Source organism: Spermophilus citellus (assembly GCF_964194105.1).
Source record: "Spermophilus citellus genome assembly, chromosome: 5".
NCBI classification, from domain to species: Eukaryota; Metazoa; Chordata; class Mammalia; order Rodentia; family Sciuridae; genus Spermophilus; species Spermophilus citellus.
In genome coordinates, this window is record NC_138186.1 from 124,316,123 (window position 1) to 124,388,211 (window position 72,089).

Below are 72,089 nucleotides of genomic sequence, written 5' to 3' on the forward strand. Positions count from 1 at the left end.
TACCCATGGCAAATCTCAATTCCAAAATATTGAATGAAAAATTCCAGAAATAATTTTAAGATGCACACTGTTCTGAGTAGCACAATGAAACCCTGTGCATCTCGTCTGGGACTAGAATCACCCTTTATCTAGCATACTTGCAGTGAATATGCTACCTGCCTTTTAGTCACTTAATGGCTGTGTGAGTTATTAGCTCCACTGTTTCAGTACTGTGGTGTTTGTGTTCAAGTAACTCTTATTTTGTTTAATTGTGGCCCCAAAGTTCAAGGGTAATGCTGAAAAAGAGGCACTAGGATATAAAACAAAGGAAGACAGATTAACTAGTGCTATGTGGTAATGCCATAGGACATGCAGGAAAAAAACAGCATATATAGGGTTTGGTACTAAGTATGGTCTCAGGCATCTTCTGAGAGTCTTAGAAGATATCTTCTGTGTATAATGGAGCAACCCCTATAACAGAAATGGCAACTTGGATGATGACAGCTTTGTTTCCCTCCCCTGAGCATTGCTTTCACTGCATCCTATCAGTTTGGGAAGGTTGGCATTAATTCATTAAACTTTTGGTATAAGTCACCATTGAATGCTTCTTGTCCTGGGCTTTTTAATGTTGGATGTTTATTGATTACTGATTCAATCCCTTATTATATGTCTAATCAGATTTCCTATTTTTGAAGAGAGGAACAAAAAAGTTTCATGGTAACATTTTAGGTAGATAGTTCACTTAAAATTAAGACACAAATGTTTACTTAGGATCTTAAATGATCTTGGTTTGTGTTTTCATTGATCACTTCAATTGGATAATTGCTAGATATTCAGCTAGTGTCTGTGTAACTTACACACACACAATATTTTTTAAAACTTAAAAAAATAGAAATTCCAATACATTTCCTGAATATTTTTCTCCTGGTTATGTGATATAAGTGGTTAGAGTCTTCTTCTGTACCCAAAGTTAATCACTAGGACTTCCTTTACAGAATGAGGCTGAAGGAGTCTTTGTAAAGGGGGAACATTCTGAATTTTAGCACTGAGCAAGCTCTGAGCCTTTCAGGGAATAGAAACTGGTATACAAGGGTGTCCTAGGGAAGGAATAGCCTAAAGGCTTTTGGTGTGTTGGTGAGTGGGTGGCCCCTACCAAACCCAGCAGCCAAAAGTACCAGGTAAGGAGAAAGTCTCTGAAAGAGTATTGATGCCTTTCCCAACAAGTGATGCTAAAATTGGAGGTTCAAATTTAGCCATAAATTTTAGCTGTTTTGTTAAAGCAATGCTCTTAGACTGTATTACTCCTCCCCATGATTGTACCTTCAGTCACCCACCATGTTGGGTCTCATTTTTTTTTTCTATGCTCAATTTCAATATGATCAGTTAATATTAAAGTTCAATGGTGATTTCTCTAACCTTCCAAAAGAGGAAAACAGGTTAGGGGTGATGAGGCAATGTGAATCAAAGCAGGATCCGTGCTTTTCCTAGAGATCACTAGACCTATAAAGTGACAGAGTGTATTTGTCAAAAGAACAGAGGATGGAAGGAAGGGGAGATTGGGGTGTAATCTGGCAACAGGACTTCAAGTCTCCACCCAGTGGAGTGCTTGTGCTTAAATGGAACACAAGTTTTTAACCCACCACATCTAATTCTTGTCACTTTGAAGTAGAAAATTATTGCGATTTCATTTCTCACTTAAACAAATGTCGGTTGCACTACCCCTAAGCCTGAGAATGAGAAATCATCAGGGAAGAGTTTAAATTACATAATAATGTAAGTGGGAACAGATGTACCTTTTCTTCCAAGCTCAGGGCCACACCTCAGAAGGCTATGAGGCCCAGAAGTCAGAGCTCCTGTGCATCCGCGGGCAGATGGGCTGTGATGCAAATCACTGAAGTCCTCACAGACCCCTAAGATTATTCCGGGAACAAATACACCGGATCCAAGCTGTGCCAAAATGCAAACGTACTCTAGGCCTGCACAGTGAAGGCTGCTTGGCAGGGTGCCAAGCAGGGTGCCAGGTTTAGGTCTCCTGAAAGTAAGGGTGAGGACTGTTGAAGCTCCCACTAAGAGGAGTGAAACTTTCTGGGCTCTTTCTGGAAGTTTGGGTTGTGAAATACGTCCCCAGAGTCAGCACAAAATGAGGGAAAGGGAAGGAGAAGGGAGAAGTAGGGCGGGGAATGGGACTCCCTAGTTCAGGGCGTGACAGGCTCAGGTGAGGAAGTGAGTTCTTAGGGAAGCATCTGCCAGGACAGCAGGCAGGTGGAGGAAGCCAGTCCCGCCTCGACCCGCTTCGACCTGCCTCCGCCCAGGGGCTGTCTGAACCGTACCAGTGCACCGCGGGGTCCCGGCTCCAACGTGCAGGGACTGGGGAGCTACAGGCCTCCTCCCCCGCCCGGGTGGCCCGGGTCCCCAGCCCCGCCCCGCCCCGCCCCGGGCTTGGGGCTCAGCTGGGGAGCTGGCCGAGCTGAGGGTGCCGAGGTGTCGCGGCCAGGAGCATGGCAAAGGTCCGGGAGCTGGAGGACGCCTTCCTGCAAGCTCAACCTTCGCCCCAACTCTCCCACGAGATCCAGGAGGAGTGTTGTGTGCAGCTTCTGGACAAGGACTTGCTCGTCTACCCCGAGGAAAGAGCCTACCTGGTGGCTGAAGCGCAGCCCCGGGGCGAGCTGGGCAGCCTGGAGAAAGGGGAAGACCCGGAGCTGCTGGGGGGGATTAAATCAGGTGAGTGCTCAGTCTTGTCCCGGACTGAGATTGGTAAGCATTCTAAGGACATCCAATAACAAACGTACACACGCCTCAAAATGCATGCACGTATAATATTCTGTCCAAATCATATTTCCCCAGGGAAAATGTCCACTAGAGATTGTTAATTCTAAGGGATTTTTGCATAACTCCTCTGTCCTTCCTATAGGGCACCCCATTGGAGGCAAACGTTGAGAGGCAATTTAATTGATTGTATATCCCTTTCCTCTCCTTTATCATTCCTTAAACTTGCAATCAGAAATGCATTTAAGCAACGGTAACTTTTCTTCTGAAGAAGAGGATGCAGATAACCACGACAGCAAAACAAAAGCAACCGATCAACACATCTCTCAGAAGAAAACCATCACGCAGATTATGAAGGATAAAAAGAAGCAGACTCAGCTCACGCTGCAGTGGTAAGACTGGCCCAAGGAGTATACTTATGCACCTGTTGAAGTTGTTTTCACAATTTGTTTCTCTCTGAAATTTTGAGTAGGCAAATTTAAAAGACGGAATAGGAATTTATCAGTTTTTTTTTTTCACTGACCATTTAACATGGAGATAAATTCTAGTACAGATGAAACATCAGCTGCTCCACATTATGGACTAAAATGATACATTTCTTCAAATGTAAGCAATCATAAAGGTTTTTATGACTTATGTACTTAAATGCAATCTATTCAGTCCTCATATATTTGTTATTTGGCAGTTTTTCTTTTTTAATTTATAAAACATGATCCTTAAAAAACAGCTTAAAACATAGAAGGATTTTAATGTTGTCCAAATCCATAGTATTGGCCCTAAGATAGACAAATGTGTTTGAAGTAGAAGACTGAAAAATCAGGTAAGATATTACTATTAACTTAAACAAATATTCAACTATTTTTATAGTACCTGTCATATGTGATTTATTATAGTGAAAAATCACAAGTTGGATTTTGTGCAAGATCTTTTAAAATCAGGAGTTTGTCAGTAGGCTTTCTACATATAGAGAACATTTTCCTAAAAAGAAGAGCTCTAAAGTAAAAATAAATATTGTACTTATTTGCATAGTATAAAAAAATAGAGGTATAAATTATCTCCCAAATTTCAAGTTAAAAAAAGTATAGATATTCCTTTTTTACTGATTAGTTATATAACCTCTCCTCTCTCTCTCTCTCTCTCTCTCTCTCTCTCTCTCTCTCTCTCTGTATATGTATATGTATGTGTGTATATATATACATGCATATATTCATGTATATATATAAAATCTAAGCCTTAGAAATACACAGCAGAAAAAAATAGAATCTAAAAATCTAGCAACTTGTATTTTTATTTATTTAAATATTAAATTACAATTTGTAATTTCTGTGATTATTTGTTTGTACCCTTTTAAACATTTGAAATATAGACCAAATATTCCTCTAAAGTTATATTTTAACTACTGGAATTGATATCATGGTTTCTAGTTAAGAATATACTAGAACTGCAAACAATCGAGCTAATTATCTAGAATATATTAGACACAGTTATTTTCACAGTTATTTCAGTTATTTGGGATGATTGGGGCAAAAGTGTTTTGATTTCAGATATATTATGGAGGTGTTTTGATGATTACTCTCATTTTTTCAGTTCATATTGAGTGATTAAAAAAACATATTTAAACTTACCCAAAATTACTATTATACTAATGTCTAGGATTACTCTGTATTTTGAAGACAAAATAGTGCTTACAACAATATCAAAATAGATGGAAAGTGGTCATAATATATATGTTATTAGATATAATTTCAAGTAGCTGAATAGTTCTCATAACAATATGCATATTTTCAAAACTGTAAAGCACTGTCCTTTTATTTGAATTTTCAACTATTCTAAAACGTGTTGTTCTTTAAAAAAAAACCTGAGTTACTGATATTTTTAGAATTTTCATTTAAGGTTATAGATTATCTTGGTAGCATTAGAACTGAAAAATCAGGAAAAACCTGACTAACTTCAATTTTCACTGTTAATTAGATATTTGATTTTATGTGTGCAAATTAATTTGTTTTGAAACACTGCATTTTAGTTTTGGAGTTTTTGATCCTCCTCCTCCTCCTCCTCCTTCTCCTCCTCCTCCTTCTTCTCCTTCTTTTATTCTTCACAGAAAAATTGGTTTCTGATACTTTATCTGCTCAGGGAATACCTCCTTGAACTTTTTGTAAAATGTTTAAGTTAGAATTATTTAAATATTTTAAATATGTTAAATCAGAAAACTTGAAGGATTTCATCCCCAATATTAATTTCAATGCATGCTCAATATTTCATTGTTATTGTATTATAAATAATTGTGCTTTTGCTATGCATAAATTTGGCATTAGTAAATTTAACCCCAAATCACCTATTGAAGTTTTAGAAAAACTTGGAATAGAATCTAGAAGTTCTAATTTCTAGATTGCTTTTCAGGTAGTCATAACACAATATATTCATATTTCATTTATTTAAATATGCAGTTAATTGCAAGTCAAAGGGAATTACAAATAAATTATATATATAAATTATATATATATATATAAATTGTATATATATGTATATATATAAATTATATATATATATATATATATATATATAATAAGATTTTAAGTAATGTATGTTATGTTTAGAGATATCCACTGAGAATTATGTTATATTTCAAATACACTTGGAGTTTTAGATAATCATAGTATTAATTACATTTAAAAAGTCTAAGGATGGAATAGATCAGTATTATTTCTGACTTAAGGGAATTGAATTTACCCTTATGAATTTCACCAGCAACTGCATCACTAATCTTTCCCTGGCTGTTCAGGATTCAGCAGTAGTTTGTGAATGAAAGTAAGGGAGTAGAAGCATTTGCCAACCTGAAGTCTGGCAGCCCTTTTATGTTGAGAATGTTCTTTTAAAAACCTGTCATCTTCAATTTCGCCACTGGTATTTGTATATCAAAGAGTAAATCATGATGAACAGAGAGGGGATTTGTATAGAAGTAAGACCTAATATTTGCAATGTGGACTAGGTAGGAGTGATTATACATTAGCCGTGATATTTTAATTGCACTAGCAGATGTTCACTGGGGTTCTTGCTCTTCTAATATTAATCTTTGTGATCTGATTGTTGTTTTTTTTTTTTTTTTGGCCTTAAAGCCACACAAATTTATTATCTCACAGTTTCTGTGGATTAGAAGTCTAGGATGGATTATCTTGCTACTCAGTTTGTTGTCTCACCAGGCTAAAATCAAGAAGTCACTTGCTGAAATCTCATCTGAGGCTCTGGGTTTTCTTCAAATCTCACTGTTTTTTCAGAGCATCTATTCCTTGCTCCTATTGAACTGAAGTCCTCAGCTCATATCATTGCTAGTTATTCTTTAAAGTGTTATTAACCAAAATGCAGTGTTTCAAAAACAAATTAATTTGCACACATAAAATAAAAAATCTAAGTAATAGTGAAAATTGAAGTTAGTCAGGTTTTTCACTGGTTTCCAGTTCTAATACTACCAAGATAATCTATAACTTTAAATGAAAATTATAAAAATATCAGTAACTCAGGCTTTTTTTAAAGAATAGCACTTTAACTACTATCACTCTCTGAGAGGTGGCCTTCTTCAAAATATAGCAATATGCTTCTTCAAGATCTTCAGGAGTTTGCTACTACTTTGGAATTTTTATGTTTTCTATCTCTGACCTCTAGGCCTTCTTTTTAGAGCTTACTATATTGGTCAGGCTCATGCAGGGTAATCTCTATTAAAATTTTTGTTTATACATAATAATTGTACATATTTATGAGGTATAATATGATGATTTGATTTGTGTGTACATATGGTAGTGATAACTCAGGATAATTAACATATTCACACCTTAATATTTTATCATTTCTTTTTCGATGAGTACATTCAAATTCCTCTCTTACAACTATTCTGAGATAGATAGTGCATTATTGTTAATTATATTCACCCTGATCTGATTTTTAATAATATCCAAAATAAAGGAAATCTACTCATTAACTCAGTGTATAGTCTGTTTTCAAAATAAGCAGTAAGTCATTGAGAAAGGAAAAAGAAAAGGAGTAATAAAGAAAAGCTAAGAAAAAAAGAAAGAAAGAAAGAAAGGTAGACCTAATTCTTTTACTTTTTCCTTAGGCTTGAAGAGAATTACATTGTGTGTGAAGGAGTTTGCTTACCTCGGTGTATCCTATATGCACACTATTTAGATTTCTGCAGGAAAGAGAAATTAGAGCCAGCTTGCGCTGCCACCTTTGGAAAGGTAAATGGCATATGTTGATTATACTACCTTACAACTGTTTGATAGACAATATGGGAACAAATTTATCTGAGGAAGTTCCTTTAGAAAATGTTAAGACATTCACTTTACAACCATAATTGAAATCTCTTAAGGACTGTGTTTGGAACTGCTATATAGTAAAACCTTGATTTTGAGTATTAGAACCCTGGCTGTCAAAAGATCTAATGTAAACTTCAAGTAAGCTCCGTTTAACAGTAGCATTTTCCTTCAAAGAAGTATTCATCAAAGAGTGTGGTATGGCTACTGTGGAGAAGCAAAATTAAATGGAGATGTTGATGCAATTAGCAGTTGTCTTTATTATTTAGGTTGTTTAAGTATGAGTTTTTAATAGAATTTTATTCTAATACCTAAATAGTTTTTCTAACTCTTGATTTCACTTGAAGTATGTGTATACCCGGTACATGAAGATTTTATGATGGGATTGGTTAAATTTCTCTGATTTAAAAGCATTCCTTTTTGCCTACTCTGTATGGTTTCAATAGGAACCTATGGAACTGACATTACTATACTTACATGTGTTGATATCATTTTGAGAATCAGGAAACAGTCTTTTGGGAAAGAATTGTTCTTTGAGATCCTTATCTTGATCTGTTTCCTGAGAACTAAGCCATCACAGAAAAACTGTAAGAGCTTTGGGTTTCAGAACTTATATATCTAATACAGAGTGAAATCCAAATTCTAACCTGTAGAGGGACTCATTGTCTAGAAAGTAATGAATGTTCTGGTCCAGCTCCTCAGTTTAAAAAAAATAATTAAATTATTTTTTTGAAAATCCATCTGTTTATGGAAGAAGTATGATATGGCATATGGTAATACAGTGGCCTAGGTTCTGGCCAATAGGGTGACTAACTTGTGAAACTTTCTGCAAAGCCCTTAATCTTGCAAATATAGTTCACTCAGCCTATAAAATGGGGAGGTTACTGGGAAGACCACTTCCAGTATCCATGTTAGCATTACCATTTTGTAATTCTGCCTTATAGCAATAATTCTTAACCTAGGGTCATGGCACACCCTGAGAATCTGATAAAAACTGAATATATAATTAATACATAACAAAGAAATTAACACATAACAAAGTTTGGCATGGAGCCCTCTGAACTTCATAGACAGATCTCATAAGATCCAGGTGTCTCTTCAGTGTTGGGATGGATATTTAATGGTGGGTAATTCCCTAGATGATAGAATTATTATAAAGAAACCCAAACCATCCTGCTCTGTGTACAAAGAAAGTAATAATTACTTTGGTAGTAAGTTCAAGCAAAACTAGGTACTGGGAGGATCTGTGTTGGCAATTGACACAAGGGCAAGAGAATACTTTAATTAAAAAAATATCTTCTTGTTCTGATGTATTGATGTATATTAATATGTATATTACTTTTTCCAGAGTACATATTAACTTGTAGCTCCCTTGGGTTTCAGCATTTACTTCCTTGAATTAATTGGTTATGAGTGGCTTGCATTAGAAACCCCAAACTTTTTAAAAACTAAAGTACTTTTCTACCCTTTTAGACAATTCGCCAGAAATTTCCCCTCCTAACCACACGGCGGCTTGGAACAAGAGGCCATTCAAAGTAAGATACATAGGTGAACTATAGATTCTTCCCTTTTACATGAAGATGTAAAATAAATATTGTCTTTACCAGTGGTAGAACCAGGTATTTACTTTTTAATAAAGCAGACTTTTACCAACTCTAACACAGAAAAGTAGATTTATAACATTTAGAAATAATATTATAATAAAAATCATAATATATTATTAATTCTTCTAAAAAAAGTTAAATGAATCATTTTCATAATATTGATGCCTTTACTGAAAGAACCAGAGTCACTAAAGAGTTATGTAAGACTCAATATAGTGACTAAACGGAATCCACAGGCTCCCAAAGATACAAGGTCAAAACCAGGGGGTGAAGAGCTATCAGTAGAAAGAACATCCTTCAGTGTAGGTAATACTCTTCCTCCAGCTTTCTTTCCAGACCAAAGTTTCTTAATATCTCCTTTCTCCTTCAAGATAAATGACATGCACAAATGGCATCTTTGGTCATCTCTTAATGTAAAAACAAACATAAAGTGTCACCTATTCTTCCTCTTTGTATCTTTAGCTTTTTATTTCTTTTGTGGCTTTTACTGTAAAATCCTAGTTGCAGGTTCTTGTTCTTTGGTTATTCCCTCTGTTCACTGTGTTTTCCATTTTATCCTTTTTTGTAAATGTAAGCATATAGAGATCTTTTTACACTGGAAAAAATCATCTCAGAACTTCTATACCCTTTGCCATTTCTCTATTACTTTTTTTCTTTATTATTTCTTGAAAGAATATCATCTCACTTGTCTTACTACTGGTCATATTCCTCTGTCCTAGTCCATTTTACCAGAACAAAAATCCAATGGCTCATTTTCACTCCTACTCATCTTAACCTTGACTCTTGCCTAGTCTTTGTCCTTGTTGCTAATGCCTTCTTTTTTAAAAAAATTTACATGACTTTTTTTCATTTGTTTTAATTAGTTATACATGACAGTAGAATACATTTTGACACATCATATATAAATGCAGTATAACTTCTCATTTGTCTGGTTGTACATGATGTAGGCTTACACAGGTCGTGTAATCATATATTGCTAATGCCCTCTTAAAATAAGTAAATACAGAAACTTTCCCTCTGTCCTGTCACGGCACTACCCAATTCCCCTTCTATCACTTTTCGCTTGTCCACTGTCTCCTGTTACAACGTCTAGTTATGTGATTCTAGTCTGCTGCTGAGCCACAGAAGTATAATGAGACTTCATATATCTAATTGAAATGTTGCTAGTATCCACATTAAAAAAAGTAAAAAGGAACAGATGAAATTAATTTCAATGAAGTTTTATTTAACCCATATATCCACAATGTTATCATTTTACCATGTAATCATAACTAAGGAGATATTTTACATTTGTTTCATGCTGAGGTTTTGAAATCTGGTATATATTTTACACTACTAGTACACCTCGGTTCAAACCTGGCTGCATTTCAAGAGCTCAGTAACCACAAGTGGCTGCCTGACTGGCTAGCTTAGCTCTAATTATTTGCCAAGAAATAAGTCCTACTCTTCAAATTCTCTTGAATTTGTCTCTCCTCAGTCCCACTTTTATAACCTGACTACGACTCTGTCTTTCTAGTTCATTCAATAGAATTTCTCCAAACTGACTTTCTAAAATTCAGATTCAATTATATCTCCCATACTCAGAATATTCTGCTTTCTTCATTTATATTAAGGACAAATTTTTCTTTGCTTGACATTCAAGGTCTATTTAGTTCCAACCCATTTTCCTGTTTTATCGTTTACTTCTCAGTTTTCAGCATGTGGCCTCTGTTCTCACTTGATTCTTACCCACCCACCCCACTACCCTTTGCTTCACTCCAACTGTTCCCTCACTCAGAAGGCCCTTTCTCCTATGTGTATGTTGAAATCTTACCCATTTAAATGAATGCTTCATGAACTCTCTTTTTCGAATGTTTTCTTAATCTATTGATTTATTGTAGGCTCTTTGTGTCCTCATTGCAGATTTTTTTGCTTTTGTTTTTGTTTTTGGTATCTATTTTAATTCGACATTAACTTATCTCAACCTCTAAGCAGATAATAAGTATTTCATGGACTGGGACTTTGTCTCATTCAGGTTTACATTCTTTCTGTTGCCCGATAATGATAGATTATCAATTAATGCTAATTTAAGTTATTTCAACTAATGTTAACAGTATTGTGGCCTGGGCAGAAGAAATAAAATCACAGATTAAAAAGATAAAATTGGTCCTCTCCTTCTAACCTAGTCAGAGTTATTTCACAGTTGACTCCGTTTAGCCTGATTTTTACTGAATTTGATTCCTTCCAAATTGTGTAAGTAGAGTAGAGATCAGATAGTGTTTGAACTAGAAAGATATGTGAAAAGGGGCAAAGCAATGCAGAGAAATCCTCTGGACAGGATCTGCAAGGGGTGGGCAGGCTGGCTGCACTGAAAGTAAATTAATCCTGGAAGGAGCCTTTAAGATTAGGGATGAATCATTAACCCTGTCCATTGTGACATGGTCAGGCTCTAGTACTTAGGTTGATATAGCAACATTTGGTGACTTCTGGCAATTTATTTGATATCTTAGAGTAATAGATGTGCCCAAGGGCAAAGCATTAACAATTTGAATTTTTTTTTTCTGCCTTACTGATACGCCATTTGCTTTTTATGGCATGACTATTACATTTTTTTGGTATTTTTAATATCATGAGGAAAAGGAAATTTTTTCTTTTATAAACTAAGTGTATTGGAAGAAATAACAAGATGTAACTTGTGTGTCTTGAAAATGGTAAAAGTTTTGATGTAATTATTCTTAACCACGTAATTTCTCTTTTTCTTTTTGTATTTCAAGAAATGTCCTTAGATTTTTATTTTGAAAACCAGTACATCAAAAGGTAGCATAGGGCCTGGGGTTGTGGCTCAGCAGTAGAGCACTTGCCTAGACCATGCATGGCCCTGGGTTTGATCCTCAGCACATATAAAAATAAATTAAAGGCATTGTGTCCAACTATAAGTAAAAACAAAACAATCTCCCATACTCAGAATATTCTGCTTTCTTAATTTCTATTAAGGACAATTTTTTCTTTGCTTGACATTAAGGTCTATTTAGTTCCAATCCATTTGGATTATATATATATATAAAGATAGAATAGACTAGTGCTTAGGAACATTGGTTTGAAGTTGGACAAATCTAACTGTAAATCCCATTCTTCCATCTGTGGCTGTGTGAAAACAGATCAATGAAGTGAGTATAGAATATCTCAAAACAATTGTTGTGAGAATTAAGTGAGAAAAGTATAGGAATGAATGGAGGAATAATATGCTTTTAACTTCAATATCCTTAAAAATAGACATTAGTAACTGAGTGCATTCATAAATTGACAATATAATTAAAAGTTATTATTTATTGAATAATACACAAATATACACATGTACTCATTTCTCTTTCCAGTAATGATACAATATAGGAATTGGTTTATTTTACAAATGAGGAAAGATTATTAACCTGCCCAAGGCCATAATGATACTACCCAATAACAATGTTGGCATTTATACTAATGTTTTTCTGACTTTAAATTTTATGCTTTGTCAACTATTAAAAGTAAAAAACCTACCTTTTTTTTCATATCAGTTGTTTCTTTTTTTCTTTTTTTTTTTTTTACTATTTTTATAATTTATTTTTTACAGTAATTTTTAAATTTGTTCTAATGAGTTATACATGACAGTAGAATGTACTTTGACACACCATGCATCATATCAGTTGTTTCACAAAACAATTATTACTAATTGAAATTTTGATTTTTTTGAAGTATGTTTTATTTTTTTAAATGAACAGTTCTTAAAATTTATTAATATATTGGATTCTTCCTCAAAAAGATAATAGCACTTTATTAAACCTCAATCATAAATTTTATTTGGAGGTATTTATGTTTTATATAAAAGTAAATTTGTAGCACCTATGAAATTTCACTGTTGCCTTTTAATTTTTGTCCTAAATATTTTTCTGCTAGTATGTTATCTTCATATGTATCATCATTTCTAGACTGTTTAATATTTTATAAATTCACATTTATGAAAAACATTTTTATGTCTACAGAACGGTGAACAATTGAATGAAATATAAATGAAGTACATATACCTTGGAGAATCAGGAAATCATAATTTCTCCAAATTTCATAAAACATTTTGCTTTTCTTGTAGTGTTTAGTATAGTACCCTAAACATACTGTTATTGAATGTATAATGATTTATTTTATTATAATTATAAATTATTATTATATAACATTTTAAAATTGATGTATCCTACTTTATTGTTTATTTACCTCAACTTTGTTGGATTCAATATTAAAATATATTAATTTATATAACTTCTGATAAAGATTACTTACAAATAAGTTTTTAATTTTTGTTAAATTTTCATAAAATAGCTTGAGTATGTCCAATCATTTCATTTGGGACTATCAGACAAAATTTATCTTAGATTATGATTGACTTAAAAGACTTTTCTGTATTGTGGGCACAAGGCAACATCATAGTTTTTTGAATCAGACCTTAGATATATTTGGGTTCATGGACCAAAGGCACTCTCAAGATTTCTCCTCTGCTCTGGTCCAAGAATGAAATCCAAAGTTTGGAAAACACTGATTTATGTGACTAAGAGATGGTTAGTAGAGTTCATTCTGTGTCTACTTTGTAGTCCTGTCTTTCTAAATTCTGAAATAACTGGCTCTTACAGTGACCCATTCTCCCAACTCTGTCTTTGGCACAGGTTCTGCTATTTCTTCCCTTCATTAAAAAGTAAAAGAGAAAAAAGTTTAACTAAATAATATGAGCCAAACTTTTGTTCATTAAAAGGAAAAAATAAAATATTTAAAAGAAGCAGATCCATTAAAATAAATAAAAAAACAATGGACATAATCACTATATAGGCCCAAATATTATATACTATCAAAATATACATAAATAAAAATGAAATAGTTCTGTTTCTACTGGTAAGTCTGATGTTCCAAATAGGAAACCACTTCTGGGGTTATAACTCAGTGGTAGAGTGCTTGCCTTGCACATGTGAGGTGCTGGGTTCAATCCTCAGCACCACATAAAAATAAATAAATAAAAATATTGTGTCCATCTACAACTAAAAAAAAATATTAAAAAACAAAACAAAACAAAACAAAAACCTATAAAGATTAACACAAGGTATCAGAAAGCCTCACTCCAGACCACTGAACAAGTGTGGTTTACACTACACAAATTTTACACTCCATCCATTTTTTTACTCATACCATGCCTTCCCTGCCAAGAAAACCAGCAACCCAATGGCAGATTATACATTCAACACTGACTTTACTTTCTTGTTTTTTCTTTTCTTCCTTTTGATTTCCACCAATGCCAAAAGTATATACCTGATTTTAGTCTCTGTAATATTTTTAAAGTTAGATTTTAAATAAATAATAATTAAAAAATTTGATGGGTACAATAAAATATTAATGAAGAACAATTCTTGCATATTTAGCCCATTCATATTTTTATTGATGTACAAAGCATAGTTTTACAGAGTTTTTGGGATACAAAGAATTGGAAGGTAGGATACCAGCTGTCAAATAATTCTCATTATTAATATTAATTATTTAAAAAGCATTAACTGAGAAGGAATGCTATCTAGGCACTATATAGGTACAATGATGAGCAAAAAGAGCCTGTATTCCCACTCCCCCACACAGAATAGATTAACAAAGCAAGGGAGAACATAACTGAGCCCACAACTAGATTTCATGCACATGGTAGACTGTTTGATTTGAGGTTACATTTTAATTTATTATAGACATTATTCAACCAAATCTTGGTTTTTAGACATGATGGACAGAAGCTATTATCTTATTTATTAGTAGTGATTTAGTGGGTTAATAAAACTGATACGGCAGCTGCTCTTATCATAACAAGTTATTGCAAGTCCCTGAACAGCTTAATCCCATCATTTCCTTATCAGTTATCATTTGTGTAGTGTAAACTAACATCAGGGCTACTAGCTCAGTGGAAACATATGTTTTAGGAATTCTGTGAAAGGGCTGAAATGGAAAAGAAGAAATATAGTTACAAATTTAATTGATCAGGAGATGAAGAGTATTAGACACAAGGTAAATATTTTAGTTGTTAAAAAATGTATCAATAATTAAATTTGTCTTATTAAAAATCTCAAGTTTTAGACCATGTTTACTTTAAAATCCGGATACAGCATTAATTAATTTTTTCTTTATTCATAAATTATAAATGAAATTTACCTCTTGATGTAAGGCATAAGACCAGGGACAATTGATGGTTATGAGTGAACATAAATTTATTAGATAATTAGAAAGGCCACTTTGATGATGGAAACAGTTTCTTGGAGAAATTAGCCAACCATACTCAAGATTAATAAAGAATTTATCATGTATCTTTAAAAATATGTATAATAATCATAAAGGGAGAAAGAATTATGAAATGCTTGAAAACCTTATTCAGAATAATCTATAAGTCATGCTCCAGATAGGTGTACAAATTAAAATAGCTAGTTGTCCTACAGTGAAGCAAACCTCATTTTTTATTTAACAGGCACAGTATATGTTCTTGTTATATTGGAATATTTCTGGAAAACATTACCTAGCAAGATTTGTTTTAGGAAAATCTATTAACAACAGAATAGTCCTATAAAATTTTGCAAGGGGAATGAAAAATCCACGTGTACTCCTCATGAACTCATTCTTCCCAGTTTTATGAGGTTTATCTTTAGCTGCTAGGAAGAAGGAGCAGCTCATTTCTTATCTCTTCTCTGTTCTGAAAGACACTAAATCATCCCTGAGATGACAACATGTACCTAGTTAGACTAAAAGAAAGATTAAGTGGGAGAGATTATTTTATTGGCTCAAGAAGAACCTGGGTATGAAATGTGCCGGAGTATTACAATCATTGCAAAATATTGACAAAACATTGCACAATATTGTATTGCTAACAATGGTCTTTTCACCCAAATATATTGGTTTTATGCCTTTGTATAGAATATTTATCCCTACAACTTTTGGTCAACCCTAGTATTTTACTGTTACCATGGAAATGCACGGTATAAATTGAAAACTACTGGCTTTAAAAAAGTTTAGTTTTGTTGATTTCCAAATTCCTAGAATACATTGACTAACTCAATAAATATTCGAAGTTTTTTTTTTTAACTATAATTTCTAATGGGGGGATACAACTTCGAGAAAGATAAAATTCTCTTCCTCCACATCTTAGAGTTTATCAGGGAAGGTGAAAGTTTTGCACACACATACCAGTGACACAAGGGAAAATGCTACATGGGATAAGACCAAGAGAGGAGTTCAGGGAACAGAAAGATTGGTTTTGCCTGAGAAACCAGGCAAACTTCATACATTAAAGTTATGGGTAAGAATTGAGGACGTGTTGGTAGAAGGGTATTCCCAGAGGACAGTTCAACAAAACAGAGGCACCATCATGTAAAGCATAAGCTACTTACAGAGTACAAGTAACCCTAAAAGTAAATTATAAGATTTTATAGTGTTTGTAGTAGGGTTAAACGAGTTAGTACACTTCCTTACATCATGTTAAATAAGAGATTTTCAACCAAATTTCCAAATTGTGGTGGTAAAATATGCATATCTTTGACAGAATTTGTAGTTTCCTTTACATTATTATTTTTAACTTCTTCATATTATTCATGCAGTTATTCAATGGATGTTTATTGACTTATTATGGGAGTCTTACATTCTAGAAGGAGGCTTTGTTTATATTTGGAATGTCAAATATTAAGCCTCCAGATCAATGGTATTGGTCTTAATGACTCATGTTTAGCTCTGTTTACTACAACTCATGAGGAACCAGAAAAATGTGTGTCCCAGTTTCACTTTAGAATTTCCAATAGTAAACAAACTTGAGAGACAAATTAAATATTCCTTCTGCACCATCTTGAGTGTGGAGACCACATGCACTATGGAAATTGTGCTCTGTGAAACTGTGGGTTTGAATTCTTATTTCAAATCCATAAATTTTTACATAATCTTTTTAAATAAAGCACATAATTTTTGAATGTCTGTTTTTAAACTGGAATATATTCTACTTGCACGCTATGGAAAACTGAGGTCATAAATACACTTAAGTTTTTTGCATGTAATAGGTGATCCATAAATGGTAACTATTTATTATCTATCATAGTCTACTTCAATTGTATTGTGATTCTTTTTTTTTTTTTTCATGCTTTTCTTCCATAGAAGACTATCAACTCCTTCAGGGCAGAGAGCATTCTCTACCTCTTTTTTAATTCATTGCACAATAAGCAATGAACACAGTGGAAGAAAAGAGAGCACACTCTTTCAATGGTTGCTTATCTCCTGGCACACTTATAAAAGTTTATTGATAGAACATGTTCACCTACATCAACATATTTAAATCATGAGTCATTGCTGTAGAGCTGAATGTAGTTAACCAAGTCACTTCCTTTGTGTCTGGATTGACAGTGTCATTTTCATTTGATGTATGAATAAAATATATTACTGAAAAAAGATTTTTTTTCACTAGATACAAAATACTGATTCTGAATGCAGGTGGAGGCATTAAATATTTTTGTTTGTAAAAATAGTCTTCTCTAATGTTTGGGAGAGAGATGAGGGGGACAACAGCAGTCATTTTATAAAACTAAGGAACAAATAAATTGTGTAAATGAAAATACTCTTTCCTTAAAAGTCAAAAGTAAGAAAAAAGAGGACAAATCCATAGTATATTTATTGGGTCCTGAAGGATGCTGTCATTTTTGAAAAAAAAATGTGATCATCAGGTGGTTTTAAAAAGTAGAAGTAAACTTTGCCTCAGTGCTGGTTAGTGTGGTCAGTGCAAGCCTCTGGTTCAGGAGGCCATGGACAGGGTGACATTCAAAAGCATGACTTTCCTGACCAGATTTTCCACATTTTGTTCATGACTGTACTGACAGCTAGCATAGGGGTCAGACACAGCATGAACTCTGTTTATTGAACTTATGGTCACCTCTCATGACTTATCATGACTTTTGTCAACCACTTATGAAATCAATGTAATTTCTTCTCAGCCTGCATAGCAAACTGCTTTAACTATGGTAGGATATTATTTGCACGTTGAAAAAAAAATTAGAGACAAGAAACAAGAAAATTGAGGTTATTATAGTAGGAGCTTATCAACTTTTAAAGCAATGCTTAATATATATTGCTTTAGCAAATGTGTTATGTATAGTTATTTAAATTATGGTCTATAGAACAAAGAATGAGCTTTGTAAAAGAACATGAAATTATAATGTTGTTCCATTATAACAGATTCCTTTGTTTTCAAATATCTTTGGTATCTTAGTTCTAAAATCTAATAAAGTATAGAATATTTATAACAGACTCTCAGGTTCATTAATTCTTTTTTAATATTTATTTTTTAATGGTAGGTGGACACAGTATCTTTATTTCATTTTTATGTGGTGCTGAGGTTTGAACCTAGTGCCTCACATGTGCTAGGCGAGCATTCTACCACTGAGCCACAACTCCAGCCCAGGTTCATTAATTCTAATTTTACTAGTATATGTGGATGAATATCATCTAAACTACAAGGAAATCTGCTAATTATAAGTATTTCCCTTACTATTTCTGTTAACATAGCTCTTTTCAGTATGAATTCTATGGAATAAGCTTCTTTTAGTTTCTATTTAGAGATGTAAATCAGTTCAATATTTCTGAGTTTTTAATAAGTTTTGTATTTCCAGCATTGCCCTCTTTTTTCTAATATAACTTAGAGATTCTTTTCCCTCATATATCATAGGATCTTTTTTCCTATTCTGTAAATGTAGCAGTTATAATCCTCCTTGGTTCAAATTAATAGATTAATATTATCTTTATACTAAAACCGAAGATTTGAAAACTTCTTCCCAGTTTGCCACAGTCATAACATATGTTCATGTGTCTAGATCACTCCACATTACTGTTTCTTAACTATGACAGCTCTTTTTGAAAATATATTATACATATATATTTATAATATTAAAGTGTGCAAATCTCTAAATCAAGTAATCCCCAGACAATAGAGGCATCTCTGCTGCCACAGTCCTGCCCTTGGAGGGAGTGAGAACCTATCTCTGGGCCTCATGCACCAGAGAGTTCTGTTCTGACTGTCCTCACACTGTTATTCTCTCAATGGGGAAAGCAGTCCACAGCCTGAATGACCACACCCTCCTTCTGGGGTACCTAGAGCCCGCAATTCCCCATCTGAACACCCAGGTATACACTCTCCATCTCTTCAGGGCTTGTCCCCAGTCTGTCCTCAGGAGACCACACTGCCACCAGTGTACATAGTCCTAGACTGAAGAATGGTCAGGGGCAGCTGTTTGTGGATACTGTGACTAGATCTTATGCGTGCAGTCCCCTCACAGTGAAAAAGAAAAAGAAAAAAAGGGCTAATAAGTGGGATGAGGATGGGTTCCCCCCACCATTTGGGTTGTTCCCAAACATAACTCCAGTAATTGTAAATTCAGATTTGCCTAGAAGATCCTTGTGGAGGTAAATTGTCAATTGAGGGGAGCAGGAATAGCTTATTTAGCACTTTGTTAGCTTATTTATATTTTTCAAATATATGGTCTGTGGACTTCCAATTGTTTTCGTGTCCTGGGCTCTGAAAATATTTAGAATTGGAACTACTTACCAAGTTTTTTTCTTTATTTTCAAGGTCAGAAAACAGGGCTTGAAACTTAGATCCTTCATTGTTCTGTCCACTTTAAACTGAGATGGTGAGGACAAGAAATGACATTTCAAGACATAGTTAGGTTAGAGTACAGTGGAAATCTGCTCATTCCTTTGATTTCCTTTCTTCTCTTGGATGAATGTAAATTGAAAAATAGGCAAACAAGTGGGCAGTGGTGCTTCACAGGGAAGGCCATGAGGTGTGGCACTTCTTACTGTAGCTGCTTCAGTTATAGCTCAGTCTCTTTTTCTCCTTCACAAGCTGCTTCATTAACATAGAGCTGGTTCCTGTCCTCATCCTAGGTATCATTACTATGGAATTGGCATCAAAGAGAGCAGTGCATATTACCACTCCGTTTATTCTGGAAAGGGCCTGACAAGGTAGAGTTGCACCATATTCAAGAAAAATTCTCTGCATTTTCTCAAGCATGCATGATATCTATTAAATAAATGGCTTTCTAATTTTGCTTATCAAATGTTTCCTTTTAATCATCAAACCTTGTTGTCAACTTTGTATGGGCATTTTTAATTATGTAGTCTAGATTACTAAGTATGTGATTTGTAATAATTAGTGAGAAATTAATGGTGAACTAAGTGTACCAGAGAGATGCAGAAGAGAAATCAAAGAAGTTGAATTGTTTTACAATTAGTATTTATTCATAAGGCTTACTCTATATTCAGCCTGAATTTAATAAAATAAAAGCAGAAAAAATGTGCTTTTCCCTCAGAGACAGCTTGTTTTAAAGATCTATGTGCTTGACTAACATACCAATATGAGAAGTTTATTATAATAATCATAATTACATATACTTTGAGCAAAACCTTACCAAGATGAAGCTGCTGGCCTGTTTGGGTCTGTGATTGGAAAAACATATGACTATAAAGATTCCATTGCTCTAAGCTTATATTAACTATCATAAAGAGGTTATTAATAAATGGGGTGACAACCAATTAAATAAAAGATAATATTAAATTATTTTTTTGAAAATACTAAAACTGAATAATTAACACAGCATCTGAGAGTGCCTTATGGTGTGATTTACTGAGAATTACTCTTAGCTCTAAAAAAAAAAAGAAATTATTTTTTTAAAATAAACTATCTTATGAAAAAGAAATTTTAATCATTTGAGCTATACTATAATATAATATAAATTCTTATATTATAATGAACATAGTGGAAGTTTACTGTCCTCTACCCTCTATAAAATGTAAATACAGGCTGGAACATACACACTTTTTAATATCTAGTGTTCTTTGCTTGCCCCAACTCTTACCTGATTTCCATAAATACCTTTCATTTTATTTTCCCCTAAAAGACATATCATTAAAGTTGAGAAAGATGTTTGAGTTCCTTAGAAAAAAAACAAATTTCTGCAGTTTATTTCATTAATCATGTTATGAAGTTACTACTTCTTTAGTTTCATTGTATTTCCTTGAATGTTATAACTCTAATTTCTTTTTGAACTAATGGAAAATATGCTGATTTTTAAGGTTTTCTGGGAGCAAGCTGAAGAATGAGGTAAGAATTATTTTCATCTCTATTTTACATCTGCTATAGTGTGTTACAAATTCAGCAATATATATTAATCATCCTGGTTGGCAAATGTAGAAGTAAATGTTATTTATTAGGAGCCACTTCAATAACTGAGGACGTCAATGCAGCTCAGTCAGATTCAGGACAATAAATGAATCTTTACATGGACCTAATGACAATTCCCAGTTAACCTAGGAGGGATAATTTTTCAGCACTCCTTAATTCATGATTCAAGAAGTTTCCACTTAAATATAAACAAAAAGCCTAAGCTGAGGGTATTAATAGAATGGGTATTTGACTGAGCCCATTTAGAAACTTTAATAGTTATCAAGAAGGTCCAAATGCTATGCTATACTATTTTTTTTACTACTTTGTACACACACACACACACACACACACACACTACTCTTGTATATAATCTTTCTCCCTCTGTTTCCTCTCCGCCTCCTCCTTAAAGAACAGATCAGCAAACTGACTTTATCTAAATGAGTTAGACTACCATTAGGGACTGCATGGCTAATTAGGCAGATGATAAGGCCTTCATTATCCTCAACTTAACTAATCATTAAAACAAGGTGCCACAGAACCAAGGGCACATGACAATGTGTTGCAGGGTAAATCCAGACCTAAGGTAAAGTGTAACTCCATTAGTTTGATGAAATGATGTGAGCACATTATCTTAAGAAATAACAAAAGCCCCTGATCCTCTGAAATGACCAATTTCTTTCCAGTAGTTTAAATGCAGTTAATGGCTAATTATATAATAAACTTCTCCAGATTGCTCTTTTAAATCAATGGAATAATAACTTTTTATTATATAAACAATTGTGAAACTGCAAAAATATTGATTTAGAAATACACTTTGATTCGCTAAGGATTAGTTCAATAGGCATTGTAAGTAATTTCTCTCAGGTGTTCTTTCTCCCTGTTTGGAGAGGCTGAGGTTGTGAGTGAGCCATCAGGTGACATGAGTGTGGCATGTTTGGATTCATAGATACTAAGAGAAAAATGTTTCTCAAGCCTCTTTTATCCTCCTGAGAATACACTATAAATTCTGTTGTAAATAAAGTTAAGAAGGGTAGGATAAAATTTAGGTAGACTGTAAAGCCTATATACTTACAACAGAAACTGAAGGAATAATAATGCACTTTTATGAAAAATGACTAAGAAAGGGCTTTCTCAAAGCTTAGAAATAAATGCTTTTTAAAAATGACAATAAAATATTTGCATAATAGAATAGAAATTTTAAAAAGTATTTTGTATTTGGTCACCTTCCTTGTTTGTTTAGTACATGGAAAATTCAGGGCAAACCTGAATCTACTTCAGGTTATTTGAACATTAATAACTGTGAGGTAGGGAGAATACGTGCTAGCACTGTTAATTTACCGCTAAGGAAAATGAGGCTGAGAGGTTTATTTGCTTTTTTAAAAAATTCAAAGTAAAACTCTATTAAAAAAAATTTGTGGCCAAGATCTTAAAAAACAGATGTGTGATATTACAGGTTCAAGGACACAAAGTAGTAAATGAATAGATTTGGTCCCACCCTCACATAACTTTATAGAGTAGCAGAAAAACATACCTTGAATAAGTGATTATTAGACATTATAAAGGATATCATGGGAGTAATGGTGTTAAGGGGGTTAAGGACATTTCTCACAGGAAATAATGTTTGAGGAAAGAACAAAAACAAGTGGAAGTTTGGAAGAAGAGGAGAGTGAGGAAAGAGCGAAGAAGAAGGGTCCAGAAAGATGGAATGGGCATAAGTAAGTGTTTCTTGGTTTCAGTAAATGGATATTTTGGTCCAGATAGTTCGGTTTGTGGGTAATGCCTGTGCATTGTAGAATGTTTAGTAGCATCATATCATGTGTGGCCTCTACACACTAGATTCCAGTAGTAGCTCATTCCCTCCACTGTGACGACTAAAAATGTTTCTGACATAGCCAAATGTCAACCACTAGCATATGTGAGGTAAAGAAAGAGGAATATCATGTTGTAATAAATAAATAAATAAACAAATAAATAAATAAAAGAAATTCCAGATGACTGTAATGTAGGAGGAGATGGAGAACAGAGCTGTATACTAGGTAGGTGATGGATTATGAACAGTTTTATTAGGTTATGGGAAGCAACTGAAGGGGAAAGACATCATCAGACTTGGTTCATATCAATTAGAAGAGTATGAAAGAAAGTCAGTTGATCCCTTAGTGGCTATATGAATGCACTGAGTAAGAAAAAATTGGAATGAGAATAATAGCTTAAGGATGGAGAAAAATGACTAATTTTAGTTAGGAAATGGAAAAAAAGACAGGTTAAAAAATTATAAAGATAAAAGATTCAGTTTGGGACTTGTTATATTTGATAAGCTTGTAAAACATCCAGTGTAAATTTGAAGTGGGTAGTTGGGGATATACATCTGGAAAAGAGGATTTACAAATTGAGGTTCATGGTGATTGAAAGCCATAGTAATGGATAAAAAGACTGAAAGAGAAAACTAATGAGAAGAGGTTACTGGAAGAGAGTGATGGAAAGTGATTAAGAGGAAGGGGAGAGGGCCAGCAAGATGACCAAGGAGAATCAGAGGGGCAAGAAGCAATGGAGGAGAGGGTAGTGTCACAGATTGCAGAGAAATTCAACAGGAGGGAATGCTTGCTACTATTAAAAGGTGCCGAAAGGTCATGAGATAAGGACTGGGAAAGGACCTGTGGACTTAGTTAAGTGGAGATAATTAATGACCTCAAGGGGAGCTGGGATTCATTGGTTTGTGAAATGAGTGGGAAGTGGTACTTAATGTAAAAAATTTAGTGAAGTGTAGTGCAATAGTTAGAAGAACAGTCAGAATTTAGTTTGGAAAGATGATTCTAGTAACGATCTAATGTTCATTAAAGAGATCCAGTAAAGAACAGAGACGGAAGATGTAAATGAGGGGGAAGTTGGGAGGGAGGATGTGGTAGGAAAGAACTGCAGGGTGAAGGAATTTGCTCCAGAAGAGAAAGGTGAATTCAAATGCAAACGAATTTGCAGATTTTATGTCAGGAAGTTGAAGTTTGTTGTGGGTGGTTTTGGATTGTTCTCAGAAGGAATAGGTAAAATCATCTGCTCTCAGTGAAATCTTGGAGAGAATATAGAACTTTGAAGAATCTTATAGAAAAGTCCCAGCTATTCTCAAGCAGAATTCTCAGAGAGAACGGAGCCGTAATACCCTAAGGTACCCATTACATACAAGGAACCAACCCTAATACATGTGTAATGGTAGCAGCTACTCATCCTTGGGGAACTGAGAAAATGGACCATCAAATCATTTTCAGTAGGACTTCATTATCTCATAGATTTTCTTTTAAGAGAGTTGGGAATGAAATCGTAAAACTAAACTGGAAGGAGCTAGCAGAATTGTAAAAGTATTTAGAAGTCATAATAAGAGAAGCATACTATCTGTTTGAAAAAAAATACAGGTATTAAAGAAAAATTTAAATGCAAATATATACCATGTGCCTGACTAGAAATGGTAGGTATTATAAATATGCCCTTTGTTCCTCAGTTTATGCATTTAGTATTCTAATAAAAATTTCGATGATTGATTTTGGAAAATGATCAAAATGATTATAATCCTGATCTAGAAGAATAAAGAGGAAGTAATACTTAAGAGAAATGCAGACAAGAAGAGTAAAAGAGGACTTGTTTAGTAGATATCAAAACATGACACTATGATATTGACTCAACTGTAGATACAACAAATCTGCAGCAAAGATTAAAGATATATATATATATATATATATATATATATATATATATATATATATGGATTAGTACGTGATTAATGAGGAATTATAGCCAAAAAATGAAAGAAATATTTTTCAATGAGTTGTTTTAAGTCCTTTCTGAAGTAAGGAGGAATTCTAAATAAATAAAATCATTCAAGGCATACTGTTATGAAAATAGTCATACTGCTATGACTATAAAAATTATTCCTCACATATTATATGAATTTCATATAAACTATTAAATATAAAATGAATACTTAGAAAGAATATATGTATCTACCTTATTTAAGAAAAGGGCAGTTCACTTTTTAAGCATGAAAACAGTATAAGAAATTTCAAAGGAAAAAGAAAACACCAAAATTGGAAAATTCTTTACATCTAAGGCATCTATGCAAAATTTGAAGTCAAAGGAAAAATTGGGGAAAGTACCTTCAACAAATATGATAATATCTCTACTACATGAATAAATCTTACAATGTATATGAAAAATACAAAGACCATACTAAATATAGTAAAAGAAATTAAATAGACAATTCACAAAGTTAATAAATGCATGAAAATTGAAGAGTTAAAGAAATAATAATTAAAATTATGCTTTACTTTATAAAGTTATCAAATATTGAGAAATTATTATGAAACTGGTTAATGAATGATGAGATAAACTCATATATTGCTGGTGAGAGTAGAATGAACTTTCTGGAAAACAGTTGGAATATCTGTATTATGAGTCTTTAAAAAAAAAGATACCATTTTTCCTACTCTTTCTACTTTTAATGAATCTCATATAAAGAAATAAAAATAAAATATGCACACAAAGTATCATGCACAAAATTGTTAGTGACTTCAGTGAGTAAGTGTATGTAACAAAGGACTAATAATAAAGAAAATATTACATTGTTGATAGTATTTATATGAGCTTCTTTTAATGATGTAGAGAAACATTAATTATAAAAAAGATAAGACACAGGGTTGGGGTTGTGGCTCAGCCGTAGAGCACTCACCTAGCATGTGTGAGGCCTTGGATTTGATCCTCAATACCACATAAAAATAAATAAACAAAATAAAGGTATTGTGTACAACTAAAAAATAAATATAAAAAAAAAAGCCATGGTGGTCCCATCAAAAAAAACAAAAAGAAAAAAGAAAAAGATAAGACATAAAAGCAAATGTAGAATCTATAACCTCAAATATGTAAAATGAAATTGAATATTTATAAATCATATAAATGGGAGAATTAGTATCTGTAACTATGATATACAATATTGTAGTCACTAGTGATATTAATTAAATAAAATTTAAAATTTCAGTCACAAGCTATATTTTAAATGCTTAAAAGTCACATGTGACTAGTGGCAACTATAGTGTACAGTATAGATATATAGAACATTTTTATTATTAAATGTTCTATTGAATACCACTATTCTCAAATATGTAAAGAATTCAAATAAATAATGAATATACAACCCACTAGAAATAAGCAAAATATATAGCCAGACAATTCACAGAGTAAAAAAATGACTAATAAATTGTGCTGGTGTCCATGGCATCCATTCTGGTTGGCTAGTGTCCATAACACATGGACAGTAAATATTTTGAATACCAAAACTAAATAAAAGGTAATCAATATTAATATTAACCAGTGGAATGCAAATGAAAGCTATAGTGAGTGATCTTCCAGTTATTGGATAAGTAACAATTAAAAAGTCTTAAGATGTATTGTTGGTAAGGATGTGGAACAAATGAAGCTTCATAAACAGGAGAAGGGCAGTGAGATTGAAGGTGCATACACTTTATGCTCGAACTCATAGAAACCTTTCCAGTACTAGAGGAGATGTGTGTGGGGATGTCCATTGTAACATTGTCAGACTGCAGAATGATGAAGAAAATTTAAATAATGATAAAATAAAAGTTTATATATACAATGGGATACTGTTTGGGAAGTGAGGGAACTGTATTTATAAGAATCAATTTAGGGTCATCTCAGAGACCTAAAGTTGAACAAAAAAAATGCATGTTGAATATAGGATACATACTGTATGGCTCCAGTTTTAAAGTGATAGTGTGTAGTAAGAACATTTTCATGTGAGGTCAATTTTTAAAGGTTTGAATATGAATTAATGAAACCAAATCCAGAACATCAAGTATTTCTTGGGTGGAGGGAAAAGAAAAAAAGAAAGGCTAAAAAGACTGCATTAGGTTGGGGCTGTAGCTCAGTGGCAGAGTGCTTGCCTAGCATGTGCGAGGCACTGGGTTCGATCCTCAGCACCACATAAAAATAAACAAATAAAGGCATTCCGTCCATTTACAACTACAGAAAATAAATAAATAAATAAAAAGACTGCATTAAAATTGGAAATATATCATGTCTTAATCAACATGGTAAGTATATTCTGTAGACCTGTTTTTTTTTAAATTAAGTTTTAAATAGTTCCTAACATAAAAGCCAAATGATAACACAAGCTAAACAATCACCACCAATTTTTTTTTTTTTTTAAACGGAGAGAGGATGGTAAGGGTAGTCATTTTTGTGGCAGTATGAATTTTGATGGCTTAAAATTTTTTATTTTTATTTATTTATTTATTTTTTTTAAAGAGAGAGTGAGAGAGGGAGAGAGAGAAAGAGAGAGAGAGAATTTTTTTTAAATATTTATTTTTTAGTTATTGGCAGACACAACATCTTTGTATGTGGTGCTGAGAATCGAACCCGGGCCGCACGCATGCCAGGCGAGCGCGCTACCGCTTGAGCCACATCCCCAGCCCCAAATTTTTTATTTTTAAATGCAGTGGTTTAAGTTTCAGAAATGTTGTGCAAAATGTCTCCAAATCCTTTAATACCTAGGCATAAAACAAACCTAATTCTAATACTTCATCCTGATCAAAGAGAGCTTTTTGCTTTTTCTGAGACTCTTCAAGTATGGGCCATATTTTGTTTTACTCAGTTAGGATCATGAAGTTGTCATTATTTCTTAGAGAATAAGTCCCTTGATTTCAGACATTTCAACCAGGAAATTTCTCTGATAGCCTGAGTTTCCTTCTTAACATCAACCATTCCTGGCCAGTTGAACAGCTTTGTACCAAGATCAATATCAGATCCTCCCTCCTTGGGATATGCTTCTCAAATATTTGTAGACCGTTATCATGCTCTCCTTTGTCATCACTTAGCCAGGCTGCTGCTTGACTCCTTTAATCTTTCCTCATAAATCAGACCCTCTTACCTTCTAATCATATTTGTCTCTTTTCTATAGGTCCCTTCTTGTTTTCCCTTAGAAATGAGATTCTTAATAATTCACTTAAGAGTACCAAAGTCATCAGTTGAGAAAGAAAAAACCCAAAACAAACCCCAACATCTGTGGCAACCTAGAAGCACCTCTTTTAATATAATTATAATAGCAAACATATTAGTGAAATTAAAATGAGCACATTTCACTTTTTGCAGATGACGGGTCCTTCCTTTATTTTTGTGTTACACATTCTGTACAGTATATCACTATTTGATTTATATGGCTTATACCATCTTAGTACACAATTGTTAACATAGCCCAAACTTAATTCTTAAGGTTTTCCTTAGACTTTTTTTTTTTTGCCTTTTGTTGATGTGTTCCACACAGATTGCTAGCTTAGATTACACAAAAATATTATTATGAACATGAGAATTTTTAAAATATTAAAATGTCACATATTTTGCTCCTCAACACATGTTTCCTTAGAGTAATAATGATTTTATTTTTGTAGGGGGATGTATTATTTGTAACACCCCCCCACATTTCACACACACACATACACACACACACACACACACACACACACACACACACAAAGTACAAAGAGTTTTAAAAATAACTGTAAGATGAAAAATCAAGACCTGCCCCACAGCTTAAAAGAAAATCCTGTGCACTTACCCCCGATCATTTTCTCTTCCCTCCTTAACAGAGGTTACGACTGTCCAGAATTTAGCATTGCTCTTTTCTTTATTTTCTCTAAAGTTCATCACTTTTGAATATATGCCTAAACAATAAAAAGCAGTTTTAGTTACATAAAAATAGATTCTTTTTTATATCTTTCTTTATTCATTCAGCATTAGGGTTTGTGATTTTTCAATGTAAATATATGAAGCTCTAGTCCTTTATTTGCTTTGCTGTATAGTATTCCATGACAAAAACATTACAGTGCATTTGTTCATTCCATTATTGATGGGATTTTTAAAATATTTGAACTATTTAATAGTTAGGAAAAGAATATCTGTATGATAGGATTTTTAATTTAAAAAACAATATTGATAGGAGTATTTTCCAGGTACATACAGACATATGGTCAGGAGTGAAATTCCAGATCCTACAACAGTCTCATTTTTAACTTTGCTAGTTAAGTCCAGTTGTATTCCAAAGTGGTTGTATTAATTTGTCTCTCCGGCTGTATGTGAGCATTCTTTTTACACTTCATTTTTATACATTGTATTGAATGACATTTTTAAAAAATTTTTTTTAGTTCTAGGTGGAAACAATGTCTTTATTTTATTTATTTTTACATGGTGCTTAGGATCAAACCCAGTACCTCATGTATGCAAGGCAAGTGCTCTGCCACTGAGCTACAGCCCCAGCCTTTGAATGACATTTTTAAGTTTTGCCAATCCTATGGGTGTAAACGGATGGATGTCTGGTTTTCATCAGAAAATTATTTCTAATGACCAGTGGGTTTGACAATCTTTTTGGATTTTTATTGGTTATTGTGTAAAACTCTTGTTCAGATCACAATTTTCTCTTTTATAGTTTGATTCTTAGAAGTTCTTTATATAATCTGGATAGTAATACACTATAGGTTATGGGTAATTAATAACTTTCCCTATTGGCAACATAGCAACATTTTATAGCCTTTTGAAGATTTTTTTAATTTTATAGAGCTATTTCTAGTTTTTAAATTTAGGTATATTTCAAGATCATAAAATACTTTCATAAATTCTTCTGAAAGTATGAAGTCATTCTTAGTGTTTAAATAATTTCATCTATAATTGATTTTCTTTAAACTGAAATGCTATATACATCTTTCCTTTCCCTGGTCCCTGAGAACCACCATTCCACTTCCTATCCCTGATTTTTACTATTTTAGGTGCCTCATACAAAAGGAATTACACATTTGTTTTGTTCTTTTTTTGACTGGCTTATTTTATCTCACATAGTGTTCTTCGCATTATAACATATATCAGAATTTCCTTCCCTTTTAAGGCTAATGTATAAGCCATATTTTATTTATTCTTTATTGATGGAAACATGAATTCCTTCCATATTTGAACTATTTTGAGTGATGCCTCTATGAACGTGTGTGTACAAATATCTCTCTGTGCCCCTGCTTTCAATTATTTTGTGTACATACCTAAATAAATACATAGATAATAAATAAATAAGCAATAGTATAAACAGAATGAAAAGGTGACTCTGGAATGGGAAAAAAACATCTGCAAACCATGTGTGGATAAGAGGTTAATGTCCAGAATATAAAGAGAACGGCTACAGCTCAACCACAACAAAACAAACATCTCAATTCATAAGTGGACAAAGAACTTGGTGTACGTTCCTCCAAAGAAGATACATAAATGTCTAATAAACCCATGAAACTATGCTGATTGTTACTAATCATTAGGAAAATGCAAATCAAAGCCATAAGATACCACATCACATTTATGTTATTCACTTGATAACATAGCAATTCCATTTTCCATTTTTTGAGAAACCTCTATACTGGTTTTCATAGCAGCTGTATCATTTTATATTCCCACAAATAGTGCACAAGGATTCCAATTTCTCCACATTCTTGCCAACCCTTGTTTTCTGTATGTGTGGGTGTATGTGTTTATGGTAGCTGTCATAATGAATGTGAGGTGGTATCTTGTGGCTTTGATTTGCATTTTCCTAATGATTAGTAACAACCAAAATAGCTCCATGTGTTTATTAGCCATTCATGTATCTTCTTTGGAGGAATGCACATCAAGTTCTTTGTCCACTTATGAATTGAAATGGTTTGCTTTGTTGTTGTTGAATTCTGAGAGTTGTCTTTATATTCTGGACATTAACCTCTTATCCACACACTATTTGCATATGTTCTCCCTTTCCAGAGGTCACCTTTTCATTCTGTTTATAGTATTGTTTATCTATCTATCTATCTATCTATCTATCTATCTATCTATCTATCTATCTATCTATTATGTAGTCTTGGGAATTGAACCCAGCATCTTGAACATGCTAGGTAATCACTCTCTACAACTGAACTATATTCTCACCCTGTTTGTATTGTATTTTGATGCACAAAAATTTTTCATTTTTATTAAGTTCAGTTTTGTATTTTTTTTCTTTCATTGCCTGTGTTTTGTGCATATCCTAGAAATTGTTTTCAAATTCAAGGTCATGAATGTTTTATCATATTTCCTTCTAAGAGTTTTATAGTTTTAGCTCCTACATTTAGATTTTTTATCCCTTTTGGGCTAATTTTTGTAGAGAGTGTTAGATAAGAGTCTCACTTCCTTTTTTATATGTAAATATCCAGTTTGGGGGATAATTTATTGAAAAGAGTTCCCCATGGAATGGCCATAGCACCCTTATAGAAAATAAGTTGACGGTATATGTGGGAGTTTGTTTTGGGGCTATCTGTTCTATTTCATTATTCTGAAGGTCTATCCTTATGACCGTACCACACTTTTTGATCATTGTAGCTTTGTAGTTTTTTTTTTCCTGGTGATTTAGATATGAAAGGTTCACCTTATTATTAACTTTAAATCAAGCTTTTTGAAGTAAAAATTGTAGTAAGCTTTGAAACCATGAAGTGCGAATCCTCTGGCTTTGCTCTGCCTGCTCAAGACCATGTGGTTCTTTAGGATTTGGAATCCCTTGAGATTCCATATGAATTTTAGGATGATTTTTTTTTTTTATTTCTGAAAAAATGTCACTGGGATTTTACATTGAACCTATAGATGACTTTGGATATATTGACTTCTTAACAATATTAAATTCTCTAATCCATGAACATTGAATGTCTTTCCATTTAACTCTTTAATTTCTTCTAGTACTGTTTTGTAGTTTTAATTGTACAGGAATTCTACCCTTAGTTAATTTCTAAGTATTTTATTCTTTTTATGCTATTGTAAATGTAATTCTTTCCTTGATTTTCTTTTCAAGTTGTTGTTATTGTACATAAGTGCAACTAATTTTCATATGCTCATTCTGAATCCTCCTACTTTGCCAAATTTATTGGTTCTAACAAGTTTGTGTGAGTGTGTGTGTGAGTGTGTGTGTGTAAAATCTTGAGGATTGTATACATATAAGATCATATTATCTATGAACAGTGATAATTTTATTTCTTCCTTTCCAATTTGGATGTCTTTTCTTTCCTTGCTCTGGTTAGTATTTCGATTATGATGTACTATGAGTAACAGACATCCTTGTCTTGTCCTGATCTTAGAAGAAAATGCTGTCAGTCTTTCACCATTAAGTATGATGTTTACAGTGGGCTGTTTATACATGTCTTTTGTTATATTGGGTGGTTTCCTTCTATTAGTCTCCTTACTAATTATAGGTCTATTTAGGTTTCCATTTCTTCATGATTCAGTCTTGGTAGCTTTTGGAATTTGTCCATTTTATTTTAAGTTTGATATTACCTGTTTGCTGAATTCTTTTTTTTTTTTTAGTTGTTCAAAACATTACATAGCTCTTGAAATATCATGTTTCATACATTTGATTTGTTTGCTGAATTCTTGATAAAACCTGTTAAATCTTTCAGGATTCTTACTTTTTTCTTTCAAGGAAAGATTTTTAATTACTAAATATATTTCTTTAGCAAAAATGAGACTATTGTTCCTAATAAATTAACATAGTACTGTATATTATTGGATTTTTAGTTTGTTTACATATTTTTCCTTATCTAACAATTACATCTTGGGATGAATAAACAAGATTTTTTTTTGTCCAAGATAAAATGTATAAGAAAAAGTATAAACTTTTATAAAATTAGAATTTAAGTGCATTTTTGTCATGTTTATAAATTAAATGTTAGATTTATATTTTGTCCTACTTTTTCCTTTCTTAAAGTTAGATTGTTCATTTTCTTTCATTCTGTTATTTTTTTTCCTATTGAATGACAGTATGCATTCTTTGACAGTGAAATGATAAATAATGCTTATATGTGGTAAACTAAAAGCATGGAAAGTCTTTGAAAAATATCTTGAATTATTAAGACAGATTAAATACAGTTGCTTGAGATTATTATATGAGTTTATAATTATTATTTATGTCATAGTTCTTTGTTAATTAAAAGTTATTTTATCAGAATAACTCTTCACTCTACCTGATAATAGAAGTTAAGCCTAAAAATTGTAACCTAATTTTAAAGAAATGGATTTCTACTGTATGTTTAATAAAAGGTTCCTTTAAAACCTTATATCACGTCAGTCAATGTGAAATCAGAGCTTCTAAATCTGGTGTTTAAGGACTCAAAATTTCTCCCAACTTTTTCTGCTATCCTGTAGGCCAGGATAAGTCTACAAAAGCCTACAAAGACTGGGAATGATATGATAGGGTGGGGACCCATCCGATGTCTGTAATAAGTCCTTCTCTAGTAAACATGTTTAATATGACAAGAGATGAACATAAAATGTCCAGAAATAAAAATGAACAAACTGGGAAGTACAAAAATTTATCCTTTTCAGGAATACTTTACTTCATTTACAATATTCACAACTTTATTCTTTGCTCATACTTTTGATTATAATACAGTTTGCTTAAGTTTTGTTTGTGGAGCTGAAACAATCAGTGAATGTCCTGAGCACCATGATGGGCTCCAGCTCTGTCATGAATATGCATTCATTTTTTATGTAGGTTTCTTTCCGTACATCAGCACTGCAGCATTTTATATTATTTATTTGTATTTTTTTTCTGAATTTCTAAAAACTGTTAGTGGTCTGTGTTCCCTAAAATATGTGAAAGAACAGCAAAAATCTGCACTTAGGGTGGGGAAATGTTCATGTGGGGAAGTCTAGATTCCTAGTTTAGAAATTGGAATACTTAAGTGCCAGTCAAAATTTCACCTGTAATTACTTAATTACCTCTGAAACTGAGTTCATTTACTTTTAACCATCCCATTTACTTACTCTGTAAATGAAAAAGTTGGATTTGGACATTCTTGATCCTTTTGTAGTTAAAATAATTTTAGTAGCTCCATTAATATCAAAGGCAAATCTTCTGAAACATACAAATAACAAATGTGAACTTAAAAGTTGTGAAAATTAACAGATTTTTAAAACTAAAGTTCAAAATAGTAAGAAAAATATTCTGTGAAGTTAAGATTCAGAAGTTGGCTGATGTGTTTAATTTATTCAGTTGCAAAGTCTAAACGATTTACCCAAATTTCTTCATTTATGATAGTTTTCAGGGTAATGAAGAATAAAATCTATGTTTTTCTAGTTTTATTAGAGTTGTATTTTGGATCCATACAGTTAATAGTGATTTCTTTCTTTTTATTTTTCCTAAATTATAGGGTGGTTTCACCCGTAAATATTCACTTAGTTCAAAAACAGGAACACTTCTTCCAGAATTCCCCAGCGCTCAACACCTTGTGTACCAAGGATGCATTTCGAAGGACAAGGTATCAATTGAAAATACTTCTGCATTGATTTTCTGATATGTTGGTTCCACATCTCAATTTGCTAGGAATCTTATGACACTTGCAGGAAGCAGTTAGAAATCTGCATAATCAAACAGAATTGATTGATTTGTAGGAGAGACAAATGTTTACTAGCATTGATTAAACATTTTCCAATTAATTATTTACCATTTCTATGATAGTAGATAATCAGAAGTGGTAAAATAAACCTTAAAAGGCTGAAGATAATTTTTTATTTAAAACTCTATATTGAAGAAGAAATACTAGATCATGTCTATCACATGCAATTTTTTTCATTATTTATGTTTTCAATTAACATCATATTATTACAATAATAATTATGCATTTCTGTAGGGTAGAATCTGCTCCTAGCATTGAGTGGGAGATAGTTAGAAAATGCAAGGACTGTACAAGATGATACCAAGACTTCTTTAAATTCTAAAATATTGTGTTCCCCTACATTTGTAATTCTTTTAAAGTTAAAGAAAACACATCTTCATTGGATTCAGTTTATAACTATTCCTCAATATGACTTTTCAATGCTTGTACAGTAAAGTCTAAGGCTAAATCCCCTTCTATTTCTGTACTTCTAGAATTAATTATTGAGGGCCTATTGGCTGTTTAAGAGCTGGAACAGTTGTTAAATCAGAGTGTCATAATTTCTACATGTTTCTTTCAGCTAAAGATCATTCTTTTTTAAAAAGTTTTTTTAATACTTATTTTTTTAGTTGGACACAATATCTTTATTTTATTTATTTATTTTTATGTGGCGCTGAGGATCAAACCCAGGGTCTCACATGTGCTAGGCAAGTGCTCTACGGCTGAGCCACAACCCCAACCCTAAAGATCATTCTTTTTATTAACTTTTAAGGAAAATGTCTTTCATAGTTTATTTAGTCAATTTATATTTGGGGGGTACAAATATAGAGGGATATGAATAATGCCAAAAACACATTAAAAGTGGGATTTTTGTAGAAACAGTAAATAAAAACATCACATAGATTTAAATGAAAAAACAAAACTATTGATAGATAAGTAGAGATGCAGAGTACCTGGTAGAGTTAGTAGTGATGATACACATACTTTGCCAGTTGAGAGTAAGCAAAGTATTGAAGGCGATTCTGAGGTGCTAAATTCATGTGAATTTCTTAAAGTATGTCCACTTCCTTCTCTACTGCTGTCACATTCTCAAAGTCATCACCATTTTTAAACATACACACATAGTGTGTGATATTATGACTTCATATTTCAGAAATGGACAGCAAATACTAATGTGTGGCAGCTTGTGGAGAAAACCATGGAATCTGTGGGACCTCAGTTCTTTGAGGGAATATTGTTAGTTTTTTTTTTGTGTGTGTGTGTGTGGAAAGTATTGTTTACATGCAAACATATCGTGAACATGTTTACTGTGTGAATATATTTGGTGAGAGAAAGAGGAAGAGGGAGAGCAAGTAACAAAGAAAAATAGAGAAGCAAAGAACTTACTCCAAGAGTTGATTTTATTTTCTCTGCTACCCTCCAAAGAATTCCTTACATCTTACTTTGAAAGACTGGTACCTCAGGTACCAAGTGCTTTATGACTTCTGGTTTTTAAGTTCTTCCCTAGTGAACTCTTTCATGAGCACTAGAGACTGACATTCCTCTTGTCCCTTGAGGACAGCTGAGCCCTTTCACCTTCTAGCCAGTAGTCAAATTCCCCAGGTAACTTGTCAATTCTTAAGAGTGTGTGGCTGAAGCTAAACATTTGAACCACCTGTTTCATTAAGGCAGATGAATGGAGACTACTCAGTGAGAAGCTGACCCCAGGGAGATGAAGTACTAGTTGTAAGACTAAAAATTTTTGATGACTTGTGTACAAAGCTATTCATTTTGACACAAATAATTAGAAATACTCCTGGAAATAAGAGCTTATCTTTAGTTAGTAGGTTTTAGTGCTCAAAGGATAAATTTTTGATGGTGGTTATAACTTCCCTTCCATATTTCATTTTGTCTTCTTATTTAAAAAGTGTGTCTTGGTGTTACATATAAAAATAAAATAGCATTGCCTACCAAATAGCAAGTGTCATGTGCATGGATCATAAAATATCCTGCTAGTGGTTTCCTGTAGTTAACAACTCTCATCATCACGACCTACATCATTGTGAACTAGACCACACAGATGTGTGTGCTCTCACTTGGCAGCAGGAATAGAGACATGAATGCAAAGTGTTGAGATGGAACAGGCCCATCACCACCACTACCCTAGGTACTATTGTGATCCATTAATTTTTTGACATGTACTACAGATCACTCTGACCATGCTATATGTGCTAATTCATTTATACCTCATAACAACTCTATTATATTTTTAACAATATATCATGTCAGCTTCAAAAATGAGGAAATGAAAGCACATAAATGTTAAGTAGCTTGTCTAATGTCACATAGGAAGGAGCAGTTTAGAGCTAGGATTAAAATTCAGGTAATGAAGAAATAAAGCTCTCATTTTTAACATTTTTGAATTTATCTTGTTGTAATCCTTTATAAGTTTTATAATATGTTTAAAGATTTCTATATTTATTGCTAGTTTTTTATTTTTCATTTTTGGCCATGCTGGGGGTGAATCTAGCTGCTGTGACACTGAGCTACATCCCCAGCCAAACTGTTCAGAATTGTTTAAACTATGCAGTCAAATATCCATAGTAATTTGGAAATAGAGACTGTTCATAATAGACACTCAATATCTGGAGCATCTTTTTTTTCTGGTAAATGCATCATTTAATGTTATTGCTAATTCTAGATAATATTTAGTAAGCTCTCATTATGTGCCAGGCACAGTTCTCTGTATAGTTCCTCATACTTTGACTTTATTAACACCATATGAGTAATATAGTATTACTACTTAAAAAGCTTAGGGCTCAGAAATAGAGCAAATTGGGGCTGGGGCTGGGGCTCAGCAGTAGTGCACTTGCCTGGCATGTGTGAGGCACTGGGTTAGGATTTTCAGCACCACATATAAATACATAAATAAAATAAAGGTCTATCAACAACTTAAAAAAAAAAGAAATAGAGCAAATTGTGTAATCACATCTGGTCAGTCATATAGGGGAGCTTGGCACTCAAGTTGAACTGACTCCAGAATCAAAACTTGAAACCACTTTGCCACATTGCTTCAAGCATCCATTTAATAAAACTGTGTGAAGAGTTCATGTATTTTACTTTTTTGGGGGGTTACCAGGAATTGAATTCACGAGCACTTGACCACTGAGTCACATCCCAGCCCTATTTTTTAATTTTATTTAGAAACAGGGTCTCACTATTGCATAGCACTTTGCCATTGCTGAGGCTAGCTTTGAACACGAGATCCTCCTGCCTCAGCCTCCCAAGCCACTGGGATTACAAGCATGTGCCACAGCACCCAGCTCATGTATTTTACTATTTAATGTTTATTTTCCTAATAAAAGTCATTTTCTTATTAGGAGAATATTAGGATGTTGCTTTGGACCACAGTTTCCTGGATAACTACTTTTTTCCCCATTGTTCTTATCTGGTACTATAGTCACTAATTTTCTTGCCTTTCTCCCCTCACAAGGCAGAGAGTCCCTTGAAATAAAGATTTTTGCCTTCATTTTTGATCCTCAGCATTGAACATAAAGCCAAGTGTACAACATAAAGCCAAGCTTATAAAATGTGTGTAGAATAAATGAACAAATAAAGGCACTATTACAGAATGCTTTTGTTAAGTTTTTTCTTTCTTGAAATAGGTTGATACTCTCATAATGATGTACAAAACTCACTGCCAGTGTATCCTGGACAATGCAATTAATGGAAACTTTGAGGAGGTAAGGATGACAAACGAATGCTTTCTTGACTATATTATACATGTTTTCAGGCCCTGTTCTTAATGAGGTCAGACTAAAGGAAAATTTTAACATATGTATTTTGCTCTACAACTAGATCCAGCACTTCTTATTACACTTTTGGCAAGGAATGCCTGATCACCTTCTTCCCCTGCTTGAAAATCCTGTTATCATTGACATATTCTGTGTTTGTGACTCAATTCTTTATAAGGTAAACTCTTTAGAGTGTTTTTAATGTGAACCATTTATTTCTTTAAAATAACATTTTAATATAAATTCTTGTAATGCATACACTATCTATAAGCAATTTAATCATGCATGTTTAATGGTTTATGTATTTTAATAGAAATTTATATCAAGAAAAACAAGTTTCATTTCTGTTTATAACCAAGAATGATTCTAAATGTGACATATTTGCCAAAATATGAAAACTTAGTTAATTTTTATTAACTCTCTAATGTATTTTCAGATTAAAATAATATAGTGACTATTTCACAATAGTGTTTTCAGGAAAAGCAGAATTTTAGGACTAATAACTAATAACAATTCTGAAAAATTCTAACTTTAATGCATTTATGTCCTATTCTGTTCTTAACCCAAATAAGAGTCCCCAGATCTGAGTTGGCATGAAAAACCAAGCTTATTAGCAAGCTAGTTGCCATTTCCAGGTTCTCAGCTTTGCAGAAATTAAAGCAGAAGCTAGGCAGACTCTGTCCAGGTACACTTTTGCAGATCCAATAAAGGTGGATTGGCCTAAGCCAGAATGTGGGAGCTCATATTTTCATTTTCTGTTAGTTATCACTCATCACAGGAGAAGACGATGGAGAAATAAGTGCAGGATTTTCTTTGCCGTTAGTTGAAGATGGGAAAAAGAGAGCAAGGAGTGTCTGCTTTTCTGGATTGAATAAGAATACCATTATTTAGAGGGAGAAGATTCAATTTGCACCAACTGATCGTCTTTAATGCTTAACACTCAAAGCAGGCAACCAGAGGTGAAACAGAGGCAGTAGCTCTGAAAGAGTATCAAAAAGACCTGGGCTCATGCACATGCACACACATTTGCCACCATCAAAGCAAAACTGTTTTTTCAGCTTTTCTAAGACATACTTTTAAAACATACCATGATCATTTGGTTTTTTGTTTTTTTTTTTTTTTTTAGTTCTACACAAAAATCCTGAGTTTAATATCATTAAATAAACTTAGTTTCTCCTCCGCATGTTGGACCCATGGATGCACAGTGAGCACAGTAAATAGGACAGTGCAAAGTGGGCTTCTGCCAGATCTTCATCCCACTTCTAGAGTGGTCAGCTTCTATTCCATAAACATTAAATGCTTACCAAGGCCAATATATTGGTAATTAACATATGCATCCACATACAACTCACACATTCATTTTAGAGATAAATTATAACTTTCAGAAAGGAGTAACCATGTTACTATGTAGGAAGCTAAGAAGAAAAGCAATTAACAAGTAATGTGTCTTTAGCCATAGAAATACTAAGGAGAGATTTATGTTAATTCATTTCTGCTTGTTATTAAGGTTCTTACAGATGTTCTCATTCCCGCAACAATGCAAGAAATGCCTGAAAGGTATGTTCAGTAAATAAAAAATAATAATTTCACTTTATACCTTTATACCTTATGTTAAAGGAAAACATTAAGCAGTAATTAATTTATTTATCAAGGAGAATGTTTTTCTACTTCTGTTTTTTTGAATTGGCTGGAGGAGATGTACCTCAATCCTTATGTTTGAACCTCATTGAACAAAATGAGTGGAATCCCTGAAATTTCTTTAAGAGTCACCAAAAAGTGGTACTTAAATGGGACTGACCTTCAAGGTACTGAGAAAGTCCTTCAATGGAAATTAACTGGAGGAAGATAAATGGAGATAATTGATGGAAAATAACCACAATAATAAAAACTATAAGGAAAAAGTTATTTTGTTTTCATTATGAACTTTGATCTTAATTGTAAAAATCAGGAGGCCGACATAATAAAATCATTACCTTCTTTTAACAAAGAAATAAGATCTCAAACAGTTTATTGAAATGATACCTGAAGATTTTTCACAAAGCTTTTCCAATGTGTGAACAAGAGGAACTAGAAAAAAAAAACAGCCTTTTTTCCCCTTGAAAACAAATCTAATGAAATAAGGAAAATTATTTTAATATTGGGAGAAGACAAATTTATTTAGGGATGGACATATCTGGTCCTCAAATTTTGATTTATCTTTTTCTCTGGATTGTTTGATTTGTTTATGTAATAAATTATATTGATCTGGTTCCTAGTCATTTAATTATCTATTATAGTCTTTAAACATCTAAACTGTACTCTGCTTTATGTATGTATTTATTTATTTGTTGGTATTGTGGATTGAACTCTAATCTGTGCTCTCTGTCAGATATATCTAGCATTTCTGGGTCATAGCAGGATATCTGTGCTAACTTAGTGGCAGGCATCTGATCACAAGACTGTTTCAAATAGTAATAATAGCTGACTGGTAGTAAATACAACATAGGCTTTGAGACTACATAAATCATTTAATTCTTATAACAAATATGAGCTGTTCATTGTTGAGAAGAAAAACATACATAAATGCATATTAAAGCTTCAAACTTACCCTATTCTTGATGTCTGAGATTATTGTCTCACAGACATTCTTCAAGGTATATCTAGAAATATACACCTTTTTACAAATAGAACCATGGTACTCATACTACAGTGGTACAATTTAAGAACATTTCCATTTCAATAGATGGAGATCAACATTATCTTTTCGAGTGGTATCATAAATTTCCAGCATCAGAGAACACTGTACTTTAACCAATTTATTATCTTTGAATAATTGGATTTTTTTCTTTACACACAATGTGTCATCTAACTCTGAAGTACTGTATGTTCCCAAAATTCTCAAATGAGGAACCTGGGAGCAGAAAGAAGTTAATTTATCTTCCCAGAGTAAAAAGCAAAACCTCGATTTTGACTCCAAACCCTACCTACTCTTTTTCTGTATCATGTCACTGATCCTCAAAACATGTACCATCCCAAATATATTTACATTTGTTGAGATAAGATATGAAGTTTTTAGACTGATTTTTAATATCTTATAATATCTCTATAGTCAATATTAAAAGTTTTCTAGATTGGGCCTAAAATTAGTCTGCTTTTGGTAATTCATTATCAAAATTATATTTGGATTATAGAAGTATGTTACTAATACTTAGTAATAACAGATATTTAGTAATAACAGATATCCTGCTATTACTAAAATCAATATTAAATGCACAAAATGTTGTTATGATCCTAATGTGATGTCTCTCAATAAGCTAAGATATATAAAACATCAAGCTTATACTTACATTTTCCCAGGGATATAGTTTATAGAAAATGATTAAACTGTGAGCTAATGTTAATAGTAAAGCATTAGCCGAGTGTGGTGGCACACGCCTGTAATCCCAGCAGCTGAGGAGGTTGAGGCAGGAGGATGGAGAGTTCAAAGCCAGTCTCAGCAATCATGAGACCCTGACTCTGAATAAAATGCAAAATAGACCTGGGGGTGTGGCTCAGTGGTCAAATGCTTGAGTTCAATCCCTGGTATCCCCCTTTATCCCCCCCCCAAAAAGCATTAATTATTAGGTATTCCCTGAATTCCAGAGTTTAACCTGGGCATTTTCCATGAATTATTTCATATAATCCTCACAATAATCCTGTGACCAGATGCTGTTCTTATTCCTATTTAACAAACAAGGAACTTGAGAAAATTGAATATTTTGATCAAGATGATAAATGGCAAACCCAGGCTGAGGCTGTCTCACTTCAAATTCATGCTTTTATATAAAACTAATATAAAACACCCTTAATGCTTTTTTCTTTTTTAAAAACAATGTAGCTTTAACACATAGTTTTCTTTTTAGCTTACTAGCAGATATAAGAAATTTTGCTAAAAATTGGGAACAGTGGGTTGTTTCATCCTTGGAAAACTTGCCAGAAGCCCTAACTGACAAGAAAATACCCATTGTGCGAAGATTTGTATCTTCTCTGAAGCGACAAACATCGTTTTTACATCTTGCTCAGGTAGGTGGGTAAGTTTAGTGTTGAGTAACCAAATAAAAAATGAATCTTTTGATCAGAGAAGATAGAGGAACTTTCATAGACTAAAGGAAACTAAACAGATAGCATGCAAAATGCAGTATGTAATTCTAGAGTCAATATCAGAGCTAAAAAGGATGTTAATGGGAAAATGTTGAAATTTGAATTCCTGCCATAGTTGAGTTAATACTATTGTGCCAATGAAATATTGATATTGGTAATGTACCATGCTTATGCCACAGAAAAAAGCTGAATGGAGGGTATGTGAAAGTCTGCACTATCTTTGCAACTTTTCTGTGACTTAAAATTATTTTAAAATCAAAAGTTAAAAAAACACATGCAAACAAAACATGAAATACTTATCGTGTGAATCCAATGGATACAAGTTAAGGTTGTAAGGAATGAGAAATCTGATATTGTGAAAATCACACATGCAACACACTTTAAACTGCTACTAATTATGGTTCTTTTAGATAAGAGAAGAACAGACATAATTCTTAAATTAGGAATACCATGTATTATTAAATAAGTTTTACTGCCCCAAATGATTACTTACTTTCTAAAGGTTTTTAGTCCCCTAAATTTTAAAAGACTAGCTGGAAATAGTTTCATAAAAGAAAAGTAACATTTTAATACCCTTACTGTGTGACAAATGGGCAAATTAAATAAATAAATAAATTTTAAATTTAAAAATAAATTTTCAAATCTTTAACAGAGATGATCATAAGTCACAGCTATTGCTTTGAATTTTAAGATGAAAAATAATTTATGCATGATTCTTTTCCCTCAAGGATTTTTTTTGTTGAAGATAAAACTTTAGATAGATGATAAATGATATAGTATAATATCTTTTTACTTTTTCTGTGCAGATTGCAAGACCAGCTCTCTTTGACCAGCATGTTGTGAATTCTATGATATCTGATATTGAAAAGGTTGACTTGAATAGTATTGGATCTCAGGCCCTTCTTACCATTTCTGGTAGCGCAGACACTGAATCTGATATCTATAGTGAACGTAAGTCCATTTTCTTTATAAAGAACAAGGTTTCTGAACTTTGGCCCTATTGGCATTGTGGAGGAATGTGCTGTGCGTTGTAGGATGTTGTAGGAGCATTCCTGGCCTCACACCACTAGACACCAGTGGCAGCATCCCCTAGTTATGACAACCAAAAACATCATATTTGCCAAATGGCTCTTGGCTGCAAGGTGAAATCTGAGAAGCTCTCTTTATAAACAAGTTTTTAACTTCTAAAGAATCAAGGATCTTCAGAAAGAAGGAAATTAATTATCTTGACTTGGTTATTTCACTAGCTTTCAACTAATCTGTTCCATATAATAAAAACACCAAGTTAAAAATGAATATTTAACAATATTAATTTTCTTATTCTCTAGTATCTGAATATATCTATACATATATACATATATAACACATAAACCTGTATTTGAATGATATTAAGGTAGACATACTTATTAAAATTAAAGTATAGAGTACTAGGCATTTTTTGTCACTGTTCTTAGGCTATTGAATAAGTTCTCTTCATGCATTTCACTTAATCTGTCTTTCCCTTTTGTGGCATAAAATTATTAATGATTTGTAAATTCTAGGTTTTCTCTTGGGTTCAAAGTAGATGTAATGTTCTTCTTTCTTCCCTTTTCTTTTTTGACATGGCAGAAGACTCTGTCATTGTGTTCCAAGAACTGAAGGATCTCCTTAAGAAGAATGCCACTGTGGAGGCTTTTATTGAATGGTTGGATACAGTAGTAGAACAGAGAGTTATTAAGGTACTTTATTTTTTAAAAAAAAATTTTTTAGTTGTCTCTGTCCCTTTATTTTATTTATTTTACACATGCTAGGCAAGTGCTCTACCACTGAGCTACAACTTCAGCACTCTTAAGATACTTTTTAATAACAGATTTGAGAAAATAATTTTTTTGTTAAGAATAAATGCTAAATTGGATATAATTTCTTGACTTTTTTTTAAAGGTGGAATACTGTATAAAAAATGTTTTGGGGGAAATTCTGAAGCTCTACAAATAAGGCAGCCCAAATATCTAAATTAGGAAGATACCAGATTTGAAAGCCCTGGGCCTGGGTTTAATATTGTTTCTCCTTTCCCAACCAAGAGCAATATTCCTTCCCTGTCAGTCAAGAAAGTTACACTTGAGTAACTTCATTAGTAAAAGATAAACTCAGAAACTGGAAAGATATAGTCCTTTTTTTAAAAAGCAAGTTTTCAAAAATGCTGAAAGAAAATATTCTTTTCAATATTACCTTTTTGTAATACTAAATTTTAAAAGCTCAGTATTTTTTGTTTTCTATTTGTCTTGTTCATTTTTTTTTCTGTTAACCTTCAAGCCATCCATCATGAAGCAAGGCAATAAGAACAAATATATCCATCACTAGTTGGGGTGAGCTATTCATATCAAGAAAACCAGTTATAGTCTGGGGACGTTTTTTCATTCTGGAAGGAAAACAGATTTTCATTCAAGACCTGAGAAGTCTGTTAATCATTCACGGAAATATATAACTCCCTTTCACACTTTATATTATGTTCTTTTAAACTCTCTATCAGAAAATTAAAAGATAAAAACATTTTGTAAAGTATCTCATTTTGTTGTCTAATTCTATTGAGAAACAATGTTATTTAGAGTATACTTTTTAACCCTTAAAATGGAAGCAAAGACAGGCCAAAATTAAAATCCCTGGACAGGTCATGTTATTTGATGAAACAAAGAACATGCCATGCCATCTGTCCATTTAGACAGTGTATCTACCTTGATCTAACATACGATACATGGAATGATGAAATGACAGATTTTGTGGTTTCATTTTGTTTCTTTTCTTTTAGACCAGCAAACAAAATGGAAGATCATTAAAGAAGAGGGCCCAGGACTTTTTGCTGAAGTGGAGCTTTCTTGGTGCTCGAGTCATGCATAATCTCACCTTGAACAATGCGTCCAGTTTTGGTATCCTATGTGCCTTATAAAAGCCTTACATGAGTTATACCATTCATCCCCAGTCACATCTGCTGTCTATTTTTAAGTCTATTACCACATCACTTCTCAAACACTGTCTGAATATCAGCTAGTAAAAAATAGTAGTTATAACAATATATCTCTTTTGAACTTAAAATGATGTAGAGCTAATAAAATCTATTGTTTGAAAAATTTAAATGTCACTAAAATAAAACTGTAAATGGAAAACTAGTAATGCAAATGCATTGATATAGAAGTAAATAACACTTGGAAATTTTATTCAATAAAAGAAAGTTTATTAACTATTATAAAAAAAAAAGAAAAAGAAAATGGTAGTTATGAGCTTGGTTGTAGAGTCAGACTTCATGTTGGGTTAAATCCTACACTTTCTCTCCAGCTGTGGCTTTACCTAAGCCAGGCTGCTCACTGAAGAAGGTGCAGAATACTCGTTTCCTAAGAACTATGTAGATGCTTTAGTAAGATGATGTATACAAAAACAAGTTGCTAAACTCAGTAGATACTTAATGAACAGCAGCCATTATCATTAAATCACACTGGTACTTGGATAATTGTCTTTGTTAAACCAACAAACAATAACTGACATTATTTTCAAGATAGTGCTCATTTTAATATGGCCATTTTTTTTTTTTACTTCTGTTTTCCTGGCATCTGTATAGTTGTATTTCAGGAATGGAAGAGCAACACTCTATTACATTTATGAACTCCCTTTCTTGATCTCAATGACTTATAAAATAAATTAGATCAAATTAGCTTTTTCAAAAATTGGCTACTCTCTTTTTTCTAAAATTTCTGAGATTCCCATTGTATAGTTACAATGCTAAAGTTATGGACAGTAACTCTGTGTTTAGTAGTTGCTGATTTCAAGATATCTTCACATTATCAAATAGATTGCAATTAACTAAGTTTTAAAATTTAACATCCAATGCAATTAAATCAAACCAGCAAACTTGTGCTGAAGGATGAAAAAAATACACTGTGTCTATTATTAAAAATAAACTTGCTTATATTTTAGATTTCTTAAAATATATAAGATTGAAACCTGATCTTATTATGATAAAAAGACTTGTTGGGAAATCTGTCGAATAGCTAAAAAGACATTTAAAATTTTCCAGTACATCTTTCATGTGAAAATTACTTTTTTTTTCAAACCAAATAATATTTGCTTCAAGCTAGAAAGACATCTTTTCTTGATACTTTTCTCAGACCATTCTGGCCATTGTCTGATTATTCAGTACAAAGTAAACAGAAATAGAGCAGAGTAGAGCTCATTCTCCTCAGGTTAAACCTTATCACACTCCAGTGTGTGCCCTCTTAAAGCATAAAGCATGTCTCACTTTCATCCGTATTTTCCTTTGATGTAATTAGTGGCCAAAGAGCTGGCAGGACAGTATACACAGTGAGCTAGGCAGGCGGTACACAGAAAGATTAGAGACCCAAGTTAAGCATGTTGGTCTTTGCAGGTCATTTAAAGTCCAACAAGTATTTGTTTATTTCAGTTGCTCCTTGTAAAGTGTGGTGAGATGGTCACAAAGATAACTTCACTTTTCTTTCTCTTTCCCTCTCTCTCCTCGGTCCCTCTTTCTTCTTTCCACCTCACCATGTGCTCTCCCCTCTTCCCATTCATAACCAAGGTTCTTTCCATTTGATCCGAATGCTTCTCGATGAATACATTCTCCTGGCCATGGAGACCCAGTTTAATAATGACAAAGAGCAGGAGTTACAGAATTTATTGGACAAGTATATGAAGAATTCAGGTACTATAAATAAATAGTATGATTTTTATGTTTCTTTGTTTAAACTTAAGTTGAAAAATTTGCTTGTGTACAAGTTAAGTGGGTTCATAATAGTCTCAGAGTTTTTTTTCCAAACATGCCACTACTAACATCAGATACTAACATGAACAGAATGCTGTTTCTCTTCCATTTATACATAGATTAGTCAACGTTTTTTCATTGGAAACTTTGAAGATAACAAAATTGACATTCTTAACTTCTGAAAAGTTCAATGAAGCTGGAGAAGTGACTGTAGTTCAAAAAATAACTGTAATTCAAGATAACCCATGTAGTATATTTCACATATAAGTAAGCTCTTCAGGAATTTAGAGAAAGAAGGAAACACATCTATTTGAGATGTGAAAATTTTCATCTTGAAGACTTCAGAGTAGACTATTTGGTGTCTCTCAGTATACATGTACACCCACAAATAACCAGCTAATAAAACCCAGCACCACACTGCCAAGAACAAAGGTCTACCCATCTTATTTCCCACAGAAAACTTGGCTTATGAATTTCCAGATTAATTACTTTACCTGTGAAACATTCTCAGTGTCTTTTATTTGCTGGCTTATCAACTAGGAATATGGGAATGATTGAAGCTTCCTCACTTTAAAAAACTCTTTCCAGATGCAAGCAAAGCTGCCTTCACTGCCTCGCCAAGCTCATGCTTTCTGGCCAATCGGAATAAAGGAAGCTCTGTTTCCAGTGACACTGTGAAGAATGAAAGCCATGTGGACACAGCCTGCCTTCCTCTGCCATCCAGTCACCCTGGAGCCCTGCCCCCTGCTCTTCACCCCTTCCCTGCTGGGAACACAGATAATATGCCACTCACAGGTACCCTTGGAGCAACAATGAGAACCACCTGGACTTCCACGTGTCTCAGAGGAACTTATTCCTTTACTTTCCTTAAAACTCCTAACCTCTAGGGATTCCAAGAATAAAAAGGGTTTCCTTAATTGGTTTGCAATATTTTATAGGATTTCAAATATTTTAGTTAAAATTTTGTGTAATTTTTTAGTGTTTTTGTATTTAAAGCAATTACCATTCACATTTTAACTAATGCTATTATTAACATGAGTATCATATTTGGGTGGTTGGTAAGTTATATTAGAAATATGAATAGTCCTCTTCTTTTAGTGGGAGGAAAAACTAGATTAGGTAACCATAAAATCCTTAAGATGCTTTAAAGATCAAAAAAGGGAACACTTATTTGTTTTGGGTTTTTGGTGAGATTTCTCTTCCATTAAAAAGTAGATTTGGTCATTCTAGGATAATTATTATAATAATTTTGCCCTTAGGTCTAGGGTCCACTTTGTGTCAAAGACTGTTCAATGGCTTGGACTAACTACTTGGAATATTTTAAATGTGTCTATTGCCTTGTGCCTTTTTTGAAACCTTTTTATGTACATTAATTCATTGGATATGCAGAATTTTGAACCTGTAAGGGCCTTATCCTTCAGTGGTCTAATTCCCACCCATGGAAAATCAAAGGCGCAGGGAGTTGTTGCCATTCATAAACCACATGGCTCATCAGATGTTTTAAATTGATGGCTTTGAAGCCATGCCATTTTGACATTAGTGCATTTTTCTTTCACCCCAAACCATTTCACATTCAGCTTGCTTTTAATTATGGAGAAATTTGAGCATCTGACTCCCTTGCCCTTTGCAAGTGTGAGTACTAAATATCTTCATATCTATAGGAATACAAAGCCATCCCAGACTCTCTCTGGGAGACTCATTCTGGCTGTAACGTATACCTGCATTGTGAAGATGTGCGTATATTTTTAATTTGCATTTTCATGCTCTCCATTCTAGTTATTTTTGGAGGGTAGGAATGAACCAAGTTGGGGGGAGAAAGTCATGCTAATATATTTACAAATATTTCTTAGAGATACAAGCCCATATACTTTAATATGCCACTAAATGAATGCTCTGGTAATTCCTTTCCAGGTCAAATGGAGCTTTCACAGGGTACTGGACATTTGATGACACCACCTATTTCTCCAGCCATGGCCAGTCGAGGAAGTGTCATTAACCAAGGGCCAATGGCAGGGAGACCCCCAAGTGTGGGCCCAGTACTCTCAGTTGCATCACATTGCTCAACATACCCAGAGACCATTTATCCTACTCTCTCTCAAAACAACCATGACTTTTATGGGGCCAACTCTAACTATCAGACTGTGTTTAGGGCACAGCCCCACCCCACACCAGGACTCTATCCTCATCGTACTGAGCATAGTCGATGTGTGGCCTGGACTGAACAGCAGCTTTCTAGAGACTTTTTCAGTGGCAGCTGCACTGGGTCTCCATATAATTCTCGGCCACCTTCCAGCTATGGACCATCCTCACATGCCCAAGATTCACATAGTATGCAGTTTTTAAATACAGGAACCTTCAATTTCCTGAACAACACAGGGGCTGCCAGCTGCCAAGGAGCAACATTGCCTTCTAATTCACCTAACGGTATGAATTTTTAAAAGAATTTTCCTGGCTTTTGAGTAGACTGTGAGTCAACATCAGCCATTGGGTTTCTGCCAAGTAGTATGTCAGCTCATGTAAGACTTCTAAAGACCACGGAGTCTTAGACATCTAGGGTGATATGTTCACAAAGAAGATTATTCCCTATTTTTTGTGGCTTTATTGAAGTTGTACACATTTCTTTAAAAATGCCACACATTATGAAAAAAGACCTTATGTCAAGCTACATACATGAAACCAACCTTAACAGGCAGGGAAAAGAATGTTCTTTCCTTTGAAAGTATTTTTAATGGAGAATGTTCTTCAAAAGAACTAAAAGCAGATTTAAGACTGAGACCAAAACTGTTAGGCCAATAAAATCTTGAAGGGCGCTATAAAGACCTGTGGATGCCTTCAGCCACCAAAATTGGCTTTGTGTAGTCAGACCTTATTAATTTGGATAAGTAAATTATAACAAAAGTGCAGTCTATGTCTCAAAGTTATAATGTGATAAGTCCTCTTTGAAAAAAAGCACAAACCTAGCATAGTAAACCATATCCATATAAGCACAAATCCAAGTCTATAGTAAACAGATGTAATATTTATAGTTTGATATCTTTAAGGCTCTGCCCAATTGCCTTGTGGCTTTTTCCTTCCTGGACTGTTCTTTGTAATAAGCTAATAGCACATTCTCAACACTTTCTCTTCTAGGCTACTACGGAAGCAATATAAACTACCCAGAGTCTCATAGGCTCGGGTCAATGGTGAATCAACATGTTTCTGTCATCAGCAGCATCCGCTCACTCCCTCCATACAGTGATATCCATGACCCACTTAACATTTTAGATGACAGCAGTAGAAAGCAGACCAGTTCGTTCTATGCAGATTCATCATCTCCAGCTGCGTGTCGGACTCCAGTAGTAGGTAAGTTACTTTAGTAGTTCTTGAAAATGTTTTTTAAAAAGTGGCTTTTAAATGGGGCTTACCTCAAATATGCAGCATCACTTAGTAGAAACTGTTGAGGTGAACTGGGCATGTACCTTTCTGCTGCCAGTTTGTTACTTTGGATCTGAAGTTGCATCTTTGTATCTGAATATACTGTTAGTAACAATTTTCTAGGTCTCATTCCACATATCACTGCTGTGAGATCTACTGCTGGGTCTATTTTTCTTTCCAAAAGGTCGGCATCTTTTATGAATGCAAAAAATCAATATAACCTGTCAAGTGCAGTTTAAAAGACAGTAAGTTTTAGGAGGACTCTGATGATGTCTTTTGCATTATTGTCTCTTGATTACTGTTGGACTCTTGTCTCTTTTAGGTCCCATAATAGCCATGACTACCTGAAACCACTCTGAAACTTTTTTTTTAAGTTGTAAAGGGTCATAATACATTTATTTTATTTATTTATTTTTATGTGATGCTGAGGATCAAACCCAGTGCCTCACACATTCTAGGCAAGTGCTCTACCACTGAGTTACAACCCCAGCCCCAGACCCAAATTTTAAAAATGGTGTCCTATTAAGGAGTTACTAGAATTTTCTCAATTTTGTACCAAATGAAATTAAGCATCTCTATAAAATGTTTCTATTTAACTTAATTTAATTTACTATTTAAATAAAAATGTGGAAATTTGTGACTTGCCTTGTAGAACCCTAGCTGCTTCTTCCAACCCATTTTCTATTACTGAGCCCCACTTATGAAGAAATTCATCAGCTTGTACTAGATGTATCACCAGCACTTCTTCAACTTTCTGCCACATAGTAGGAATTCAATAAATCTGTGAGTGAAGAAGGAGGAAAAACTAAATCTATTGACTAGAGGTGTAGCTCAATAGCACATGTAGCATGTACAAGGCTCTGGGTTCAATCCTTAATACCAAAAGCAAACATAAAACAAAAATTGAAATTTATACATATATTTTGTCTAATTAATTAGTATGTTATCACTGAAAACATATATTTTTAAACTAAATATATAAATTAGTTTCTGAAATTACTAATGAGGTATCACAGGGTAAGTATATATTCAACCAGTATCAATCAGAGTGTTAATATTTATATCAGATGGTTGAAATCATCCAGTGGAATTGATTTTAGACTAGCATAAGTAAAGGGCATTGGCACCCAAGCAGAGAAAAAGGGAAAATGAGATAAATTCCATCTCTCCTCACTCAGTGTACTTTTCTAATAATTCAGTAGGAAGCACTTCTTCCCTTCCTGTGACTGTCACAAATGCTCCCTGAGCAAAGTCTGAGAACCCATCTCCTGCTATCTGTAAATAGTCATTGCTTCTAGGTTACTCTAATGAAGCAGAAAATTCCACTTCAGGAAGTTTCCTCACCATGAGACTGAAACGTGCCACGTTGCCATTGCTACTATTAGTTGTGTTTACCTGTAGAGATAATGGACACTTTGATGGAACACAGGTTGGGAGCAGGGTAGATTCCAAGCTGAAGTTGTCAGAGCTGGCTTTCGAGTAGATTGCAAAGTGGGTTTGAAAAGAGGGAGCAGTGTAAGTAAGTAAATGCTATAGGGGTAATCGGGGCCCACAATAGGCTTCCTTAATTGTATAGCCTGGTTCTTAGTTGTCATGAATGTGTCATCTCACAGTGAGAAGGCAGCGACCATACCTGAGGGAAATGCAGAGCTGGAGAGGAAGTTAGTGAGCTGTTTTTAGAATGGTCCATTTGTCAGAGTCCATTCTAGGCTTGAGGATATGGGGGTGATTAGGCCATAGTTCCTGCCTAGAGGAAGTTTAAAACATTCTAGGATGGGGAAAGTAAGGCAATGGATATGTGAACACAGGACTTAAAATGATAAATTCAGGTTCCCTGAGATCCATTAAATAGGGCAACATGGCAGGTGGTAACAGAGAAGCTGCTCAGGTAGGATGATTGGGATAGGAATCCTGAGGCAGAAACATTTAAATTGAAGTAGGGTGATAAGAAAGCAATGACATGAAGATCTGATGGTTGAGTTTGAGGAAGGAGGAACAGCAATTGCAGGGTCTCTGAAACTGGAACACAACTGACAATTTCAATGGACAGAGAGAAAGCCTGTGTGGGTTGAGCATAGTAAAGAAGGGAAAAAGGAACAAAACAAATCAAAAAGCATGGATTTGCCTATGAAGAGTTTTATGAACCAGGGCCAACAGCTGGAATTTTCTTCCAAGAGTATGAGCAACCATTATACCATTTGAAAAGAAAGAATATGGTTTTGCTTTACATTTTAGCAAGATCGTTGCAGTTGTTCTCTGGAGGATGAGAGAATGAGGCAAAGGCAAAAGTCATGAGAACAGTTAGGAGGCAAGCCGTATCAGTCCAGGGAAGAGAAGGTAGTGGTTTGAACTGCAACTGAGGAACTAGAGTAGGGGATAAGGGAAAATGAGATAAATTCCATCTCTCCTCACTCAGTATACTTTTCTAGTAATTCAGGAACTAGAGTAGGGGATATATTTTGTGGTAGGACTTAAGATGATATTGAGTTTCCTTTGTGAAATACTTACCAAAAAAACCAACAATTTCTGGGAAAGTAGCCAATTGAAAAAAAAATAGAATAAAAGATGATTGCCCTGGCAAATTATATACACTCAAATTTCGAACAGGTAGGTGTACACTAAATGCAAAAATAAATACAGAAGCTGAGTTTAAAGAGAGTATCACTGGCAGAGAAAAGAAAATGTCAATTGGTTTTCAATTGGTGATTATATTTTCCTCCTTTACAGCTTCCAGCTTGCAAACCCCAATTCCTTCTTCTTCATCCCAGTGTATGTATGGAACTTCCAATCAGTATCCAGCGCAAGAAACCTTGGACTCCCATGGAGCAAGCAGTAGAGAAATGGTGTCCTCTTTGCCACCCATCAACACTGTGTTTATGGGAACAGCAGCTGGAGGCACTTAAATTGACAATGTTGGGTGGGGGTGAAACTAAAAATCTCTACTGTGCAGATATCATTATTCACTCAGTCTACAATGAGAATAAACAAAATGGAGCAGGCAGTGACTGGACACTGTTTTTCAAGTCACTGGTATATGGATAACTCCAAAGTGATTGGATATTCTTGCATAGTTTGCCTTACACACAAATAGTTTTAAATGTGATCTCATTATTAATCATAGTTTCCAACATTATTAAATGAAACCAGTGGAGAATTGAACATTCAAACATTTCAACTATGAAGATTTACTAGTTTACTTTCTAATTTATTGAGAATCTTTATGCTCCTTCATTTTTGGTTTCTAAAAAGGAGAAAAGTATATTTAATGCCTTTACAATACCTTTAATTTATTAGGATCTCAGAATCATTGTTTACTATTCCCTTATTTGACAAACAGTCAAATATATATGTTCTACCTCCTAAGGAAATGTTTACTACATCAAGACTTAATTCAATTCAGCCTCGACCAAAGTCGCTTGACCTTCAATTCCTCTTCATTAGTGATGATTTCTGTTACATAGCAGTATTCCAATTATATGTAACTGAATAGAGATGATAAATTACTTACTCTTCTTTTCAAGAAGACAAGAAATAAAAGAAATAATGGATGGAAACATTTTTAAAGGCTTGATTGCTGTCAGGGCTGGTACCATTTTTGAAGGATGCTGGAGATTTGCAGGAAGAGCTGCTTTGGATATCAAATGAAAGAGTGAAATGGGTTGATTGAGACACTATAATTTAAGAATATTTGCATAACAAATTAAAGTGCATAACAGTAAAGAAATTGTGACCTGTAGACTAAAATTCCTCAGATGTGGAAGTAATCTTTTATCAAGTTCTTTAATTACTTGATTACAAATTAAGAGTGAATAAATATTCAGGGATCATCTGGATGCAAAGGCTAATTCACAAGTGAAGGATTCATTACATATAAATAATTACAATTTGATATGACCCTCTGCCTGGCTTTTTTCTTTTTCTTTTCCATATGCCTTGGCTGAAAGATCTGTTGTAAGATTCATAGCCTACAATAGGAGACTTCCATGAACTTGACAAGACTTCTATAATCTTATGATAGGCCTCATTTATTTGTATTAAGTATTGGGTTATACTGTTGGCCTCAGGTACATCATAAGTGATCAGTAAGCTCTAAATATCCATTATATGTCATGATGTAATTTGGTAAAACAAACTGTGGAATTGTTTTCAGCAAGCAATAAACACCTAAGGACTTGTCAAAGTGTTGCTGCTGTTTGCTTAGTAGCTTGCTCAGTAATATCTAGTTATTTAAGCAGAAAAAGATTGGAAAGGTAACAAATTATGAGAAATAGAAAACTAAATGTTCTCTTTCTTGCACTAGTAATATTGTGAGAGTACAAAGGAAGGAAAAATTAAAATCTTGGAATGAAATAGTGAACAAAACAGCTCTAAGAATTTTGGCTATAAGTTTTGAGTAAGGAACCAAAATTAAATGTATAGTAATTCAATATATATTTAGCATCTAATATGTGTCAGACACTATGGAAAATTCGAAGATGAAAAAAAATCATTGTTATACCTTTAAGGGAGTAATGTGACAGGAAATAGAGCTCACTGAAGATTTTTGAGTAGAAAAGCAATGTGGGGAAGTGATGTTTAGGTAACATCTAGCAACAATTGGAGGGAGGAAGTTGATTGGATAGTGGAGGAATTAGCTAGAGAAGGGCTATTTGGGAGGTAAATGTCTCATCTAGATGTGTAGCTGATAAGCATTTAGGAACAGAAGGTAGGAGATGTGGAAGAGAGGAAGAAGCATGAGAATCATTTTGAAGAAACATTAGCATCATTTCAAAGAATATATTAAAGAATTTTTCCTAACCTTATTTGCAAAGATTTTCCCCACCCTGTTTGCAAAGTACTACAGTGGAAATAGTTGACCCTGGGATGGGGAGAAACTCAGAAGACAGGTGAGCTGTGTCTCTGGGTTTCATAACAGCAAAGTGTTTGGCACTGACTTTAGAAGAGACAAACCACCAACTTGCTAAGCAAAGGAACTTGAGTTTGCATCTGTTAGATGTATAATTGTATGTTTCTCAGGGAAAACACAACTGGCTTTCATACAGAACAGTTCTTTGTTTTGTAAGACTATTCTGCATATTGTACAAGATTCAGTATCACAGGCCCTCAAACACTAAATGCTGATAGAAGCCCTCTCCTCATCACTATGACAATCAAAAACACCTCACATATTTTTAAATGTCACTGGACAATCAGTGTTAGTCCTGTCTATTGGCTAGTACTACAAACAAACAAACAAAAAATTACTTAGAAGGAGCATGAGATGACATATTACCTCTCTGCCCTTCAGTTATGCTCATTTAAGAATTGTTCCTTAATTGATCTAAAGCCCAGATGCTCAAGGTATTTTCTGATACTCTTTTTGATAATTTAAATATAGTTAAAGAACCTTGTCTAGCTTTATGGTGTTTCTGTTTTCAAAAGTAAACTCTCTTCGAGTAATTTTTAATTTTTAATTTTGGGTGGGGCTACCAGGGATTGAATTCAGCACTCGAATACTGAGCCACATTCCCAGCCCTATTTTTTGTATTTTATTTAGAGACAGGGTCTCACTGAGTTGCTTAGCACCTCGCTGTTGCTGAGTCTGGCTTTGAACTTGCAATCCTCCTGCCTCAGCCTCCTGAGCTTCTGGGATTACAGGCATGTGCCATTGAGCCTGGCTCAAGTAATTTTTCTTTTCTTTCTTTCTTTTTTTTTTGGAATGGATAAACAAATTTTAACATATACACACTCACTCAAAAAATTAGGCATGGATACACACAGTATGTGAAACTCAAAAATATGCTAGAAGATGGATAAGAACACATGGAATGTATGATTATATAACATTAAAAATTTATAGTGAGAGGGCTGGGGTCACAGCTCATTGGTAGAGTGCTTGTCTAGCATGTGTGAGGCACTGGGTTCCCTTCTCAGCTCTGCATATAAGTAAATTAATAATAAAATAAAGGTCCATTGACCACAAAAATTTTTTTTAAAAAAATTATAGTGATAAAAGGCACAGAAGTGGTTTCTGGCAAACAAGAGAGTAACAAAGGGGGAGCAGAAAAATTCTGGGCAGAATTGATACATTTATTATGATGCATGTGCTGAAGGTTCTTCAGGGCACAACCTAAACCTGTGCAATTTATTATAAATCAGTTGTACCTCAACAAAGTATAAGGAAAAAACCCAGCCAAGTCATGTAGTATAAGTTTAAATAAAACAAGGGACCAAGGAACTAAAGGCTTGAGTAGGAAGGTATTCACAAGAACAAAACAAATATTTCTAAATAAAAGATATTTATATACAAACAAGCCACTGTGAGCACTAAAACATGGTAAAAAGCAATGATCTACAGAGCATTGTCAAGGCAGGTCCTGGGACAACAGAGTTGCTTCTAGGGGACCACACGTTCAAAGTTATTTTATTGTAATAGAAAAATGCTATTTGCCTTTTTAATTCTAATTCTCTCAAGAGTATAGCATTGACTTTTCCACAGATTACATGACACAAGTTGAACATAAAGCATAAAAAGAGGGGATTCTGGCTATATTCTAATTAGCCAAACAGCAAGATTTGCAAAACTTTACAAAATGCCACTCTTTCTGTTGATTTTTTTTTTTGTGATCAAAATATATTTTACTAGTAATACTATGTGTGTTAACATGTAATATGTTTACAATATTTAAAGTGAATGTAGTGTTTTTTAGATTCTCAGTTTTAATTCCCAACAGGGCAAATATTGGTAGATAACCTAAACATAAATAAAAGCTCTTTGGGATTTTCACTGTCAGAGAAGGGTATTAATCTACCATCAATGAGCTCTCAGGCAGGCCCCTTGAGAGGGGCAACTGCACTGCTAAGGTATGGCCTACCACCCTGAGGGAGGATCCCCACATTCTAGAGGGATGTTTCTTCACATGTGGGCTGTTTTCATCTCATTTTTCTACATATACATTTTTATTGTATTTCATCTGAGTGTTGTTCTACAACAATTTGGAATTGTTTAAAAATTGTTCTTTACCAGGGAACCATGGAGAAACAGTGAACTACATATATTTCAATAAGTAGCAATTAGTATGATCCCTAAAGCAAAATGTTATGAGTAGAAAGTAATTCTACTCCATTAACAACAATGAAGAGGGCTTCCTCTCTATATACACTATTTCTAATATAATTACCAATGCAATCACACTTACAATGTGAATTGGCAATGACAGAAAACTATACATTCTCTTTTCAGTGAAGAACTTTTCCAATGGGTCTCACAAATGCATTAATTTCATGAAGTTCACCTTTGCTATATTCTCTCAGGGTACTTTAGATGCAGGAATTAGGTAAAAGATTCCACCTCCTTTCTCAGACAGGTTTATTCCTGATTTGGATCAGTTTCCTTCTAGCTTCTGTCCAGTAAGAACTCTTTGGCACAAACTACCGTACAGCCTCTCACCCTGGAGTCCAGCACAATCACTCTGTCTGCTGTGGAGAAAGAGCTCCTGCAGCCACTCACACGGCCCACCTGTGCTGGCTACAGAAGGTGCCATCACTACCTGAGAGGCACTACATACACTCTCAAGTAGTTTTTGAAGTCATGTATTAGTAATTGAAAATAAATGACCTGATCAAGGTAATGCTTATATATAATAAAAAAATTATATAGATTAAAGACATAAGACAAATACTCCAATTAGGTCAGTGAATTTTTGATAGAATTTAAAGAATATGTTTTGTGACAACTTAAAAGCCAACTCTGTCATTACCATAGAAACACAGGAAAAAAAGGGTCCTGATTTACTTTCTCTCTCCAGGTAGGTTTTACTAAGAAAAATTAGGGTTCTCCTTAACTATAGATTCCCATGTATATTTTCAGGATAGAAAGGCTTTTTTTTTTTTTTTTTAGCAGCCTGGATTACCTAGGCTCGCCTTGAGTTTGTAATCCTTCTGCATCAATCTCCAGACTAGCACAGTGTGTGCCCCTGCACCTGGCTTTTTTTTAAAATTTAAACTAACTTCTAATTATAGTTGTGATATTAAAATTTTTCTTTGTTCCTGCTACAAGAAAGTAGAATCCATGAGACCCTCAAGTTCTCACACATTAAAGTACCGTCCGACTTCAAAAGCCAGTAGTTACTGTCATGGAGGCATGAAGGTAGACCAGCAGGCAGTGAGGTTATTGTCCCAACTTTTCCCAGTAGTGCTATTATGCATTAAACAGTGTCCAACCAACTAAATCATTATGTCAGGAATCATGACTGCAAACCTTACACACACAGCTGAAAAAAATAAGCAGGCACAGGAGTTGAGCTAGAAGGAAAGATAGAGAAGCAGAAGCAGAGAGGGACTGTATTGGGAGAGGAGTCTCAGTGGGCAGCAATGAATGTGTTCCTCCAGTGGAACGCTGGCATGACAGGTTCCCAGACCAGCCACAGAGCACCAGAGCAGCAGCTGTGCTGTTCTGACCAGTGAGAAGCACTGCCTAGTTCTCTTCTGTCCACTCAGATTAGCCCTTGGAGCCTTTGATAGATGCGGTCTCCATTTAGCCATTCAAGGTACAGTTGCTTTAACCCACACTTCCAGGTCCCCTATGGTATGGTTCTACTTCTGCAGATAACCTTGATTAAACAATAAGTTAGAGGCACATTAATTTTATTTTTGAAGGACTCAATCTATTTTTATACAAATGCAGTCCCTATAAAAGGACAAAAATACTATCATTCTCTTTAAGTTTATTTTAACTGATAATATAAAAACAAAAGTTGGACCTATTTATTGGGTTCCATGTGATATTTCCATACATGCCTATGTTGTGTAATATCTAAATCAGTCTAAACACATGTATCTTCTCGAATGTTTATCATTTATTTACTTATGGTGAAAACTCTTTTATCCTAGCTTTTAAAATATACAGTTCTTGAAAGTCAGTGTAGGTAGTATACTTTCCTTCTGCAGTTCCCCAAAAAATTAAAAGAAAAAGAAAGGAAAGAGAAAGAGAGTAGGGGAAAAAAGGAAGGGAGAGAGGAGAGTAAGAGAGAGGGATGAAGGAGAAAGGAAAAATATTTGGGATAAATGAATTCTGAAACCCAAACCAAAGTTCCAACTTTTCAAAAAAGCAGGAGGTAAATGAGATTGATATGCTTGAATCCCCTGGAAAGGGCTACCCATCAGGTTTCTTTATAATAGGGAGTGAAATGAATTTCCGTACAGATATCACAATAGTAGCTACAGTTCTGAAAAGGCCTGGACTAGTAAACTGTTCACCCAGTATTTTGAGGGCAGATTTACAATCCAGGGTGAGTTATAGAAATTTAAACAAAAACCTTCCAGAAAAGTCAACAATAGTCATTATGGCACAGAGAACATTTTGTTCTTTGGGAAAGATAAGAAACGATGAATTTATATGAAAGGTTATTGTACCATCTCATTCAATTATTGAATTCTAAATTAAATCCTTGAGTTTGTAAATGGCAGAAAACACAACCTGTCTGTTCCCAAAGCACACTGATTAAATGAGAAGAAAATAAATTTCAGTTACTCCTTGATTACAGGCATTAGCAATAGCTGGAAAAGACTGGTTGTTGTAAGTGGACTTTGGTAAATGATTTAGTTACCAATTTTGAGATATTTGCTTATAAAATGAAGTCTTACATCTGTTATAATTGATAAAAGATTTTCAAGTAGTTTTCTAATATAAAATTCCTGCAAACAGTGCTTAATTTTTGCTGATTGTGGCTACATTATACTTTGATAAAAATGCTTCCTGTTATAAAAACTACGTATTTTCCAGAATGAGAAAATTAAATTTTATTTATTTCTTTTTTTGTATAAGTTAGTTTGATTGGAGAGGGCTCTACTTTTTTTTATTTTGCAAACATTCTATTTAAATATTTAGATTTTCCATCATATTTATGTAAAAATTGTAAGGATAAAATTCGCCCTTCATGATTTTAACCCTTTTATGTTTCACATGGTTCTAGTGGAAACCTTTCTGTTCATTGAATGACATGGGAAGCTTTGACATAAAAATGTAGAATACTGCTAGATTCCTTTTCATTTTAAAAAATTAGTCTCATTGTTTACAAATACTTCATTTATTCTCAAGAATTAAATTTTTCTTATTTCTTGACTTTTTTTTTCTTTTCTTTCTTTCTTTTTTTTTTTTTGGTATTGGGACTTAACCCAGGAGTATTTTACCACTAAGCTACATCCTCAACCCTTTTTATTTTTCATTTTGAGAAAGAGTCTCACTAAATTTCTAGGACTCACCAAATTGCTGAGGTTGACTTTCAACTTGTGATCTTCCTAGGCCCTCAGGCTCCTGAGTTGCTGGGATTACAGGTGTGTACCACCACACAAAGCGTATTTCTTGAATATTCTTAATGACATATCTTGATAGTGTTCTTAAGTGTGGTTGGGTTTTGTCACAGAGTTAATGTGCTGAAGTTTCCAAGAGATATTTTCTTTTATGCCACATCTTAACAAATATGTCTACTCACACTGGTGGTGGTGATAACAAAACCAGACAAGGTTCCTTCTCTCATAGAGTTTATAATGTATGAAGGAGAGCGAACATTAAACTAATTAAGGGAGGGAAGATCTTAAAAGGCTAAATATTCACATTGTTGGTAACAGTAAGAAATGATTTCAAGTGAGAAAAGTGAAGCCTGCTCAGAAAGCTATGACACAGGCTTAAGCTCATGGAGGTCTATTCAGGGAAGTGGGTTATAGAAAGAGCTAAGCAGGGCAGCTGCCAGGGACAAGTGATGTACTGGCTGAGACCTCAAGGAGGTAGATGATGATAGGGAAGGATTGGGGTGGGGAACGAATGGCAGTGGTGAACAGCAGAACAGGTTTCAGGACAGGAATCCTGCACATGAGAAACCCACAACTGATTGAAAAAGGTGGGAAGATGTGGTAGAACATGAGAGTCTAGAAGAACAGCCAGAAGGGGTATGCAGACTACTGAAGCTTTTGAACTTTAGTTATAATTTGAGCCATTTGTTGACAGCATGAGAGACCTGGAGAACTGTGAAGATCTCTAAAGAATTACAATGTCAAACCAAGATTTTTATGAACTATGAAAATGCTGAAACGTTTTCATGAGGACACAGCTTTGCATGCCTAGCTTCCACAGTCAAAACTTATTTAATAACCTTTAAGCCCCTTTCATATCTCCTTTGACAGCTCATAATCAGGGAAATTAATTTCATGGGACTCTTTATAAAGGTTTTTATTCAAATCTCTTGTAGGGGGTTGATGATTTCAGCCAATATGAACAAGTCATAGTAGAATTCTCTATTTTTCCCCCCACAAGTTTAATCCCAGACTTCCTTTCTCAAAAATGCAATTGGAAAACAGGAAAAGGGAAAATACAACAATACTGTTAAATGACATTTCTTGTATTGTTGTTGTAACTGATCTTAATCCTAAAGTTAAAGGGAACAGATGGTCAGGAGGTCAAAAAGGATTTCTCAGTGTGATGTGTGACTTTACTTCTTTCCTTGAAATAGAGCCTCCAACTAAGAATCTGGTGAGAAGCACATTTACAAAAGTGAAAAATTAACTACCTAATATGATACCTGCTCTAAAGCAAAGAGAAACCATTGTTTTTATTAGTTAAAATGAGGGCGGTATTCTTACCAATCAATAGTCAGAATGAGGGTCAGAGGTTTACAGCCTTCAAGCATCTTTAAACACACCGGGGCAAATATGAGCTTCACGGGGAGTTTGTTAATCAAGATTTGTCATTTGGCTTTGTGTACTTTAGCTTATTAATGCTTTACACATGACCTCCATAAAGAATAAAACTGTCCCCATTTTATATTACAAAGGGGCAAGATTTTTTGCCTTTGGATTTTGAGGATAATATATTTGTGCTATTTGCCACTGCTCTTACCACACCCCATACACAGTTTTTCATTTATTTATTATTCATTGATTGCCTAGACTCCTGCATGAGTTATGACATCATTCTGACTCTGCTTCTCAAAGGAAAAAACCTCTCCCAGAAAATGTGCTTAAAAGTGGTATCTGGTGTTTTTTCACAAGAAGCTGAATATTCATTTGTCTGGGGGAATTAGATACTTGAATACCAAAGCCAGCAGAGAAAGCCCTCTGAGGGCACATTGAACCTTGGGTGAAGGACAACTCATTGACATATTAGTGATTCTTTCACAGGCAGATGCTACTCAGGAGCATAAGCCAAGAACTGACTGGTAAATCCTTGAAACCAGAGGTGGGGCGATAAGGAGAGCACACACTTGAGAGAATGCACTAGTTTTTGGCACACACTTTAGTGGCTTGACCTAATGAATCTCCTGTATGGCTTTTCCTGGGCTTCCTGCACTTCAGAGTCAGGAAGGGTGCAGCAGGGAGCAAGATGCATCTGTGCATTGTGAGCAAGTCTCCAGGTCTTCTAAGAAAGGCATCGCCCAAGGATCCCAGACTCGTCTCTACATAACCACACTGAAGTGGCTACTATAGTTTCTATGAAGATGTAAAGCCAGAATTAACACAGAATATGGTTTCAAAGTAAAGACAAAATATAAAACAACTGAAAGCACCACAGAGTTAGATCTGTGTTTGGGATGAAATTATTTTTGTGTCAAGTTAGGTTATTTCTCAGAGATTCATCCTTCTCATCTGTAAAAATGAACTTATTAGTAGCATTTTCCACAGACAGTGATTGTGATCTTACTTGATCTATTAGCTTAGAGGTTCCTGGTATGTACAGACTTGATAAGTAGTAACTTACTGCTTGTCATTATTAGTCCCATGGAATCAGTAGCATTGTTTAAAGTAATGCAAACCCTTCTTTTGTGTTTTTATCTGTAATATAGACTGCTCTAATGCTAAAGTTTCCTAGTAAAATAACCTAGGCCTGGGCTAATTATGTAAGGACTTATCATGTAAAAGTAAAGAAACAAAAGAAAAATTTAGAAAATTATTAATCAAAAATGATTTCATAGAGGCAACACTCAAAGAATATAATATGGCGTGATTGTTAGACATGAAAAAAGACTGCATTTAAGAATAATTTGCATTTATACATATTTTATCAGTTGCAAAGAATGATACAAATTCTTCCTCTATTAGTCAGAAATTCTGAGAGGGGAATTGCCAATGTTGATTTTAGTCTGACTGCCTCTATTTTCACAGATCTATAATAAAGTCATAAAAATATAAGATTTTCTGTGAAAATTTCCATTAAAAAGAAAGTATTTTTGATTAATTTTCTTCCTCCTTAAAAGTCAATTAAAACTGTATTTAAAAAAATAGAATTGATAAATAGAAATTATTAACGTGTTAAACATTTCTGATGCATCATAACTACAAGGTTTCGGACAAGGTACTTTCTGTTCTCTTTATTGCTAATACAAGAAAAACCTTTGCTCTAACCAAGAGTGCTCTCCCAAGCTACTAAGCAGAACATCAACAGTCAGTTATTGCAAATCTCCCTGTGGATGCTCTGCAGGAACCTAAGGCTCAAGTATGTACAGCCTGGAATAGTTTGCTTCATTCTCAAATGACATCCGCGGCTTGCATTCCTCTCATCCTATGGTGCAAAGGAAGCCAGAAACCTGGGAATCATCCTGAACTCTCCCTCACAGTTTCCTCTTCTGATCACCCTATTGCTCCTAATGATCCTTTTGAGCACTCTTACTCTCTTTATCCTCATGTATAACCCAGTGAAAATTTTTATCTTTTGCCAGGGTTATGGTATTAGCCACAACTCCATTAGCTCCTCCATCACATCTGGAGGGATCTCTCTTAAACACAAAACTATAGTTCTCAAGATCCTTTCCCAGATCCTCTTTGACCTCAGAACAAGGCCCACACTTGTCTGTGTGGGGCAAAGGCTTTCTCCTCACTTTTCCTGCCTGGGGCTAGTATTAATTAAATATAATATATGAGCCCTTTGGGACTTTGTCTGCAACTGCAAGGTTTATAGAATTTTTAGATGGTGAAAGTAATCACTCAGTAGATACTGGGATTTTCTTTAAATGTAATGGTCAGAGTAGAAAGTATGGTAAAATGAATGATAAATGGTCAACAGAGATGAAAATGCTTATAAAAATCAATAGTTTTAATGGTTCTAAAATATTTCAGGACATTAGCATTTGACACAAACAACATTGAAGAAATCCTATTTAATGGAAATTTTTGGCTCAATTTTCAGTCTTTTTAATGTGTGACAAAGTGATATTGAAAGCCTGAGGAAAGGCCTGAATAGAACTCTAAGTCGTATAGGCACACAAAGGCCTAACCAAAGCTATGGCTGAGATGAGATAGTTAAAACTTAGGAACTTAGTGAAGTCTCCTTCTTTATTTCTTGTGCATGACTGATACATACTCAACCTTCTAGTACATATGTCAGATTCTAAGAAGTCCCTTTAAATTTCAAAGTCCAGATTGGCATACCTCCCATGTGGTCCTTTTAGGTCCTATATTTCCCCAACATGACACTTATGTTTTTCCTGTATCCTGAAATAAATTATATTCTCTGGGATGGCTAAGGCAATTGCCAGGTCTATTGATGTAGTCCCACAATAAATCCATGCTTAGTTAAAATTACATGTAAGGAACACCTTTTAACTCAGAATGCATAATCATCTATGAGTCCGTTGCTCAAGATGCTGTGCACCAAATAACATCCTGAGGCTAGAACTAGGGCTGGATAACAATCATTGTAATCTTATTATAAATGTGAACACTTTTTTGGTGTGTGTTATTTAGTTCCCTTTGACAGAATATTGTTAACAGTCACGCAGAGTTTCTTCATATGGTTAAGTTAAAACTTAACCAATTCCAAACTACTGTATTTTTAAGTGATTTACAGACTTTAAAAAGAAAGGTAATGATTTCCTGGTTTATTGGAAATGATATGGTCCAACATACCCTTCAATCCCTGCAGTTTTCATAGAAATTTAACATAAACACACAGTTAATTTCTTTAACATAAGGAATTGTCCAGATGATGGAATAAATTTCCCAATTATTTTGGCATGTATGATGTCCAGAAAATAGAACCACTGTAACATCCTGGCCAGCTATTAGCATCTCTGGGGGCGTGGCATCCCTAACGTGCACCTATGTTGCATAATGATTTTTAACCTGCCTCCTTTGGAAGTGTGGAAAGGGACATGACACTAAACATGTTTAAAATAAAATTGTTTAAATATTCTCAAATGGGAGTTCTTTCTAAAATATTAATAATATGATTAATGGATATATTTTTAAAATCCTCATAGCAACTCTATGTGACATACCACATTTATATTCCTGTTAAATGTTAGAAAAAAACTGCTTTATGATATCCTTATGATAGACTGTTGTGAAATAATTTTGTTGACCTAAATGAAAAAAAAGAGCTTTGAAACATGAAAATCCATTTGCATTCAAAATAACTATGGGCATTACCTTTGGATAAAAGGAGGTCTCTGAGGATACGGCAATACTACAGGTGGAATACAGTGAACACAATACACAGTAGAGAATGTGAGTGAGTAAAGTGTAAGGGAAAGGCAAATGCCATTACATAACCAAGCTTAGTGAAATTCAGACTCTATGGAGAGCATCATTTGATCCACTATCAATGGTAATGTCAATTCATTCTTTCAAGTTCAGTTAATATTGATGAGGTTATAAACACATGGTTTCCTCCCTTGAAATTATTTCTCCATGCAAACACACCTCTCAATAGCCTAGCAACTCATCTGCCTCTGCTTTCAAGGCTAGATGCATCACACATTCCCTCAGATAAAAAGAATGATCCAGACACATCATCCACATGTCCCTTCCCAAGGAATCAAATCCAAATTTCCATCAAAGGTCAGTGCAAACAAAGTCCAATGATCACAGACTTTTCTAAGTTATTTTAAGGAGATCAACTCTTGCCTGGTCTTTTTTCTGAGTCAGGTCTGTTGCTATACAAATAAATTATAGAAGGAAGCCTCATGTGTGGTATAAAATTCCTTGGGTTACTACAGCTTTTATAACCAGTGACAAATATGCTGCAATATTGCAAATGAAGATGGTTGAGGACTTGAGTCTTGTGGTGTATTTAAAAGGTTAAAAAAGAGAATACTTGATTAGTGGTGGTCATAAGAGAGGTGGGAACAACAACAACTTGATCTAGGAGCCTGGGTATTTGGTGATGCCAGCGACTGAATAAGGACTATAGAAGTTGAGTTTTTCTCTGGGGTGGGGGGATATTCTGAGACAAAATTATTTAAACAAATTAATTTTGAGGTGCCTTCCCTGGACTTGTTTGTTTCTTGTTTGAAATTCAGGGGAACCATAATATCTAGAAATGTGTATTTGATGGTCATGAAGATAAGTTGTTACTAAATCATAAAAGAAAAAAATATTGCCCAGGGAGAGTACATACATTGATCAGAACACGAAGATCACCAGGAGATACCTCTCCCATGACACTCTCTATTCACATGTTCTTGACCATCATCTGTTCACATACTGTGGCGGGATCTGCAGCATGCCTTATCAGTTGATGAATCTTGTTCTTTCAAGCTCTTCTTCAAATCCTGGTAATTAGTGAGCAAAAGCAGAATTCACTCCAGACATATTTCCATTTTTTTGGCTGTGAGTATATTTTTCTAAATTGCTACATCAGGAGTAAAATAACCCAATCAAGTTGTGTATCCCACACTCATGATTCAGTATTCCTCATGCAAAAGAAAAGCTCCATTATAAAGCCAACACACCCACAAAGTCTTCACAATAAGGTGGAGTTTTCTACAAAATATAAGTTGATGGGCATAACTCATGATATTCACTGACTGAATTCAATTCAATTTGCCTGAATTGAATCAGAGTAGGTTTTAAACTACTATACCATACACACACATATAAACCCTATAAAGATATGTCATTTTCCTAAAGGAACAGGAAGTTTGGATATAACAAGCCACAGACATATTTAAGCTAATCAAAAGGCAGGCATTAAACTTTCAGCCTTTCATCACCTAGTAAAATGCACAGTAAACACGGTGCTCCATTGCCGAGTTCCACCCCCAGGATGTATGACCTGCCTGAATTGACAGAGTGAGGCTTAGCAATATGTAAAGGTGGTCTGCTTTGTGAACTGAAAGCCTAATGCTTTGTCTTTTTGGCTTCATGACTATGTAAAATGGTCACAATGTGAACACATCAACATCAAAACATCCTCATCAGAGAGATATATGATTTCCTCATATTCCTGTGTTCAAGCCTCTCCTTATTCCTCAAATAATCACACCTTTGTCAAGGACCATCTCCTGTTTATTTAATTTTTTTCCTTTTCATTTTTCCCCTTTGAAGTTTATAACTGATATGACAATTCTTTATCTACTGTCCCCACTCCATTGCAAACTGTCTCTATCTTCTGATTAGCAGTTCTAGAAGCTTTTTCCAGATTGACTAGTCAATATATCAACCAACAACTATGGTTAAGCACCAGGGATTACTATAGAGGGAATGGAAATATTGGGTTTCTAGCACCAACAGCCATTGGCAGGTATGTCTCATTTTTTTCCCTTGGTACTTGTTATTCAGAGAGAAATATAAATAATTAAAATTTCAGCCCTGAGCCCCAGAAACAGTACAGACAATCAGACAGAGGCTAGAAAGGTATTTGTAGCATCAGAATAGCCTAAAAGCTCAGAGGCGTTTAATAGTTTTGTACATTAATGCTTGAGAGATCTGAAATATTACCATCATCTGAATGACTTGACTCTGAAAAAAAAAGCCAGATTTATAGGAGTTCCAAGATACTACACAAATTTTCCTTAAATGCTAGCAGCAAATACCCACTGAGCCCTGGAGTGAATTTCCACTTTTTGTCAGTCTTCTTCACAGGTAAGAAACATATGTTCTGGAAATATTGATTAACATATCATTGCTGCTAATATTGTAGAAGACATGGACAGATTTTTGGTGTTTCTTGCCACCAACCCGACAATTGTGCCCCCTGTTTAAAATTTAAAAAGATAAAAGAGAAACATACAGACAAATAATGATGCAGGAGAAGAAAATAAAAGGCAAAATAAGCTAACAAATAACAAAAGAAGCCAATCTATGATTCTTTAAGTTTACAGAAGTGAGCATAGGACACATGAATCTTCACAGAATAGCAATTCCTACATAAGCACATGAAAAGCAACTTTACATTTTCAGATACTGATGGCAAGACACTGTATTTCTGTATTTTTTTTTCTTTCCTGATAGTGGCACAGATGGACTCACAATTGGGGAGAACGTAAAAAGATTCTATTAAGCAGATGAACTAGGAAAGCTGACCTATCTTCCTCTGGGCTTGGTTGATCATTACCTTTGATCAAACAAAAGCCCACATGTTCCAGCTGCCCTTATGCCCTGGTTACTGCAGTGGGTAGGAGGAGGGAGGGAGAGAGAGAGAGAGAGAGAGAGAGAGAGAGAGAGAGAGACAGACAGAAATAAATCTTAAGACAAAATAGATATTACATAAATTTGCATAGCATCTTGAATTCAAGCAATTTTCATGTTTCCAAGTTCTTCATTAAAAAAAAAAGAACATTTAAATGGGATGATGAAAATGACTCAAAATAAGTCATTACTCTTTCTATAGTAGAAATGATTATCTCAAAATAAATTTAAGTATTTAAAATTAGAAATATTATGTAATGTGTACATAGACAAAGATCTGCATAAGGCATGAGGCAGAAAAAGGTGAGGGCAGAAAAGAAGAAATATGGAAAGAGCCAGTGAGCAATTACACCTCATGACTTTATACTGAATTTTTGTCAGACACAGATTTGCAGAAATCCATACAACTGTCTCTGTAGACTACCCAGTTACAGTAATGATGAAGGAATTGTTGGCTTTTTTCTATGTTCTTTGAGCCTTTGGAAATGCAATCACTTAACAAGGATTAGACAGTGACTGAACAATATCTTTTTGTTTTCTGATTCAGCTTATCGCATTTGGTAGATATTTGGATTTACTTTAGTTATTTCTGCAAGCCCATACTTTACAAAATGAGTTGATATTTTGGTTTGTTTTCCTAAAATAAGTATTAAAACTTGGTGTCTTCTGAGCCACATTAAAAGATATCTAAATGTGGTGAAGTACGGGAAAACAGTCTACAAATTAGTATGCATGATATCATGTTTTTCTTAAAAATATGTAAACTTTTTGGTAAGTATATTAAAAAAAATCCTTCTCTTACACCTGGCACAAATCAACTCAAAATGGATCAAAGACCTAGGAATTAGACCAGAAACTATGCAACACCTAGAATAAAACATGGTGTCAACACTTCAGCATATAGGCATAGACAACAACTTTCTCAATAGAACCCCTATGGTCAGGAAATAATGCCAAGAGTTAATAAATGGGAAAGCATCAAATTAAAAAGCTTCTGCACAGCAAAGGAAACGATTTAAAATGTGAAGATAGAACCTATAGAACTGGAGAAATTTTTTTCTCACTTCTCTTCTGACAGATGATTTCCAGAATATATAGAGAACTTAAAAGCTGAACAACAACAAAACAAAACAAAAAAACACAAACAACCCACTTAATAAATGGACAAATGAACTAAATAGACACTTCTCAAAAGAAGGAATACAAATGGCCAACAAATACATGAAAAAAATGTTCAACCTCTTTAGTTACCAGGGAAATACAAAACAAAACTACTCTGAGATTTCATTCACTCTAGTTAGAATGCCGACCATAAAGATACAAACAATAATAAATGCTGGAGAGGATATGGAAAAAAAGAAACATTATATGGCTGGTGGGATTGTAAATTAGTACAGCCACTATGGAAATTCCTCAAAAGAGTAGGAATGGAACCATTATATGACCCAAGTATACCACTCCTTGGTATCTATCCTAAAGAATTAATGTCATCATATTATAGCAATGCATACATATCTATATTTATAGCAGCAAAATTCACAATAGCCAAACTGTGGAACCAGCTTAGTTATCTGTCAATGTATAACTGGATAAAGAAAATGTGATATATATATATATATATATATATATATATATATAGGAGTTTTATAAGCCATAAAGAAAGAATGAAATTACATTATTTGCCAGGGAATGGATAGAATTTGAGAATATTATGTTAAGCAAAATAAACCAAATTCACAAAGTCAAGAATTTTATATTTTCTCTTATATGAAAGCTAGAGAGGAAAAGGGAAAAGAAAAGCGGGAAGGGTGGAAATTTCATGAAAATCTAAGTGAGATCAATAGAGTGGAGTAAAAGGGAAATACTGGGGCTTGATTTTGGACAAATTATATTGTTATATCATGAGCATGTATGAATATATAACAATGAACCCTACCATTATGTATAATTATAATGTGCCAATAAAAATATGGTAAAATAATAATTCAATTATTTTGAAATGTTAGGCACCCTTAAAATAACAAAGAGGAGGAGTGATAAAAAATGAATAAAGTTTAAAAAATGTTGTGGAGAAGAGGCCTCAAATTGTTGGTAGTAATATTCCAGGAAATGATAGGGGACTTTCTGTTTAATAATCTCCTGTAACCACTCAATTAGATTGACTACTATTACAATTAGAAAAAAAAATCAAAGACATCTTCTGCTGTAAATTATGTTATAAATTGATAAAATATGGTTTTATGTGTATGTCCCAAACAGTGTTGACTATTTTTCTGGAGATCAGAGGCTAATCCATGTTTTCTTGATAATTCTGACACTGAGCAGGTCTTATCTGAATTTGATGAGTCAGATTTGTGGAGCACTTTACCCCTGAATAAATAGTTGGCTTGTTTTTAAAGAACCTCTTGGTATTATACGATTTTATTGGTTCCAAATCGAGGGAAAATGATAGGCAATGTCTATCAGTTGCTGAAAGAAGATATGGATACAGTAAATTTTAGAGATATTGTTGCAGTTTCCCAAGGTAAGATGTGTATCAAAATATAATAGGTCACTTGTTATTTCCCACACTAGAATTTAAACAGTATCAGTTTAATTTGGACAAGAAAAAGTTTTGGAGGGATATGTTTAGTGGGAGTAAATGAATAAACTTAGAATGAGGTAAGCTCTCACGTCTAAATGACAAGAGGAGTGTCTGGAACCATAAGAGGGCATGGGCAGCCCTAGGGTGACGTCACTCTGAGCACAAGATTGCTCAAGCTTTAAAGATAAGTAAATCTTCTTTCAATTTTTAAAAGAAAGTGATGTTAAGTAAGGCCTTCAATTTCATTCATTAACTTCAAGTGACTAAAGAACTAAGACTTTCAAGTCTTAGAAGGAAAAAATATGTGATTGTAAATCAGTGGCATTTTATTTGATATTTCTAAGGCTAGTAGAGAGGGACTTAACTACTATCTAATTCACCAACCTAAACATAAGGATCAAACTCAGTCTATTTTTCTTACATCAACAAAGTCATTTGCTCAATTCTGAAAGTAAGATTTCAAATTTCAAAGAAACTTTGCATTTTGTGTCAACTTGAAACCGCATACGTCTTTAAAAGATTACTTCAAGCTAAATTGTGGAAATGGCATTCTTGCTGCTATAAGTGTTAGCCAAAGTGAAATCAGAATCTCCCTCTTCAGTCAGAGAACTAGCGAAGGTCAAAGTGAGTTCTCAGGATTTGTATCATATACCTGTAAGTTTACTCTCAAATTTGTGATAATTTATTGTTCACTTTTCAACAGCTGAAAGTGTCTGGCCAGAGGTGGAACATATTTAACTGCCTAAGTGCATC

The 72,089-nt window shown here is 34.0% G+C and overlaps 1 protein-coding gene across 1 annotated transcript; it reads left to right on the forward strand.

Annotated features, from left to right (window-relative positions):
• Window positions 1-2,477: 2,477 nt before the first annotated feature.
• RFX6 (regulatory factor X6) lies at window positions 2,478-53,277 on the forward strand (the record flags this gene model as incomplete). The annotated part of the gene is made up of 19 exons (XM_081295440.1): window positions 2,478-2,700; window positions 2,981-3,137; window positions 6,854-6,977; window positions 8,526-8,587; window positions 19,592-19,669; window positions 20,780-20,807; window positions 34,097-34,204; window positions 37,966-38,043; window positions 38,159-38,272; window positions 39,602-39,651; window positions 41,976-42,135; window positions 43,020-43,164; window positions 43,822-43,931; window positions 44,999-45,116; window positions 46,778-46,900; window positions 47,549-47,755; window positions 48,872-49,384; window positions 50,090-50,302; window positions 53,102-53,277. 19 exons carry the CDS (start codon window positions 2,478-2,480, stop codon window positions 53,275-53,277), a joined length of 2,787 nt encoding a protein of 928 aa, XP_081151566.1.
• Between the last annotated feature and the right edge of the window lie 18,812 nt (window positions 53,278-72,089).